Below are 64,821 nucleotides of genomic sequence, written 5' to 3'. Positions count from 1 at the left end.
GCGCAGACAGAACATCCCTGCCCCCTCTGTCAGCTACAGTAACCCCAAACACACCCGGCAAGAACCTCGGCCCTTCAGACACAATCGCCCAAAGAACACCAACTGCGGTTGTGATTTCTGCAATGAGGCTATGTTTTTATCCTGAGCGTTCATGGGAAACTAAGACTTCCTCTAGTAGAGTAACTTCGCTGTACATCCCATCTTGCTTTGAAATTGATCTTATGCTTTAGTACAGGACCTCGAAACTCAATCAGACTCCCTGCTGTGCTTCAAAAGGGGGGATTAGAGACAGCAGTGGCAGCGTAACCACTGTCTCCTCCCTCCATCTCGGGGTGCAGATAGGTCTGGGCACACCATCCTAGAACAAAATACGCTGCATCCTCTATGCGTTACTCCAAGCCCCAAACATAATCACTGCATCTCCCCTCGCTTTCCCATAAACCCACTTATGCAGGGCATGCTTGCTACAGAATAAAAATAATTTCATTAGACTGTGCCGTTTCTAGCTTCATCCTCATTCAAGACATCACAAACCGTTTTGCATCAATGGAAATAATGACAGCAACTAAGTTAGGGCTATTATCTGCTCACAAACAGCTTTACAAAATCCTGGTAGTCAAGTCGGATCTCTTAGGCTCTGACATACTTCAAACTGGAGCAGGAAATTCTAACTCAGCAAAGAGAATATATCCTCATTATTTCTGCACAGTTCTCAAATTGTAAAAAACAGCTAGCCATAATTAACAACAAAATAAAAAATTCTGAAGATATTTCCATGAACATGACACAGTAATAAAACACGGCGTAAGAAATGTTTGTCTGGATGAACTGTGCTTGCCTCTGAATAATTGCTTTATTTTGTAGAAAGATTAAGCTACATGTATTTTCAGTGAAAAGAAGGAACTGGAAAGCTACTTTGTCCTGTTCTAGTCTGGAGCAAGACATTACCACCACCACCACATTACTGCAACACATCGACAAAAAAACACCAAACCTTTTGCAGGCCTTTGTGGAGTCTTTCGGTATCAATCACAGCATCCACACTACATTTCCTCAACAAACACTATATCCAGAAAGCTTTTTAGGAATTTTTGAAACATTATTTTTATTTAAAACATTCTACAAGCTTGAATCAAAGCCTCCTGAAGTTATGCTGTATATGAATGATGGCAGACAAAAGGGTGTCATTATTGACAATGTGCTTGAAGCTTTAATAGGAATTTTGAAGGTCATAGTATCTTTGGAGAGGGATGAATACAAAGAATTCAGAAATATTTCAGCAGTAAGATTAGAGATTTGGTGTTTTGTGGAACCTGGCTTTGTTATCACGAAGTTTCAAAAGAGACCAAAAAAAGTCTAACTCCTCAAAGAGACTCCACAATGACAGCCAAAACCAGCACTAGTTATGTCTTGTCTTCACCTGTGTAATTCTGTTTTCTAAAATGAATGTGAACCTTTACAAAGAGTTCTTAGTTTTCCGATGCTCTATCAATCAAAACAAGATTTCTGTAATATAGATTTCAAACCCCAAACTGATTAGAAGTCTTGCATGGCAGATTAAAGTCATCTGTAATCTCTTTATTTGCAGCTTTTCACTATGTGCAGTCAGTGTGTGATTGTCAAATTACATACTTACACAAACAACAAAAGATGGACAAAGAAAACCTTTACAGAATTTTACAGTTGACAGGGAACCGAACGTTCTGCCTGGATTTTTACACGGAATAAGTAACGGTGATGGATTCGGTACGATTACAGATTTGCACGCAAAGCCTGAATCTCAAGCTTGCAGTGCTGAGCACAGGTGCCTAACCTTTCTGGCACCAGATTACTCATTTTATTTCATTCAAGATGGGGGCTGCCTGCCCCAGCTGCTCCTCCATCCAGGTTCTCTCCACAAGTGCATTTTTCACATGCACGGAACAGCAGCCCTACACAAGCTTCCCAAGCAAGTAGAGATATGGAATGTGGCATCCTTACCAAAAGATCCCTTGCTTCGTTTTCTTTTTAAAGGGCAAAGGAGCCTAGTTACAGGAGACAGGGAATTGCAAATGGAGGCTGATGTTCCTCTGACCTTTACAGCTAAGCATTTAATCACCAGCAAGGGGCATCCTGTCCTTGACCTTTCCTACAGCCACTTTCTTATCCCCAGACATGAGTCTCATTCTCTAGTGCCTAAATCTGCCCTGCCTGGAGTAGAAATATCCTGAACCCACTGCAGGGCTCAACGTCCCATTCTGGGGCAGGGCACCCAAACAGGCAGAGGGTAACACCGTGTCACTTAGTGGATCTAGCCCTCACATACATTTTCCAGCAATATCATTCTACTAAACTCAACTGACTGATGTCCGGCAGGCCATCATTGATTTTCCAATTAGCAAAACTATGAGCCACCTGTGCCTCAGGAAAGGAATTTGGGAGGGAGCTAAAAGATATGGAAGTGTTTGTGTAAGTAACGAACCGTGGAAAATTAATCTCTCTAACCATGAAGAATTTGCTATTATCTACATAAAGGCCATCACTGTCTCAAAGTTTTCTGGTTTAAACTTTGGAATATCACTAGAAGTGGTTGAAGCGTGCTTCAGATAGACAAAGTACCTTCTTTCCTCTTCATTTATCATGTATTTGTGTTCTGTTTCAGTTTGAGAAATACAGCATTTACCCACCTCAAAGAGTTAATGATTTCACTTTTTATTTCTGAACGAGTTTATTATCCTCGAACTCCTGAATCGTGATGTCCTTCTTGAGTCTAACTAGCCGGATAGAACACAGGTACTATTTCCTTTTCTGTTGAATTCACGCTCTGTATCCTTCCACTATTTCTGCATTATGTTGTGTGTAATAAAGGGTACGCTTTGTTGTAATAATAAGTAGGACTTGATCTGATTATAGGTTGTATGATGTTTCATTATCTTTGTCCTTTACCTTTCAGAGAGAACTTTTTCTTGTTTCTACACTAACGCTAAAATATTAATGCTTTTATACATTAACCTAGTAGCATAGCATCATAATACTATCAAGAGCATACATATTTAATATTGTGAAGATACTACAGCTCAAATGATTACTTTAGAACTGTTTTTACATAATGTTACATGAACTATTAGTTCAACACGTATGACTGTATGTACTGAAAAGCAGTGTTTGAAGCCCGTTAGGCCACGCGCATTCTGTATGCATGTTTCCTCTTCCAGTATCAGGATCTGGACAGAGAGGTCACGTCTCTCTTTTTGTTCATTGTTATTACTACATGAAACACTATCGTTCAGAGCAGTTAAAGTATCAGAAGTGGCATCAACTCACCTCTTCCGTCTCTTGTGCTGCCTCCATTAACGAAGTTCTATTATTGGGCATTAGAAAAATTGACAAGATCCATGTAAAGAAGTTAATCTGCTACCAGGCCCCTGAATGTCATTACAAAATTTAATGTGCATACTGAGGTGCCATAGGATAAGTACAGAGATACTCAGTTACTTGCAATGCATTGCACCATTCACAATATCTACAATTTTATGTACCAAATCGTAACATTAATTCCATCGGTCACTAGAGTTCCTCAGCAACTACATGTACTACTTGAAGCATCAGTCATGTAGTTTTTGAAAGTTATGATGGATATTCACAGTTTGGGTTTGGGATGCAATTATTTTAACGAGTCATTTTTTTTCCAAATAGATTTTAACATACCTTTTTGCATTGCCACTCCTCTAGAACATTGTTCTCTTACAGGAACTTTCTTCCACAGATTATTTTTAGGGCTGAAGCTTTTTTAACTGGGTCAGACCTAAGCATGTGGAAACCCATTTGCTCATTTCAGAAACAAAAGTTACAGGCTGTAGTGTTTTCTTTCTGGCCTAGTAAGCACGGCCTGACCTGGCATACTAGTGGTAGGACTGACAGGTAACACCAAGTTTGAGAAGCTGGGGTATCATTACTATGAACAAGAATTTACCTAAGCAAAAATTAGGGTTTTTTTAGTTAGTTTAAAAGGATAATTATGACAAACTGAACTGTAATTCATAATGAAAGGGCTGCCTATCTCTGGATGGATACGTAACACTGATTCAGTTCAGTACTACAGTCTCTATGTTGGAAGAACTGGTAGGAGTTTCCCATTATCCAGAGGGGGGTTCGTTAGTAATCACATACTGCAAATTTGCTCTCCCCTGCACTTTCCTGTTCCTGTCAGCAGTGATGGTTGCTAACACTTACAAGGCAGCAGCCTACAGCATACTAACTCCAGTGAACAAAGAAGAAGAGGGAAAAAAACCCTCATTGTTTTTATAGCTTCATGGTTTCTCTGTGCTCTTGGTATTTCTCTCAAAATTTAGCTACTGATGTAAGAAATGGGAGTCACTTATTTCACAACCTATAACTAGTCAGTGAAACTCCCTGTGATGGTAAGACAATGAGGCAAAAGTAGCACGTTCATGTAACGCTACTAGTTAGTTTCACCATAAAAGGCGTGCACCAAGTGCCAAGAAATGCGCTCCTGCTTTAGGACAGTGAGATCTACTGCTTAAAAAATGCAGAAAACCAGCATAAAATAAATGAAGTACTGCTGTATCTGATACAGCTAAAGCCTTTTTAGTTCCGAGCAGCCAGATTTCCAAAGGATTCAGTAAACGAGGCACAGCGTCTCCTTGTAGATTTAAAAACTCAACATACAACCTGTTCCACGTTTTTACCAGCTAAAGCCGCATCAGCGTACGCCACCGTATTTCCACACCACTCCTCGCTACCACCACGTCTTTCACACATCAGCCACGTACCTCTTACTCACGCAGGCGAGTGAAAGCCGGCAGAAATCCCCGTCTCCTGCGGCCGGGGGAGCCTCGCAGCCTCCCGGCGTGCGGCGGTCCCTGCCAACAGGCTGCAGAACTAGGCCGCGTCTCGGTTTCAAAGCACCTCGGCTGGAAAGCTAGATTTTAAGATACCATTTTAGTAATCGCAGCATAAATACCCGAACAGCTATATTAGATTGGGGGGGGGGGGGGGGGACGGGGGGGGGACGGGGGACGACAAACCGCCCCTGAAACAGTAATATACTAAAATTAGTAACCTGAACAAAGTTTTAAGACCACGTGCCTGAAAAACCTCCTATAATTCCCGACCCGCGGCCGGAGGGAGCCGGTACGGCGGCCGCGGCCCGGGGCAGCCCCGCAGCCATTTGGCACCTCTCCTACCCGCTCCGTACGCTCCCGGGGCCGGTGCCCGCCGCTCTACGGCAACAGGGCGGCGGCGGCGGCCGGGTACGCCGGGCTGCCGGCGGCGGACGCCTGCGGGGGGGCACAGCCCCGGCCCCGCGCCGCTCACCACGGCGGGTGCCCGCTGCTGGAAGGGGCGCCTCTCCACCCGCCGCCGCCCCGCAACCGCCATAACGGCCGCGCCGCCGCCTCCACAGCGCCCTCCCGCCCCGCGAGCGCCACGCTCTCGGCGGCGGCACCTCACGGGGGAACCCTCCCTGCCGGCAAGTGCGCTCCCAGCTCTGCCCGGCGCCGAGGGGGGGAACGGGGAAGAGGTAGGGCTTCCCCCGCCGCAGGAAAGCAAAGCCGCCGCCACGGTGGTGGGCAGCGCTGCCCCGCGAAGCGGCCCCTTTAAACCGCGCACGTGACGAGCCGGGCGCGCCAAGGCCCCCGCGCGGCCGCGGCGATCGGCCCCGGCAGCCCCCGCTCCCCCAGCGCCCGCCAAGCCTGCCCGGGCGCGCCGGCCCCGCCCCCCCGGCGCCGCTGGCCAATCGGCGTCGCCCTCGAGGCAGGGAGCGGCGGCGGGGCGGGGCGGCCCCGGCGGCCCGCGAGCCCACTCAGTTTCGAATTCCGCCGGTGCGCCGGGCGCCTGTCCAATAGGGCGGCGAAAGCGGAGCCGCGTCCCGCTCGGACCCCGCCCCCGTGGGCGGGGCCGATGACTTCCCCGCCGCGCGGTTGGTCGGCGGCAGCCGCTGCTCTGTGACGCTGGCGCCGCGTTGGGTGATTGGTTACGCCCAGGCGCGAAATGTAACGCGGGAAAATCTGGGGTTCGGCCTGGGCCGTGGGTGCGGAGGGGTCGCGGCAGCGGCGGCTCCTCCTCGGGCATCGCCGGGACCGGGGTTGCCAGCGGGGCCGGCGCCGCTTCGGAAAGGTGCGGGGAGGCTGCGGCTGCTTCACCCCGGCCGTTGCTATGGCCGGGGGCCGCCGCTGACTTTGCGGATCCGCTCGGGGGTGGCCGCGGAGGGAGGGGAGGCACCGAGACCCCGCCGGGAGCCGCCGTCCCCGGCGATGAGCGGCTGAGGCGGGCCCGGGCGGCGACAGGTGGCGGCGGCCGCGGGACCTCCGTGCCGCTCCACACCCCCCATCCGGGACGCGGGCTCGGACAGCGGGACCGAGCCGCCGCGGAGCGCCCCCGCTCACTCACCCCGCTTCCCGCTCCGGTTCCCGCCCGGGGTCGGCGATGGCGGAGCGGCTGCCGCCGGGCCCCCCGGTGATTTTTTGCCAGGACTCCCCGAAGCGCGTCCTGGTTTCCGTTATCAAAACCACCCCGATCAAGCCCTCCTCGCGGGGGGGCGGCGAGGAGCCGGCGCCCGCCCCGCCCGTCCCCACCAGCCCCGGCTTCAGCGACTTCATGGTCTACCCCTGGCGCTGGGGCGAGAACGCCCACAACGTAACCCTCAGCCCCGGCGGCACCGCCGCCCCCTCGGCCCTCCCGCCGCCCCGCGGGGGAGCGGGCAGAGCCCCCGCCGGAGACGAGGAGGAGGAGGCGGGGAGCCCGGGCAGCGGCGGCGGCGGCAGGCACCGGCACCTGAAGGTGAGTGCGGGGCCGGGGCGGGCGGCGTTGCGGCGGGGCAGGGCAGGGCAGGGCAGCAGGGCGGGCGGGCGGGCGGGCGGCGGAGTTAAAGGGTGACTCCGCGCCGCGCGCCCCTCCCCCGCCTCCGCCCGGAGATTTAAAGTGAAGTCACTTCCGGCAGCGGCGCGCGCGCTCTCTGGTGCCGTGCGGCGCAGGGGGGGGAAGGGGGAAAGGAAGGCGCGGCGGGAAGGAAAGGGGAGCGGCGGCCCGGGGGGGCTCTGCCCCTTCTCCCTGCGTTTAAAATCTAAAAAAAAAAAAAAAAAAAAAAAAAGCTGTCTCCTGTTCGTCAGTTCCTCCCCGTTTCGCTGAGCGCACGTCATAGCGCCGGTGGTGCCTGACGTTCCCCCACCTGCACCTTGTGGCCGTAGCTGGCTGTTGGGAGCGGGTGAGGTAAGGGCTTGGCACGCGCCGTCCCGGCTAACGGCTGAACCGCCAGCGCGGCCGCCGCGCCCCTCCTCGGTCGCGCCCGCGACTGAGACGTGACGTGACGTGAGGCAGAGCCGCGGGATTTGGCTAAACTGCAGGGGCGGGAAGGCGCGGGGTTTCAGGTGCGCGATTACTTCAATGCAGGATGGGATAAGGCGTGGCCGGCCGAGGGCAGACACCGTCCGTGACCTGATCAGTGAAGGCGAGCACTCTTCCAGCAGGATACGCTGCAATATCTGCAACAGGGTCTTTCCGCGGGAGAAATCCCTCCAGGCCCACAAACGGACTCACACCGGTGAGTGAAGGGACGGTGCGAGTAGCTGGCGTCAGCAGCTTGGGAAGCAGCAGGGAAGGAATTAAAAAAAAAAAAAAGCAACAACCAAAAAAAAAAAAAAACAACCAAAACCAACACAAAAACCCCCCAACAAACTTGACCTGCTAATATTTTATTGTAACTTAAATTAATCGTACTTTTCTTCCAATGCTCATTAGTGCAATCCAAGTCTTTGTAACGGTGTCTGTCGTGGGAAAGTGTGGCAGCAATTCGGGCTATAATAGTATAGGCAAATTGTGTAAATACTTCATCTGCTGCCGTCACAGGCTTGCTTTCTAAAAGGGAGAACTTTTCTTGAGCTTGGTGCTCTGTACATGGCAGCAATTTTTATTCTGACTGACTCTTCTCTGTGATTTCTTTCTTGATGGTGTGTTTTTCACAGAGCAATTGAAGTTTAGCTCTAAGAGGAGACAGTAACTTAAAAAGTAGCTGGTAACACCCTAGAAGTGTAGCTTAAATGTTGAGAAGAGAGTTCAAATACTTAAAATCACCATCGAGTTGTCTCTCCCGGCATCTAGAATTTATTTTCTGGGGTGGAGGTGGTAATGCTAATTTACTGAATTGTATGTAGAAGGCAACTCAGAGTTAAGTAAAAATGTGGGATCAACTCACTCAATACCCAGCTGAACTTGAAATGAACAGGAGATGCTGTTTTTCTAAACCAAGCAAGTTGTTTTTTTTTTTCTCATGTTGCAACAGGCCTCTGTATTTGCAATAAAGTGTGAACTAATGGAGCTCACAATATGGACACAACCACCAACACTCCCCCCAAATGCCCAAACCAAACAAACAAAACCCCAGAAAAACCTTGGCTCCCGCGATCTCTTTTTATGACTCAAGTCACTAAGGCTAATCTCAGTACTAAGATTAAACAGCAGCTTCCTCGTGCTCTTTGGTCAAAAGATGTTTTTATTTCAGTTGGTTGCAATAGGTGTTGAACTTGTATGAACTACTTAACTGAGCAGAGCTTACGCTGGTGTTAACTCCTCTGACTTACTAAGTCAGCATCACCCTCGTTTTGTCCTCCTGAGGAGCAGTGGCGTGGCGTGGCATGTCTTTGCATAGTTGCAGGCAGATCCTCCGATTCTCCTCCCTCAGATCCTTTTGAGGGAGGAGACACCTGCTATCTCTGTTCTTCCCGTTGCAGTTTGCATGGGGAAGTTGTCTTTGATGACTGGCCTAAGAAAACTTCTTCGGCTTAAGTCTGGAATAAGTTTCTCTTGCGATCTCCATTTATCCATTGCAACTCTTCTCAAGTAGTCTTCCCTAATGAGATATTTCTACAACTTCGTATGTTACTGTACCGTTGACCTCAGTTATTTTAGCCTAATTCACATTACGTTAAGGATAAAATTTATCCGGTTACAACTTGAATTACTTTACTTGTCCATTTACTCATTTCAATCCATATGCTTCTTGCTCTGTAGGTGCATAGTTGCATGGAACAAAGCTTATGTAGTGCTGTACAAGAGGCTTAAATCAGAAAATATGATAAGGAAAAACATAATTTTGGGGTGGTTCCCCCCCCCTTCCCCCCCAGAAATAATTGTATTGTCCTGTAGCACTGAGCATGTATTTCAGAGTAAAGGTCTGTTTGGGGTAAAAGTGGATCTCTGCTATTTGGTACACCAGGGCTTTTTAAGTAGGTGCAAGCGTCTGAGTGGGTAAAAGGAGAGCTTGTTTGTGTAAGTCTCAAACCAGGGACCACCACGGAATACTGTGACTCTTTTTTTATATTCGGCTTTCATAAATATGTTCTGTTCCTATTTTTAAGGTGAAAGGCCTTATTTGTGTGACTACCCAGATTGCGGGAAAGCCTTTGTTCAGAGTGGGCAGCTCAAAACTCACCAGCGCCTCCACACAGGGGAGAAACCTTTCGTCTGCTCAGAGAATGGTGAGAACAATTTGCAGCTTTCAGAACTAGGGTCAGTCTGGTACTGGAAATGTATGCACATTCACGTGGCAAAGATCCATAAAAGCTTTGGATTTTTGTTTTGAAGAGCTTCTAGGAGGGGAGGAGCCACGCAGAATCTGCATAATCATGCAAATATGTATCTAAGGATTGCATATGTTATTATTTAAGTAGGTTATCAGTAATTCTGTCAGTTGATACTAATGTATAAAACGATGGGGCACGTTATGAACCTTACAACTAGAACTTGCTGTTTTCAACCAAACCTAGGGTTCTGTGAGTGAGGAAGGTTGGATTCAGCAGCATCTTCATCCCACAGATGTTATGCTTACTTGTTGGTTGGCTGCTTTCCGTAACGTGTTCTTCATTGTCACTTCGTGTTTTTTAAGGCTGTTTAAGCAGATTCACGCATGCAAACCGTCACTGCCCCAAACATCCATATGCCCGACTGAAGAGAGAAGAACTCACAGACAGGCTGAGTAAGAAGCAGACGGCTGACAATAAAGCTGTGGCTGAGTGGCTAGCAAAGTAAGTTCCCTCATGGTGTGATCCTTCTCTAAATATTTATAAGGGTGGTCTGAGACAGCATTTTATTCTTAGGAGCAAAAAACCCCAACAAACCAAAACCAGCTGTTCCTCCAGTACAAATGAGCCCCGCCTTGCCTTTCCTTAAAAAACTGTGAACTCCTGGTCAAGACAGGAGACTTTCTTCTTTTTTTTTTTTTGTTTTTTTGTTTTTTTGTTTTTGTTTGTTCTCTGCTTAAATGCTTCTCTTTGCTTGATCAGCACCTGCTAATACCTTGTTAGTGCTCCAGTCTTGCTGAATTTGCATCTGTATGAGGGGCAACAATTGTGTATGCCCAGGGAGAAAAGCCTGCTAGGAACAGCATGTAGAACAGAAACCTGTCGCAGATGTTCACTTGGGCACTTTACACTTAAAATACTGAATAAAGGAGGTTTACGACAGCTTACATACTACCATAGAAGGGCTGAAAGATAAAGCCAAATGCAGTGCTTAGTCAGATGCAAGCTAGTACTTGGGAGGTTTTTGCCAGCTTTGAGTTGTTGATGTGCGAGTCAGTTGTATATATTTTAAAAGCATTCCCCGCATTTGATTCTGTAGATACTGGGAGACTAGAGAACAGCGTGCTCCTGCTTTGAAAACTAAAACAATCCAGAAAACGGATCAGGAACAGCAGGACCCAATGGAATATCTTCAGTCTGACGAAGAGGATGATGAAGAGAAAAACGGCGCTCATTCAGCTGCTCGCCACCGCCGCCTCCAGGAACAGCGTGAACGCATGCATGGTGCACTGGCTCTCATTGAGCTTGCAAACCTAGCTGTGGGACCGCTGCGACAGTAGATAGGAACAGAGTCCACCTATACAAAATGTACTTGCTGGTGGTACTTAACCAGTTAGATCCTGGGCATAAGCTAAGCACCTTATTTGCTTATCATAGGCTGCTATTCTGTAGAATTTATGAAGAATGTTGTTGCCCCGTAACGTGGGGTAAGAGAATTGCACTTTTTGTAAGGTAAAAGACAGATGTAAAGTTTCTAAGTATTTTGTAAATATGGGACTGCATAATGCAGGGTTGACAAATTAACATGTTGTGGGAAGCTAGATTTTGCAAGGTTAACTCATTTATTTGAAGCAGTTTTCACAGGAAGCACTTTCTGAACAAAGTGTTCGTGATTAGCAGAATGGTACACGTGGCCAAAGAAGGCTGACAAAAAGAGAAGTATTTATCTGACTATTTAAGCAAATTTGTATTAAGTGATAGCTCTGAAGATACTGTTAAGCAGCAATGAAACCGCGTTTTTCTAATGTCAGTACGTCTTTACCTAGTATCACTGAGGTGGCAGGCAAAGCTTAGTTATCTCAACTTGTAGAAGGGAAGAAACTGCTTCATGCAGGGAACTCTTAAGATCGTTCAGGATCTTCACTGTGACTGCTCAAGGTATGAGGCTTGACTTTGCTGTTTTACCTTTTCTGATTTGATTTCAGCAGAATCTCTTGGTAGCACTTGTTATTCCTAACGTGGTGTTAGGAACTTTTGCACATTGTTGGGTTTATGTGAAAATGATTAGTCTTGCAAAGTCTAGACAAAGGTAAACAATTGGTAATATTTTTTTTCCAGACGTTTTTGGACCCTGTAGTGATTTGGCACTTGATTTTGTTAATAAAAGGGAGTATTTACAGGGTGGTATGGACTTGTAGTAAACAATTCTAGATCTCCTATTAGCAAACACTAAGTTTTAAAGTATTGCTTTTATATGATTATTAGCAAATAGAAGCCTCCGTACTTTCTGTGCATAAAGCCACCTTATTGCTTTACTTCAGGATAACATGCCAATTTTGCGTTCACTAACTGTAGCACAGCTATCAATTAAACACTGCAGAAAAGTATTCACTATACAACTAGAAAATAGGCTTCCAAAGATAGTTACAGGTGTGTTAACAGTGTGATTTCATGTATGTCCCAAATAAATGGAGTTACAGAACGCTGCCTAGTACTCAGATGCTGATATAAAATGTTTAGCAGTATATCTTGTCACTTCGTGAATGTTCTGTACTTTGAAAGAGCATTGTCTCATGGTGATCTTCTTCCATGTTTTGCTTTGAAGGCAACCAGAGATTCCTAATATGGTAATGAGACTTTGTTTTCAGATTGGACTTTGTGTGGGGTTTGGTTTTTTTTTTTTGGTTAAGCTACTGCTTTAGGGGATATTAATAATTCATATTTACTGATCTGCTTGCTTTAACTCCTTCCTTTCATTGAAGGTCAGGAAATTCAGCTGAGAAGGGAAGCTGCTTTCCCTCTCACTTAAACAAGAGGAAGAAATCATTTTACCAGTTACCTAATGTAGGCTGACCAGATGCGTACAGCTGCTCCAGAAAAGTAGCATGATTTTACACCAGCAACTGCAACTGTTGGATTATGTTCTCTGATAATTGATAACCTGTTATGGTTGAAAATCTCATTAACCCAGTTTGTTTAAATCATATTGATGCACTTAACTAAAAAGTAATTGAATAATTAAAAAAAAATCACTTTAATTGAATGTAAATAATTTTGCACCAGTGATACGGTTTAACTTTTACTTTTAGCTCCTAAACTTTGCTAACATCAGGCTCATTTGTTTCTGTTTTAAGTCTTCTAGGCTTAAAAATGTGAAACGCTGTAGTTGTTCTAAGCTTCTTAGCCTATATAAAGCTGGTAATTTGCGCGTGTATGTTTGGAGTTTCTCAGATACATTACATGCTTTTGACTGTTCAGGTGGCTGCATGCAAATAGTCTGATCCCAAAATGAGCTCTGAGTGTAGATCTGTTGCAGTTCTGAGTCATAACTCAGAATTGCTCCTGAGTACTGTTTCACAGGGCACAAGACTGTGTCATTACCAGCCAGTTGCAGACTGGAGTCATAACTTACTTCATTAGGAATAATTTTTATTTTTTTTAATTTATTTTTCCCAGTCGGCTGTAATGCTTTGGGCAATTCGCAGAATATTTCAAGTATGACAAGTACACTGAATTGTACTTGGCTGTAGACAAAATTCAGACAGCTGAAGCAGTTTTGTGTCGTGACAAGTTTTGGGTAAAATACCAAGTAAAAAAAAAAAAAATTTAGATGTGGAAGACTGGTTTTTGTTTTATTAAGAAGTGATTGCATACAGGAAATCTTGAAGTGTTCAGTGCTTCGGAAGACTTAAGTTGTAGTTTGGCATGACTTAACAGCAGAAGAGTGGATGTGCTGTCATTTTAATAGATGCTTTGAATAAAAACTTGGTTTAATTTTCAAGTTTAGTGTGTGCTGTTTGGTAATTGTTAAATACTTGGACTCTTCCTTGTTTCTGTAGCCCTGCTGGCCTGACTTGCCGCAGAGCATGGAGGTGTTTATTTTCCCTGCCTGTCGAAATTTGACGCAAGTTAACCCCCCGAAGCGCAACGTTCAGAGGTTTTTTTACAGCGTGGCACACTTGTGAGAGCTCCTCGGGAGCCGAGCCCCGGCCCGGTGTGCGGCGGGGGCCGGGGAAGACACGCGGGGCTCGGGGGGCTGCAGCCGCCGGGCGGTTTGACCCGCTCCCCTCCCCGCGGGCGGGAGCCCAGCGGCGCGCAGCTCCTCTCCCAGGGGACGGGATTTACAACACAGCGAGCCGACGCCGGCGGAGGGCACCGGCGAGCCTCGGCAGCTGCCCTGCTGGCCTGGCCTCCCCCGTAGGCGGGAGCACGTCCCGCCCCGGGTACCTCTGCCGTTCGGCCGAGCCCGGAAGGCCGCGGCAGCGGTGGGCTGGCGCCGCCGGGGCCGGGCGGCAGCACCCCGCCGCCGGCCTCCGCCCCGCCCCGCCAGGGGGCGCCCTGCGGCCGCCGCCGCTCGGGGCCGGGCCGGGCCGGGCCGGGCGGAGGGTGGGCAGCCCGGCCGGCCGCGCGGGCGCAGCCCGGGGTGGCGCCCTGCCCGCCGCCGCCGCTCCTCGCCGCCATGAGCGCCGGGCAGGCCGCGGGGGAGGCGGCGGGCGCCGCCGCGCCCTCGACGCTGCCCAGGGTGCTCTCAGCGCTCTTCTACGGGACGTGCTCCTTCCTCACCGTGCTGGTCAACAAGGCCCTGCTCAGCGCCTACAGGTGAGGGCCGGCGGCGCGGGGCGGGCCGCAGGCCGCGGCCGCGGGGCGGCGGGGCCTGTCCCGCCCTGTCCCGGCCCGGCCCTGCCGCGGGCTGGCGGCGGTGCCGCTCCTCTCCCGGCGAGGGCGGGTTGTGCCTCGCTCCCGAAGCGGAGCCGAGCCGCACCGCCCGTCGGGGAAGCCTTTTCCTTGCCGTGAGCACGACGCAGGGGCGCCGGTGCGGCTGGGGTCCCGGGGCGGTCAGCCGGCGCGCCGGCCCAGGCCCGTGAAGACCGGAGCTGTCGGGGAGCGTGCTGAGGCTGGGGCCGGGTTCTCCACTTTCAGACCCGATTTATGCCCAGCCGGTACCGCTTCTGCAGCACCACCCCATGGCAGAGTCCTGTGCAGGCCTGCTTCTGAAACGCCCCAGTCGTTTCCTCGAAGGTCTTTCCTTGTTCCCGGCGTCGAGGCTGGTGTTGCACTGGTTGCGCCAGCTCGGACCCTTCAGGGAAACGGCGTTTCCCGTAACTCTTCCAGCCAAGCAGTCGCCTTACCTTCCTGCGAGCACCTTTCTTTTCTGAGGTAGCCAAAAACGGAACGTGAAGTTCAGAAAACTTCTTAATCACAAAAACACTGAAGAACTACATCTGTTGACTTGAGGGGGGGGGGGGGTCCCATATGGAGTCGTCGTCCTGTAGCTGTGATCTTCTCACTGTTAATATTCTTAAAAGGTTTGCTCTGGTTTTGCCATGTTTTAGGTCATTATGAACTAACAACAGAAAAGAAAAAAAAATAACAAAACGAAAGAAAAAAAAGTAAAAAAAAAAAGGCAAAACTTGCTGTTATTTTTTAATATTCAGTGCTGTTCGAACACGTAAGAGCTGTATATAACATCTCCCAGAAACGATACATGAGGCAAGTTGTCATTTTGTTCTATAGTGGTTTTTATCGTACAGTTTGCAGCTCCCTCTAAGTCACTGGCATATGTCTAGCACATCCATGAAAGACAATGAAGGACAGCATACCCATCAGTAAGACTAAATTTTGTATAAAAAGCCTGAAGCGTTGCTGGGAACGTTTAGGGCTCTGCAAATCAAAAAAGTCTGGAGGGATCTGCATAGTACAGATGAGTGAAGTCTGTGTATTTATATTGTGTCACTGTAAGTACAAGATGGTTTAGGTGTCACATGATTATAAATGGAAGTCCTGTTTCTTCTGCACTTTTTTTTTTCTTCTTTTTTTTCCTCTTAATACCTCTGTTTCCTGGAACCACTTTTGCTACTGGCCGCTTCTAACCCTTTATCTACGTTATGACTCCAGTGTCCAGCGGCCTTGTGCTGCAGTTCAGAGCGTTTCTTTCTTTTGCTAATTCTGTGTTCCCCTCTCAGTGGTGCTCATCCGAGATGTACATTTCTCAGCACACTGAGTAGTAGTGTAGCAGTTCTTGATGGCTTCTGTGATAAACAGCCACAACCTCAAGGAGCCCTGAAAATGGAACATTACAAAGCTTGTTGAGAACGTGGACCCTCCTTAGGCGTTTGTTAGTGCAGGCGTGCATAGAGAATGAAGTGGGTTTTATTTAGATTCCTTGGATGCAGGGTTGTGTGTGACCATCCGTGACAGTGCAGTCCAGCAAAATGCTGCGTGACTTGTGGGAGGCAGCAGGAGCTGCCATATTCAGGGGGCTCCTTGACACCTAAGGCTTTTGGTCAGAGAGGTTCCAGACACTGCTGGTGATGACATAAAGCAGCCATCCGTCGTAAATAACTTCTTTGCTTGTATTTCAGTATGCATAAAAAGAATTAGCAGTTACTGCCACACCTTTGTTGGTTTTAACTTGATGTAGATTTAGGGGAAAAAAAGGAAGGGGTCAGGCTCTTCAGGTGTCCTGCTAAAGTTTCTGCTTTCTTAACATTCAAGAATCCATGCTTTCAGCTGAAGCTAACTTAAGGGATATGGTAGGAATTTGGCCATTTTAGCAGACAATACGTGTTTCTACAACATTTACATAGGTACTTTCTTTTCACAAAAATATGTTGCTAGTGTGTTTCAGCGGTGGAGATAAGCTTCCAAGTTAGGGCAAGCGCAAGAGATTTAACTTACATGAGGCCGCTCAAAAGCTTGTGTGTTGTTAGAGTTCTCCAAGTGTGTTACCTTCACTTACAAATATTCCCAAAACAAATAGCTCTTTAGAATTGATAGGCTGTGCAGCTGATTTGGATGCACCTTATGTTTTGCTACAGAAATAAAATATTAGGACTCTAATAACTGTAGCAGTTCCTGAGCTCTTCTGAAAGACTGGCCAGTCATCCACAATCCACATGTCCAGTTGTTGACTTTGTTGCAAAATTTAGATTCTTCTTTTTTTGTTGTTTTGTTTTGCTTGCTTGTTTGGTTCTCTTCTTTTTCCCCTTTCCTCAGTATTAAATATCTGTTTATGCTTTTCAGCTTCCCATCACCAGTGTTTCTTGGAATTGGACAGGTATGTTCAGAAGTAAAGCACGCTAAATGTACTTATTATTTTGTAAGTTAAACTAATGTTAGCATAGAGATATATTTTAGGGTGGAAATCTCTGATACACTGCACTGCTCGTCTTCTGGATTAGATGCACCATAAGGAAGAGTGATTTGTTTTAGTGAGATAAAGGAAATTTCAGCTCAAGTCAAAACTATTGCCTACGAAGAGTCACATAAAGGACTGGAAATGCCATTTATTTCCCCTGGTAGAGTTGAGTAATTAAGAGATCTGGCCTTCAAAACTGCCAAGATTTGTTCTAACGAGTCCATAGATCTTCTTTGAGTCCTTGAGCATTTGTGAGCTATATGCAGAGACATTGCCTCTATTTGTAGACAAACCACGTATTTCCTTATGAATCTCTCCCCCCCTTTCCCACTAGTTTTCCAGTAGGACTGCCACACAGTTTTGGTTCTTTGTTGCCTTATTTGCACAAGGGCAATTTACAGTACTGCAGCGGAAGTATGTTTTTTGTTGGTTTTGTTGTTAGCAGGCATGGTAATAAAACCAAAGTTCAAATGTTTGTGTACATAGTCCATAAAGAACATGTGACTCTGCAGAGGTATGGCTGGGAAGGATGGAGCCTTGAAGCAAGTGTTGTTTAGGCAAATACATTTAAAACAGAGGATTTGGTTTCTGCCAAGGTTACAAGCTAAGCATTAGGGAGGAAGAAGTGAAAACAGGGTACTGCAGGTCTGATATCTCTGCTCTTTGGTGCTGAAGAGAGTAAAATGTCTTGTAAAGTCTTTGATGTATGAGAGGGGGAGAGAAGGGGAGTTTCACATGTCCAGACTGCTCCAGGAATCACACATCATGTTTCAGTGGAAGCCACAGACTAGAAAATGGCAATACTTCATGTTAAGGGCAATGATATGGCCTTGTTTCTTTGCAGAACCTAAGACTCAATGGCATTTCCATTTTTTGTTGACTGATCCTTCCAAGATTTCCCTGAATGGTTTGTAAAGTGCATATAGTATGGTATAATACTTTAGTCTATAGCATGTGACTCCAGCCCATTTTCTAGATAGACAATTCATGGATTTTTGTATAAGGAAAATTTAACATTTTTTTTTTCCTTCCTGGGGCCAGCATTAACTCTTATGATGTTTGATTGCTCAGATACTCTCCCTCACTCTGTCCGTATCTTTATTATTCATTCCTCCTGTTGTCAACAGCCTGATCAATGCACAACCCCCGCCTCACATTACCAAAAAAGCTGTAGGAGCTGTAGGAGTGATTCTGTAGACTAAACAACACTCTGAGTGAAAATAGCATGATTATTCAGGATCTCCTGTTTTATTTTCTCAGCTCCTTCTCAGCATGCATTGTTTCACAGAGTGCCACGAATTTTCTCAAGCCAGTAAAACATATGTCTATATTGTACTTTTAAATAAATAGCAGGCAAAATTAGTAAGAATAAAGTTATTCCTGTTTATTCATTGCATGCTGTGTTGTTGTTTGACAAAAATACCTAATACGTAGTATTTGTCAAATGCATATAAGGAGTTTGTCTTTGAAGCAGTTCTTTCATTCTTACGTTACAATTTTGCTCTTACATGACTTCTTGTTTTTTCTTTTTGTTTAGATGGCAGCCACTATACTTATTTTGTATGTGTCAAAATTAAATAAGATTGTTCACTTCCCTGATTTTGACAAAACTATACCTCTGAAGGTAAGGGTTGATATTAATAAGAAAATGTTACCTCTTACAATGGAATTCTTTCTTATGGAGACAAGATATAAAAGAAGAAGAGAAAACAATTTTGCATTTGTTTGTCAAATGTGTTTATTTGTATCTTTGTTTCATTTAGATTTGGGTTTGATCATTTTAATTTCACTGCAGTATTCTTGCCTTTTGTTTGCAGAGAAATCTGGTGCCATTTGGTTATGCAGTACATAGGAAAGTGTGCTGTGCCTTCATAGAGCTGGGTGAACTCTTTCAGATTCCTGAAGTATTTTTCTGGATGTATACAGCTCCCTGCGGGATCAATGGGAGATCTGTGTTTAAGAAAGAATTTTGATCACAGCATGAAAGGCTGTTTGGAAATTTGAATGGGACATGTGATGAAACAGTAGAAAAAGAATATGTGATAGACCAAAAACCCAAACAACCCACTGATTCCAAATGTAAGATTTATGCTCCGTAGGAGGGGCTAAAATAATACCCACCAAAGATACAGTAGGTAGGGCCTAGCTGCATCATGCAGACCTTAAGTATGCATGGTCTAAAGAGGCAGGATAGAGAGAATATGAGAGGGCCTTTTCTTGTCTCAGATTGGGAACTAGGATCTGAAATGACTGTAGCAACGATCCTTGTAGATTTTTGCATCCATGTGCAGTGTTGCTGGAGGTTTACTTTGGTGCATAACCCTGCACATTTATGTCTTGTTGCAAGGTGTTGGTCAGTGTTTGCTCAGAGGTACAGGGAGAGTTAGCTCCCAGCTCTGCCGTAGAGCTCAGATATCATAGTGTTTCAGGCCAGCATCTTCATTGCAGAATCTTGTCTTACTATCAGTATGAGGTTTACTATGAATGTCTCGCAGCCATTGGTGAATGCTGTATTTTCTTAATGCCTGCTGAAATCATTGGGATTTCTGCATGTAGAAATCTTGTAGGAATATCTGTAGCATCAATTATAAAATAGGCAATCCTTATCTTTTCCAGAAGATGAATGAAGAAGGTTTCCCAGTGGGTAGTTTTGAGTTCAGCATATAAACAACTTGTTGAGACCTCAAGAGGTTTCTTACCTCTGCACCCCTGCAGTCCCACTACTCTCCCTCCCTGCTGTGGTCTTCACTTTAAAATCAGTACAAGGGCATTACAAAATACAGTTTTCTGTCTCCTAATATCTGTCCTTTGGAAGACTTTTCTGGATATGCTGGGAGCAGTCAGTACTGCAGCATCCAGGACTTGCGTATTGCTGGTAGTGCTGAATTTGACTAGTCACAGTGAATCAGCTGGATTGCTCATTGTTGATTTCTTTACTTTTTAAAGCACCCTTTGACTGACTCTTTTGACAACTTGTGCTTTCATTGACACTGAGGTTATTGTTGCTTTTCACTCCCAGGCTGGTTTATGTCCTCAGTGCTTTCAGCTAGAGTTTTGAAGTAGCAAAGTGCTTATTTTAGTGAGGAAGCTTTGGAGTTCTTGACCCTTTTTAAGTAAATGTTTCATTGTTCTCTGATGTTGTGCTGGATGTTGTGATTTTGCCTTTACAATAGATGAAGTTCAGAGGAAAGAGAATGTAATGACAGCTCTGTGTTCACGCTATGAATGAAGATAGTTTTCTAAATAAAAATCTGTAGAAGTGCTTGAGTATTACAAAATTTTTGCAAACTTACGTTCACAGGCTGAATACTTACTGTTACTTACACTCCTCTTACTTTATACTCCAGTTTACTTTTACTGTTACATTCACTTCATAGTTAATGTTAGTTAACTTTAGTTAACTATAGTTAACTTTTACTGTACTTTCCTCCACTCTCATCTTTGCTGTAAAAGAAACGCGGAGTTTTTAACATTGATAAAATGCAGCCCATTCCTCTGTATGCTTTTCCAGCACACAGTGCTTTAAGAAGACATAGCCTCTAACAAACACAGCGTCTCCTGAAGCATGTGTAGGCCCAACAACAGCAGCTATTACATGTTAGAATAGAGGATCTGGTTTGTCTTTCTGCCGTTTCAGCTCTGCTTGACTGGTCATGAATAGGACTAGATGTACACACCACCTTTGTCCCCAGTGATTACTTTGGCTAGTTTTAATCTTCTGCAACTTTTCTGTAGTGGGAGAATAACAGCTTTGAACTGGAGCTGAATATTGTGTAGGGATCCCTGACTTCTGGTACATTTTCTTAAGACTCTGAAGTTCTGTTATTGCTTCTCTCATTGCGTTAGGGCCCATATGTTTCTGTGGGAGTCAGTCTCATTATGCTAGAAGCTGGAAATGGTAGAGTTTAATTTACCCCTAAATACTTATATTTCCTTTCTAGTGTCTCACATAGCATAATTTGTTAGGTAGATCTAAAATGGTGTATCTTCCAGGCATACTAATATATGTGGACTATGTAGAGAAGCATAGCACACTTACAGCTTATTCATTCTTTTATTCCACCTGTTTTCTTGCTTATTTAGTTCCTGTTATTAGTATTACTTTTATACCTAAAATTCAAATGTTAGAATGAGTATTAATTTGAGGATTATAGTAATTAAAATAAAATTTATTAACATTTACACTAAATGGACTCTTGAGTCTCATTAGAGGTAGATTGTGACTCTTCTAATGAAATCAGCAAAGCTGTGGTCATGAACGGTCACATGAATGAGAGCTGCAGATCAGTTTGCAGCATAGTTACATTTTTTTCCTTAAAAAACCCTCTTTCTCGCTAAAAGTACATCTGATATTAAAGTTATCAAATTCTATCAAAGTTTCTCAAAAGTACTTCAAAACATAATAATCTGAGTTGTGCTTTTAATTTTATCACAGTTGTTTCCTCTGCCTCTGATTTATGTTGGAAACCACATAAGTGGATTATCAAGTACCAGCAAACTCAGGTACAGTAAATGGAAGTTATAAGTAGACTGTCTGGATTTTACCCTTTTCTTTTGTGGGGGTAAAAAATAAACACTAAAAAAAAAAGACATTGTGTAGGGACTTAAATGCACGTGATGTCTGTCTGTGTAAACCCCTGATACTATTATGAAAGTCTTACCCAAACATTTGATCTGTTTACAAGTTGTCTGCTTCTTTTAAGGGGGGCTTAGCTAGGCCTGTACTGACAGAAAACCACAGTACTCCGTGTGACGATGAAAGTGTTTTCACTTTCTCCTCATATCCAAGCATCCAGCTTTTCCTGGGTGTCCTAACCAGAGAGTTTGAAAGCTGTAAGAAAGACATTTTTGAAGGAAGAAGAATATGGGAAGATTAGTACCATGATGTTGATGGAGGTTATTTAGGACACACGAAGAGATGGAAAAACTGCTGCGTATCGGGGGGGGGTGTGTGGGGGTGGCGGAATAGCCCTGCTGAGCCCTGAGAGCACGTTGTGGGGAGATTGCTAAAGGGCTCGCCGGCCTCCTGTATGCCTGTGAGCATAGATCATGCATGAGAGTTGCTTCCGTGCTGGTGCTAAAAAGGTGTAAGCTATGTAGAGAACCTGCTGTAACAGATTCAGTGACCAAGTTTTCTATGGAAGAGGAATGCAGAAGCATGATGGCTGCACCAGGATTGGAGGGTACAGCACTACCGTTGCGGTGATTTCTTGTATGTTATTACAGGCCCCTGAGGATTTGATAGTAAGCTAAACCAAAACACAGAATTTTGCAGGTTTTCAGCATTTTGTAACTTTGAAATGTTAAGTGCCTGATTCTGCAACACTTTGTGGTAGGCATTCAGAAGTTGTTCCACTGAAGTGACTGTTCAGGCAGACATAAAGACTTCGGCAGTACTGTCCCTAGCAGCACTTCAGCCAGTGTGCATATGGAAGTTGTTTCAGGCCTGTAAGAGTTTGATCCATGGGTTCTTCTTTCCCCTGTTTCCCTAACTGTAATTTTAAAATAAAAAGTTTATTAGGTTATTTTAAACATAAGTGCACCATCTCCTGGTCCTATGACTGACGTACTTATTTTAGATTTAGTATTCATAACTGATTTTTGTATCAGAAAAATAAAAATGGCTGCAGTGTTTCTACCATGAACATTTTGTTACCTTGCATTTTGTTACATTGTGTTGTATTTGTTTATATTGTGGGATTTTCCACCTTGTTTGGGTTGTCTGTAAGGCGCAGATGATCCTATGCATAACTTCAAAATGTCTGTTGTAAAGTGGTTAAACTCTGTGTTAGGATTTGTATCATTTATTAATGCAGTTGCTAATAGTTATCTTAAACAGAGGATTAATTGGTCCATATGGCCATGCTGTCAGATTTCCAAAGTGTCAGGTGCAAGTGTTTTCTCAAATTAATCAAAAACGTTTCCAACTGCATCACTTCGTGTAGACCAACAATATGGTGTTCAAAAGTAGCTGTTTGGTGGTTGCAGCTGGTCCCACCTTTGGTGTTTCTTCTGCTTTCTCTGTTGTTTTTTTTTCTTGTGAATTTATTTTACTTTTTTGAAAGTACAGCTTGTTTACTAAGCATGTTTGCTTTGTATTTTATTTCTGTTATGTGTTTTTAGAGACAGGTTTACTGTGTGTCTTTAAGTTTACAATAGAAATAATTTTTATTTATCCTGCCTGTGAATTCTACAGGAAGAATTATTTCATAGGGGCTATGCTAGGTGGAAAATAGCTTTTATATTTCATTTCACTGATGCAGAGCGGCCTTTTAGAAGATAAGCAGTTGCATTGTTTTACCAACTGGCAAATCTTGTTATTTTTCGAAGATTTGGTTATCTAATCTGCCTTTGGTGTCAGACTGACATTTTCTTTATGTATGCTAAGTGCCTGGGAATTTGTTTTGGTTGCTTATTGCTGGACTAATGGTTTCATCCTCTGCTTAGTAAAATTAGATAAGAATTAGAACATAAAAATGCTATTAATCTGATGCTGTGCTTGGATTTTTTTTTTGACAGTTTGCCGATGTTTACAGTGCTCAGGAAGTTTACCATTCCACTTACTTTACTGCTGGAAATCATCATACTTGGGTGATCCTTTTTTTTTTTTTTTTTCATTTAAGATACCTTTATTTTAGATCATATCAAATGGGTTACTTACGGCATCTCATCAGAATATCGAATGAGTGCTTTTTACTGAGAAATAGAGAAAACCAAAGAAAGTGGTTTTATGTATTTTTTTTGAAGGCATAGGTACATGCACTTTAGTGAATAGAGGAAAAAAAATCAGCTTGCCCTCATTTACACAGCTTATTCTCTTGACTGTTGCACAGGAATCAGGTAAGGAGAGCGTGACTCAGACACTTGTTTTAGCAGTTATGGTTTGTGTCTCGTCTTGGAGGCCCGTAAGTTGCAAACTGCTTCAAACAGACAGATCCTTATGTCTCAAAACAGTGATGATGGTATGGCAGTCTGCCTATGTAGAATAGCTTTCTGGGTCAAGTCTAAAAACATACCAGTTTAATGAAGCAAAATGGTATCTGGCAACGTGCTGTTAGATCAGGAAACTCCTTGATTATAGATACATTGGTTATTTTTAATGAGAAATTAAGAAGTGTATGCTATTGCAGCTTGGGATCGCTAGTTTCCGTTGTACCGATTTGGAAGAACAGCAATATAAATACATCATACTTTGTCACTGTCATAGTTCTATCCAGATGGCTTGTGCTTGGATAAGGCGAGGTCACAAGGGGAAAAGGAGCTTGCTGAAGCTGAACCCAGGCAAGATGAGAGTGATGGTCAGGGGAAAAGCTTCTCAAAAAGTCTCCAAGTAGATTAACATCTCCTTTTGGCTGAAGCAGCAGTTGATCAATGCGATTCATATTTGGGAATGCTCCAGGATTCGTTTCTAGTTGTAAGCTCTCACAGGGAAAGCAGAACTTGCTGTCTTCTCCTCTTGGCCTGAGGCCTCCCACAAGCGAGGAAAATGTGAGTCAGTGAGATTGTCATCAGTTCTCAGCTGGACTACAGCAATGTGGTATATGAGTGCAAGCAACATCCTAACCTAAGGGAAGCTTAAGAGCAGAACACTCTATTCGTACAGACTGCTGCAGTGTGTTTCCTCAGGGCTGAAAATGAAAGGACTCCAGAGAGCCTATGCTGGCTTGCCTCAGGATTTGAAAAGTAGTCAAGGTTTGGGTTGTTACTGTGGAGTTGCATTATGATCCAAGCCTAGTATATCAAGAGACTGCGTACAGCTTTGTTGTTGGGACAGCGGTCCACATCTGTGCTCCTTTGACACACAGGATTTTTCGGAGAGCATTGTACATTTTGTTTTGATGGGTCTTTTCTTGCAGGCCAGCTCAGAGCTGGGGGCTGGCCTGAGAGAATGACTTGAAGTGTCTGTAAGTCACATTGCAGTATGGTGCAAAAATACTTCAGACACTTCCAAGTAAAGTAATTCTAAATAAGAAGCAAGATAGTTTTACAGTATGCTTTTCCCCACTCTGTGGCAGTGCTGATATAGATGTACTGAAGAACATAAGTTTCTGTGCTTTCCCCTCCAAGTACAAGGTTTCAGTTTGACTTCAAAATAAGTATCTATTTGAAAAATAGCCCAGATAGTGTGCTGTACAGCATCTTCCCCAAGGAAGGCGAGATGAAAAACTACATGAGAGATGTGTAGTGATTTTCCTTTATTGGATTACTGGAAGACATTGAAATATGTCCATTGTGAGTACCAATACACAGTAGATTACAGTTTGTTCCAGCACTGTTGCTTTAAACCTTTAATCTTTACTCTTAAAATTATCTAGTAGCAGAATGCTCACAATGCTTTCTCAATCTGTGTTCTCAGGGCCAAAGTCTGACAGCGTGGCATGTAGTCAATCACATTGCTTCTGTAAGGTTATTGAGACTGTGTCCTCCTGTTAAATGTTCTGTGATTATTAATTGCTTTGAAACTTTTCAGGCAGAGAGCCATTTAATCTCCTCTTCAGATAATGAAAATGTGAACTGTCTAATTTTTGTCTACAGGAAACGATACCCACTGAGTATTATAGTCAGCGTATTTGCCATCATTCTTGGGGCTTTCATAGCAGCTGGGTAAGGTTTTCATTTGTTATACGAAGTCATATTATGAGAGGAGGGACAACAGGAGGATTTTCTTCCTTGTTAAGTGCCAAGTAAACCTAAGTTGAGATCAGTTACTCTGAATTAAATTGATTTGGAAAATCTCTCTGCTGATATCATTGGGAGGTGCAGGAATACAAAAGGAAAAATTTAACTCCAGCTGGAAGTGTTTGAGTGCTTCTTTTTTTCACCTGGGTTTTCCATGTTTGCAGGATCATAAATGAAGCAAGTTAAAACTGTGTGAGGAATGCTGCTTTTATTTCGTAGTATCAGTGTATTTTAATAAAGTTAGAAAAATATATTCTTGTTCTATTTAGAAAGACTGATCTTTTGGTTGTCAAATATTGTTTTGAGTTACGCAACATCTATTTTTTTAATCACTTTTAGCAAGTTCAAATGTGAGGTTAAGTTCACAAAGCACTTGTATGTTAGTCTCTTCTGTTTTTTTTCTGTTTGGATATTGCTTTACTTAACTGGAAATGTAACGTTATTTTTTGTTTCTTGGCTTTGCTATGTACAAAGGTAAATAATTTCTATGCGATGTGACTCGGATAGAGCCATGTCCTATTAAATTAATTACCCTATATCCATGAGGTAACTAGTCAAAACAGAAAGGATAACAATATGTCTGCTCTGACTATGAAAAACAAGTAGTCCTACTTTTTTCCCTAGCTACTTTTTGTGGTAAAAGAAATAGATAAGTGTACTCAGTAATAATTGAACAGGTTGTCAGGATTGAGACAGATGGAATTTTTCACAGAATGAAAACTGAACATTTCCTGCCACTTCCGCACTGAGTTGTGGGAACTCTCTGACTCATTCATGAGGGTCCTGTGACTAGGGAAACGTAAAGTACCTTGACTTACAAAGAAGGCTTAAAGCAAAACCTGTGACTTGCTGGAGTTCTCAGGATTTGCATTTCCATGTTTATGATACTGCTCTAGGTAAACAAGGTGGTGCAATGCATTGTATACTGTTTGCTTACTTACAATATAATATTTCTTTCCCAGGTCTGATCTGTCTTTTAATCTGGAGGGCTACACGTTTGTACTGCTAAATGATATCTTCACAGCAGCCAATGGAGTTTACACAAAGCAGAAAATCGATCCAAAGGTAACTGCAGGGTGATTAGGTTGAATTTAACATTGTGACAATATGGTAACAGTGGGTTACTTATTATATGACTTCATGAGCATACAGTTATGAACTAATAAATAGTTTCATTTGCTTTCATATTTCAGTTGCATCCTTAATACAGAACACCCTGGGAAAAACTTGTTATTCATATCTCAGGCCAGGCTTAGATAAACAGTGTATTTTATTTTTTCCCAAGTCTTTTAGGCAGAGTTTGTAGTGGCTTTAAAACATTGTTTTTGGCTAAAAAGTAAAATAAATCCAAACCAAAAGCAAATCGTTTACCTGTAAACTTGATATATATATCTAAGGAAGATGAATTTTTGACTAGAAACACACTTTAAGTGAAGTTTATGTAAAATAAACTTGTGAGTAGCAACAGAGACCTGACCAGTTTGAGTCAATAACGATAACAACTGGTATCTTTTTTGGTTATCTAAAAGCAGGTCTACACCAAACCCAGGTGTGCCAAAGAGTTAGGCCATACCTTGATATATTATACTTTGTGTAAACATTGAGCAGGCTGCTCTTCAAATACAGTGCCATGAAAACATACCAAGCGGTAGCGAAGAGCAGTCTTGGAGATGCCGGATAGAGGTTTTGTCACTGACTTTTGTGGGTCTGCCTATGCTGTGGAAATACATACATTTTAATAATCTCAGGAGTCGCATCGAATCCAGACTCTGTATTTTTCTTTATGAATAGCACTTAACGGCCTCTCAGGTTTCTGCAAAACACAGGGTTTCATTTTAAAGAAAGAGATAAGCAGGAGAGATTTGCTTCGTAGCGTGGCTGAATGTGGAGGAAGGGAAGGCTGCTTGTTCATTCCCCTAATCTTCTGCCTTTGTGTCAAGCAAGTTAACTAACACGATATATGGCATCCCTCAAGTTGCTTGAAGTTACATCAGTTACCAGTGATTACAGATGCTCCACCTATGCATCAGGCTTCATTAATTTTCCTGCCATGCTGGCCCCAGGGAGCCACCCTGCCCTATGCTTTTGTGGTTGATTTGGGGTAGATGGAATGGGTAATCCCATGGCCAGGCAGAGGCTTCGCTGCAGTCTAACACACAGCAGTTCTGGACCAGTGCCTTGGGAAGTTTCTGACTAGCTGGTGTTGTACAGAAACTTTTCAAGGTATAGCAGAGTAGCAGTATTCTCCTGAACATACAAAGTGACTGAAATGGAAACCCAGCTCAGTACTAAACGTTGAATCCAACAATCGCAAGCTTGTATTTTAAATTGAAGTGTATTATGTTTTGTCCACTCATTGACAATAATGTCAGAAGGATTGCCAGAGTAATATTTAGTATTTTGCTCCCAAATGGCTTGCAATGCCAAACACCATCTTTCATTTTTCACAGGAGTTGGGAAAATACGGTGTCCTTTTCTATAATGCTTGTTTCATGTTGGTTCCAACAGTTATTATTAGCTTTTCTACTGGAGACTTTCAGCAGGTAAGGAGCGATATTCCATATCTCAGACTGATAACAATATTTTGTTCATTTTTTTCAGTTGGAGGGGTGGGTGGGGTTTTTGTTTGTTTGTTTTTTAAGAGGTAATCCTACCTCCATATTAGTGGCTAGTATTTGAAATATGTGACTTGGACTTCCCTTCACAGGTAAGAACTTGTAATTATTCACTCTGAGGAGAAGCTGAAGCTGTGTGATAGCCCTTGTCTGAGTCTTTTTTTATAAACAAATGTATGACTGGGTACTCTGAGCTAGAGCAATTGATTGGGAATCCAGCTGCACTGTGTGATTGCCACATGCTCTAAAACAAGATTGCAAAAACTGAAACCAGACAATTTTCAGTCCTTCTCTCATTCTGATGCACAGAACAGATTCCTGTTTAGTCTCAGACTAGTTTAGTAACCTACATTTTACATTCTTAGGGAACGACAGCATGACTCTCCATAGCTAATCGTAATACAGTATAATACCATAGGTAGTATGTCCTGGCATGTGAAGTATCAGACCAGGAGGTTTGTGTTGTTTTTCTGACTCCCTCACGGACTTTGTGAGGTGCCTTTTTCTTAGCAGTAAAATGATTCTAGAGACTCATATTCCCTTTTGGAAATATTTGAGATTTGCCACTGAAAATTGTTACAGAGTTTGTGGGTGTCATAAACTATTCCAGTGTCCTTTGTTGTATGTTGTTGTGCCCTGGGCTCACATGATTTTGTCATTGTGTTCTTAGAAGTCTGCTTTAAGAGGAAAAATTGTCATTCCCTGAAAAATGATCGCTTTAGATCTGCTCTGAGTGTGAAATCTCTTCTTGTGACATCAGTCCAGCATGACCTTATGCCAGTTTAGGAAAATGCAGCTGATGCCCTTCTTGGCAGACTTAGTGGCGGCCAAGTTTGTATGACTGTAAGGTTTCAACTGCTTTTCCAGCAGTCATGGCTGGAGTCATTTTGGGAGAACTGGACAGGGAAATTTACCTTGTTGCTAGATTTAGTCCATGGGAAAAGTAAAGAGTACGTTGTGTGTGTGTATGTTGATTTGGCACAGCTTAATACTCAATTACCTAAAAAAAAAAAAAAAAAATCTGAGAAATGCTTACTGCCAGTTGTGCACATGCATTGGCTTGGTCACTTAATATTAAAAGTCCCATTAAATGATGTGAATTACTAGTGTCAACATGGTGCACAGAGATTAAATCACAGAAAAAGGGTAGAAAATGGAAAAATACTGATGAAAAGTCAACAAATCGGTGTAGATAAACTTGCATTTAGCAGATTCAGGCCGTAGGAGCTGGCTTGCTTTTACCCTAGCAGGGATTTTTGCCTTGATCCATGACAATGCACAGCATGTACCTTTTGCCAGTCAAAATATCAGTACCCGGTCTATGCGATAGGGAGATTGCTTCTGCTCCTCTAGTTCTTTCTGGAGCAGTAGCTACCACATCTTATAGAGACTGCAGTGTGCTAGCATCCCAGTTGCTCACTCCACCTTTACCAGCTGGCGGACTAGGAGGACAGGTAAGCATGATGCAATGGAAGAGAAATGAAGCGCCAGAATGTCTCTTTGCAATTTGTTGTTGCACACCAGCACAATTCTATCAGGGCAGAGCTGGCCGAGATCCCTCTAATCTATTACCTCAGGTGCTGGAGGCTCAGCTAGCCACAGATCAGCATGGATTAACAGCGTTTACCCTGTTTCTCAAGGATGTGTTCAGCCTTTTCTGAGTTTTGTGCTGATACAGGTGACTTTAACAAGATTAAAATGAGGTGTATCCTGGAGTTACTAGAGGTGGAAAAGAATCTGTCACATGTTTCTTAGTGACTGTTGTGTGGCACTCTGTGTTTGTTTGTTGCATGTCACTAAGGAGCAGACTTCAAAGTGATGATTTAGCCTTTTCCTTGACCTTCATTGATGAAAGACCTTAGAAAGGCTTATTTAATTTACTTTAGAGCTCAAAAATGCAGGCTTGGACCTTGAAAGCTGTTCATGGATGAATCTATGGTCCGAAATAGATTTCAAGGAGATTATTTATTTATTTGCTTTTCTCTCTGTCTGATAGCAACACTACTTATTACATAATATTAATCACAGCGTTGGTATCTGTATCAATAAATACAAAAATAGAGATTCCTTGTACTGGATTTGTATTCATTGCTTGCAGTGTGCAGTTTTATATCTGCACTGCTATGTATGTTACGAGAATGTGTCTCGGTATCATGGGTGCTGTCGTCCTGTTGTCTCTGAAGTTAAACGCATCAAACTGTTTCCAGTAGTAAAAATGCATCAAACCGTTTTAGTAGTAATATAAACATTTTGTAATTATAATGTGAATCAAATATATTTTGTGATTTTACACATTTTCATATTAACTGTATATTATATGTGTTTGCAGTTGATTACATAGCATGTAATTCTCATGCTCTCTCTTTTTTATTAATAGGCAACACATTTCCAGCACTGGACAAATTTTTTATTTGTCTTTCAATTTCTTCTTTCCTGCTTTTTGGGGTAAGGACATAGAGCAATCAAGTAAGACGCTTTAATAACAGTGCAAATAACAGTTTCAAATTGCAAATCTCAAATGTAAGACCTAATAAGTTATGTTAAAATTCAGAGAAAATATTTTCCCTCAGGCTTCTGTCTTGTCTTTTAACTATTTCTAATAGTGTAAATACCTGTTTCAGTACTATCTATGTTGTTGACTTCACAAGTACGGTGGTCAACAACATGACATTGGGCTTTTCACTTTCTGTACTCAGTATCTCTCTACTGGCCATCTCTTCTGATTATCTAACTGCTTCTTTACAGTTAATAGAACATAAGTTCTTTAGTATAGGAACTGTTTCAGTGTGTTTGTTCTTTAAAGTACCCAGAAAAGTATGGGAGACTCAATGAGACAATGCTTTGTTCCTGTTGGAACTGTGCAGTCAAAGCGAGAACAAAAAAGTGAGTTGGATCCTGTTCTGCTCTTTCACACGTCACCAACCAAGGCGTCAAACTAACTTCAAATACTGACATTTAAGAACCACAGAAAATAGGGGTGACTCTGCTAGAGCTCAAGCAGCGCATTTTAACGTGTATTTTGAGTACTCTGTGTATGCGCGTCATTGATTTAAAATACAGAACCACAGAATCTTTTTTTAGGGTTTGGAACAGGTAGGATTGAAGATCCCAGCAAAATACTGATCCACAAAATGTTGAATATTTCAAAGTGTTACTAAACCTCTGAGCTCCCTGGAAGGAATTTATAAAATTTTCTCCTTTGATTTATTCAGGTTTCTCTTGATGTATTCTACTGTCCTATGCAGTCATTACAATTCTGCGCTTACAACGACAGTAGTTGGTGCCATCAAGGTGAGTTATGGAGAAGAGAGAGATGAGAATGCTCAAATAGACAGGGAAGAGCATTGACTCAGCAGTGATCCTGATTATGCTTTGAGCTGGAAACTCAGAATGAGGGCTAATACTGAGACACTGCTTGTGCCATACATTTTGGAGATCCACACAACAAAGTGACCTTGTTTTCTTCCACTGAAGCTCAGGTATACTCTAGAAAGCAATGTGAGTATTGATTTCCCCGCCCCCCCCCCCATGAGAAACTCAAATCATGTTAATTAAAAGATGTACATTTAACCACATTTCATCAGGTACTGTCACCTCCTTCTGTTCCTTATCGAGTTATGTGAGTTAGTCAAGGTAGCCTTGTGCAGATGCATTGCAAACTGATACAGATTAACCCACTTTCACTTTGGGCTGAACTAGTTTCCGTTGCTGCTAAGAAATAGGGCATTCATACATACAGAATAATGGCTAAGCTGTAAGTAAGGAGTTCATTGCTTTATGGTTAACTGCTGTCTCTGTGCAACGACTTGTATTCGAGCTGAATGGACTATTTCATTTTGGTTCGTATAAATTCTGGTCAATTTGATGAACACCAAAACATGTCTGTCTTAAAAACTGAACTTGGTGCCCTTACAGTCTGTTTTCTCTAACTTTCTCTAACACCGTTTAATTTAAAACGAGTGCAGCTTCCTTTGTGTTGATAAGGCCAGCATGTCTGAGCTGGGAAGATCCCTGACTGCACAAGCACCTTTTTGTAGGCCAGTTTGGAGAGAAGCATGGAGCTGTAAGCTGGAAGAGTTTCAGCAAAAGATAAAACTTGTGCGGTTGTGGGCCAAACAACTATCAGAATCCAAACTAGCTTAGGCACAGGAATAACAGTCCTCAGGGTGCTCCATTTCATGGGTGACTAAGGAAAACAATATCTCCAGCATAGTCAACAAAAAAAAGATAGTACTTCTCTTTCTATGGTTGTTTTTTTTGAAAGCTGGCAAGATTAATCTACTAGTTTTCATTCTGTGGTCCTAAAAGCGTTCTTTTAAATTTTATATGTCTGCATTAAATGATTAAGATAGAGCAACACTATTTCTATTTTCTGAGTAATAATTAGTCGTTGAGACATTTTGAACAGCTTTAAAGTTGAGAAGCGCTTTACGATGCAGTAGTCCCCAATAGAAATTGGTAGAAATTATGTCATTGTCCAGGCTGACTGCTAGAACATTTGAAGCCAACAAAGTGTTGCTAAAACGATCACACAGTTCTACAGCTTTCCTTCCATCTATAGGGGACAATTTTCCCAAAACTTGATGGGGGTGGGGTGAGGGGTAGAATTTTTAAACTGTGCCTGCCTTGAACTTGAGCCAGGTGCTTTCCATGCACATTTACTTGGCAAAGTAAGGAGGTAACCCTTTTAAAGCAATAGTAAAGAGCTTTTATTGTAACTTTAAAGCATAATTTTTATGCTTGAGAACGCAAAACCTGCTTTTAAGAAATAGGATTTGAAAGGAGCCTTCCAAAGATTAAAAAGAGTGCATTTTCAGAAAGTGGCCATAGCTCCATTTTACCTAACATCAAATAGCTAAATTTCTTTTTTTTTCCTTTTTTTTTCCTTTTTTTTCTCCCCAGAAATTGAGTGCATTGCATGCATTTAGAAAACATACTGATTTTATTATTCTATTTCACTGTTACATTACCGATAACGCTGACATCCTGTGAAACTAATTTAAATACTGGTTTTAGAGTGCCCAGCAACAAAGTATAGCTATTTCCTTAGAAAGTAAATTAATTGATATAATTTATATTCTTGGAGATGAAAACTGACTTCAATAAATGCATGGCTTTTGTTTCCTTTCAGAATATATCCATTGCTTACATCGGAATGTTGATTGGTGGAGATTACATATTCTCTGTGTTAAACTTCATAGGGCTAAATATTTGGTGAGTGGAACTTCAATAGCTTTTCTTTGTTAAAGCTGAAGATTTCTCAGTGAGGAACAGTTTTATGTTTTGTTTGATTTGGCCCACTTGGGTGATGCATTTTTGAAACTACTGGCCTGAGAACGCACTGCCTGAAGTTCATTACAATTAGTTCTGTCTTTTCATGTCTGTTTTCAGATACTGCATCTTACTATAGTAAGATCCTAACTATGGAAACATGCCTGCAGTTTTACTATGAGGGGTTGAGTTCATTCTTTTTTTATGAGCAGCAGTTCCGAGCTGCGAGGCTTCCAAGTAAAAGCCAAGTGGTGGGAAGTGAGAACACTGACTGAATGAGTTGTGCCTGTTGAATATGAGTTATGACTTGTGAGTTGTTACTTTTTTTGTTTGGATGAACTGTTACATCTGTTTGTATGAATCTGTTGGAGCAACTGATAATTGATCTTTGCTCAGGGCTCATTTCTCAGATGGCTTACATAGCTCTGAGGCACTCCTAGTTTATGCTAGCTGGCATTCTATAATCATTTGGATGGAAAGGTACGTACCTATAAAATGGTATATACAACATGAAGTACCTCTGACACCTCTGTTCATTCTCTTTTCTTTAGTATGGCAGGAGGACTGAGATACTCGTTTTTAACCTTAAGAGGAAACAGCAAGCCTACGCAACCTGGGGATGAAGAGAACGCACTTCCTGAGTCAAAGAGTGAGCCAAAATGCCTGCCTTGAAAGAGACTGAAGATGAAAGTTAGTTTAGCATTGCTGAGAACGTGAATAAGTATATGCTGGAGCATATTTGGAACAAGAAAAAAAAATCTACCTCAATTGCCACAGATGTGCACACATCTCATTGATTCAGAAGTATTCTTGCACGACATGTTTTTTACATGTGGACAAGTTTAATTTTAGCTTTTTTTTTACACCACAAGCTAATTTATGGGAAGGAATGCCATCTCAAGTTGTGAATTTCTTCATTTACCTGCACTTTGGTGCTATTTGTTCTGTTTCAGTGTCTGCCAGTACAGTGAGGTAAAACTGCCCATAAAGATCGTGAGGCTTGATTCACCATTGCCTTATGCCATACAGAATCTTTGATATCAGTGAAGTAATGAAAGATGCTAGTGATTCAGAATGATCTCACGTACGCATTTGCTCTTCTGTAAGTGACTGTAGAACATATCGGCAAAGAGGAGATGTGGCCCCAGTTTGTTCCCTGTGTAACTGTTGACTGAAGAATTCAGGATATGGCCTAGTGTGTTTGATACACATTGTGTAGACATTCTCTCTCAGTCTCTTACTCGTTCTCAATAACATCATGGTGTTTTGCTGCAATTATCACTGTTGTCATAAGTGAACCCTCATTAACTTTGCTGCAGGATCAAGGAGAGAAGGAAATTGAGATATTTTTTATATTTAAAAAGATTTTTTTGTGTGTGAGCCAGTACTAAGCAGGTAATTAGGAGAGAAAACAAGGTAAATCTATTTTTGTTTAGGTACGTTTGTCTTTTTATATCACATTCTCCTCCTCTGATGTTTTGTCTATAATTACCTTATAATGCTGCAGAGAAGTGATACTACTATATACAAACTACAAGAGGGGAAACTGATTGCTATGTGGAAGACTAACTTGTGTTTAAATGAGGAGAAAGGATCAGTGTCGTCTTGTGTCTTATATATGCAGTGAAAGAGTGAAAGCTTATCTGGTACCAGTTTATGCTTACAATCAGAATAAGGAATCATAACAAGGCCAAGGGGTTGCCACAGCGGACAAGGCTGGTCCAGTGGTTAAAAAAAAAAAAGGTTTGGAATCTGATTGTTTGGGTTATCATCTGGGACAATAACGGCACCACTGTGTATCTTTATTTCCTTCTCTGAAAATACAGTTGATAATGCTTACCTGTGTCTCTGAGGATATAGCGTTAATCTTTGAAAACACCATAAAGCCTTGCAGCACTGGAGGACAGAAGAGTAATTAATCTTGTTGAAGTTTTCAACTCCCTGCAAGCATGAGCCAAGATTTTTTAAAATAATCAAATCAAAAGAAGATTTTGGAAGACCATGACATGGAACCAGGGTGATCTAATGACTTGTTTTATCCCCGCTTGAATTAAAATACAGCTAAATCTGTAAAGCATTACTTTGCGTGTAACACATGAATGACCAGACTGGATTAGATGTAAGAAACATGAGTAGCTCACAGCAGAAGCTTCAGGGAATGACTGGGCTGCCCACTGCCTGCGTGGATTTGAATGGCAAGAGGAGGAGTGACTGCAGATATTAGAAGCGGAATTTAAGGGCAGAGTCAAAGTGGAAACAGAAGTCTGGGCTATCCAGTTTCTCACAGCTGGCTAAGAGATGTGACTTTCATTTTCTCCCTATTGAAGAGCTGGGAAGGGAAGGAGTTGCTGCAAATATTTTAGAGAGCTCTTCTGTTTTTAAAGATTTCCTTTATCCTTAAAAAGCCTTTGATATTTTTGAGCATATTCTTTTATAGGACTCCTCTTTCTCCAGATCATCTCTACCTCCAGAATCCTAGTTATTGAACCTCATCTCTCTGCAGTGGGACAAGGCATTGGAAGGTTTTCATTAATTACAAAAAGTTTATGAGAGCCATTTGATTGCAATACGAATGGATACATAATGGCACCTGCTAAATAAGATGTAGTTCCCACAAAGGAACAGCTACTGTATGCATTTAATGCATTAATATTTTGCTGTACCTTTTATAAATAAAGAGATGCAGATTATAGTTTTTAACAAGTTTTTAGCTTTTTGTGTGGATGGACATGTAAAATGCTTTTAAGCACATATGGATAGCACAAATGTTTGCTTTCTATACAATGAACTTCTATACTGTACTTGAAGTAGTTTCATTAGTTCATTCTGTACTGTAGTGGAAGTGATTTTATTTAGTTCGTTGTTCATGTTATGTTTTTTGAAGACCTTCAGACTTAGACTTCTCACCTAAAATACAGTCCTGATTGCCAAAGTCTTTATGATAGTGTTACTCAGAAGCATTTAAAATATAAATTTAGGAATAACCAAAGTAGGTATTATCTAGAAGAACTTGCAAGTTCTTGCGTCATTTCACAAAGCAACTCAGCTTTAGTCACTTACTGTTTTCCTCTGTATCTGTGGAGGTAATATTGATTCTAGTAAATTTGCTGGTTGAAACTCTGGGAATATGGGCTCAACCAGGCACAACTGTCATGTTAGAATTTAGCCAATTATGGAGATGGCTGTTTCATTCAGAACCTCAGTAATTGTGTCTTTCAGTTAATAAAGTAGTAATTTAAAACTGATTTCTCTTAGGATACATCTGTAGATAGTCCTAACCTTACTTTTCTACAGATTTCATATTAGCTTAATGAAATATTAAAACAGTTGCAGAACTAGATGATTTATTTGCTGTGTGAAGCTTCATTTTCTTTCTTTTGGAAAAATGGTAAAAACTGTTAGAGAAAACATTAGTCTTCAGGATACAGATTTAAAAGAATTATTAAGTAGGCTAGTTTTAAGAAATACTGGGTTGACTTCTGGAAGTCACATTCCCTCACAGAAGTGTCTTGTGGTTACCTGCTGCTAGCTACAGAACTTGATCTTCAGAAGTCAGTCCAATATTTTTAAAACTTTTTAAGTTCTACAGGTGGCAAGGTGTATTTACAAGGGAACATACAAAGAACCTTAAAAATGGTAACTATTGGAAAGCAATATTGTACTGTACATTGACCTGTTCATACTCTTAATTTTATAGAGATTGCTTAGCAGCGAGCTAGCTATAATGGAATGAGATTAAGAGTGAAAAAGTACAGTGGTTACCCAAAGAAGCTTTCTACCCCTGCAATGTGTAAGGTTCTTGCAGTGATTCCTGTGAAAGTCAGAGAAGCAGTACCTCAGGAAAAAAAACTTAGACTGGGCTGGATGAACAATTCTTCACATTCATAAGAATTTGTTATTTTTCCTCTCAGTATCTCACCCTGATTTACAAATATTAGGCCCAGGAAGTACTGTGAGCGTATCTCAGACTCGTTTCCAGCCTCCAGAAAAGAATATGTCAAGGGAACATGGGCAGAACTGGAAGTGCAACAGAAAAGACTGGCAGCTGTGGAAGTTTGCATTTTGACTCACATCATCAAACAGAAGTAGTTTTGTTTCTTTTCATTTAAAGGAGGTATTCAGCGTCATTGTTGCATATGAAGAACAGTGCAACTTGTTCAGATGTAAAGTATTCCTTCAATAGTGAGTGATTCTTTGGGGAATTTGTGATTGATTGTAAATATTTTTTGAAATTTAATATTCAGATCTTTTTCAGTCTGGCTGGCCTTACTTATGGGGTAAAACGAGGTGTTACAGTATAGAAAACAGGAATTATACTGAAATTTTAGGGGAGTTTATGTGTGAGGAAACTGGGTTGTTGTTAAGCTGAGATCATAATGGTTTTCATATCTTCTTGTTACAGATACAGTTAGTGTTACATTCCTTGTGATTTGGACTTCATCTTTTCTCTGTAATACATCTGCGTATTGTGGTTTTCTGGCTGAAGGTGTCAGTAATGTGACACTTGACATATATTGCTGCTCTTCAGTTGGAGATTTCTAGGGGTCTGGTTTAGGTTAAATTTTAAAGATGATTCATGTTAAATGTGGAAGAATATCATTAAAATATATAGACAGATTTTCTTTTACTTTATGCTAAGTGCATGTGTAAGCATCAGTGTTCCTCTTCTGCAGTTTAAACTGATCTTTAAAAAATGGTTAATGTTTTAACTTGCCACTATGAAGAAGTGTGAAGGTTGTTTCTGTGCCTTCCCTGAGAAATTCCATATGTTAACTTTTTAAAATTTTTTTAATCCCTTGAAGTCTGAATTTCATTGATTTCATCTTTGTCTTGCAGTGAGGTACTGTTTTCATAAGCATTTTTCCCCTTAAGGTTTTGATACATGTCCTCAACTTTAATACTAGTTCAAACATAATTTGTTCAGAAAAGCTGAAAGTCCTGTTCTCTTGTTAATAGAGTACTGTACTTGTTCACGCAATAATCGCACCATTTGTAAAATAGGCGCAGTCTCACGATCACTAGCCGTTGTTCTCGTGGGAGACTTCAACTTAACCAGATAGCTGCTGGAAATACAACACATCAGAGAGAAAGCAGTCTCGGAGGTTCCTGGAGCGTGTGGAAGATAACCTCCTGACGCAGCTGGTAAGCGAGCCAGCCAGGGGAGGTGCCCCGCTGGACCTGCTGTTTACGAACAGAGAAGGCCTGGTGGGCGATGTGGTGGTTGGAGGCTGTCTTGGGCTCAGCGACCAGGAAATGATAGTTTTCAATTATTGCACAAGTAAGGAAGGGGGTCAGCAAAACCGCTACCCTGAACTTTAGAAGGGCAGACTTCGGATTGCTTAGCAGTCTGGTGAACAGAGTCCCTTGGGAGGCAGTCCTGAAGGGCAAAGGAGTCCAGGAAGGCTGGATGTTATTCAAGAAGGAAGTCTCAAAGGCGCCGGAGCAGGCTGTCCCCATGTGTCAAAATACGAGCCGGCGGGGGAGAAGACCGTCCTGGCTGAACAGAGAGCTTTGGCTGGAACTCAGGAAAAAAAAGGGAGCTTACCACCTTTGGAAGAAGGGGCAGGCAACTCAGGAAGACTACAAGGATATTGTTAGGCTATGCAGGGAGAAAATTAGAAGGGCAAAGGTCCGGCTAGAACTTAAACTGGCCACTGCAGTTAAGGATAACAAAAAATGTTCTTACAAATACATCAGCAACAAAAGGAGGGCCAAGGAGAATCTCCATCCTTTATTGGATGCGGAGGTAAACATCACCACAAAGGATGGGGAGAAGGCTGAGGTACTTAAAGTCTTCTTTGCCTCAGTCTTTAGTAATCAGATTAGTTATCCTGAGGGTATTCAGCCCCCTGAACTGGGAGACGGAGATGGGAAGCAGAATGAAGCCCCAGTTATCGAAGAGGTAACAGCAACCTGCTTGTCCACCTAGATGCCCACAAGTCTATGGGGCCAGATGGGGTCCACCCAAAGGTACTGAGGGAGCTGGCAGAGGAGCTCGCCAAGCCACTTTCCATCTACCAGCAGTCCTGCTTAACAGGGGAGGTCCCAGCTGACTGGAAGTTAGCAAATGTGACACCCATCTACAAGAAGGGTTGGAAGATCCTGGGAACTACAGGGCTGTCAGCCTGACCTTGGTGCCAGGGAATGTTATGGAGCAGATCATCTTGAGTGCCATTACGCACATGTGGGACAACCAGGGGATCAGGCCCAGCCAGCATGGGTTCATGAAAGGAAAATCCTGCTTGACCAAGTTGATCTCCTGTGACAAGGTGACCCACTTGGTGAATGAGGGGAAGGATGTGGATGTTGTCTGCCTGGACTTCAGTAAGGCCTTTGACACTGTCTCCCACAGCATTCTCCTGGGGAAGCTGGCTGCTCATGGCTTGGATAAGTGCACTCTGCGCTGGGTTGAAAACTGGGTGGACGGCCGAGCCCAGAGAGTGGTGGTGAATGGAGTCAAATCCAGTTGGTGGCCAGTCACGAGTGGTGTTCCCCAGGGCTCAGTGTTGGGGCAGGTCCTGTTCAACATCTTCGTTGATGATCTGGATGAGGGGACACCAAGTTGGGTGGAAGTGTTGATCTGCTGGAGGGTAGGAAGGCCCTACAGAGGGACCTGGACAGGCTGGATCGATGGGCTGGGGCCAACTGTATGAGATTCAACAAGGCTCAGTGCCAGGTCCTGCACCTGGGTCACAACAACCCCATGCAACGCTACAGGCTTGGGGAGGAGTGGCTGGAGAGCTGTCTGGCAGAAAAGGACCTGGGGGTGTTGGTTGACAGCCGCCTGAACATGAGCCAGCAGTGTGCTCAGGTGGCCAAGAGGGCCAATGGCATCCTGGCCTGTATCAGGAATAGCGTGGCCAGCAGGACCAGGGAGGTGATAGTGCCCCTGTACTCGGCACTGGTGAGGCCTCACCTCAAATACTGTGTTCAGTTTTGGGCCCCTTACTACACGAAAGACATCGATGTACTGGAGCATGTCCAAAGAAGGGCAATGAAGCTAGAGGGTCTAGAGCAGAAATCTTATGAGGAGCAGCTGAGGGAGCTGGGGTTGTTTAGTCTGGAGAAGAGGAGGCTGAGGGGAGACCTTATTGCTCTCTACAACTCCCTGAAAGGAGGCTGTAGTGAGGTGGGGGTCGGTGTCTTCTACCAAGTAACAAGTGATAAGACAAGAGGAAATGCCCCAGGTTGTGCCAGGGGAGATTTAGGTTAGCTATTAGGAAAAATTTCTTCACGGAGAGAGTGGTTAGGCATTGGAACAGGCTGCCCAGGGAAGTGGTGCAATCGCAGTCCCTGGAAGTGTTCAAAAAGCATGTGGATGTAGTGCTTAGGGACATGGTTTAGAGGTGGACCAGGCAGTTAGGTTAACAGGTTGGGCTCGATGATCTCAGAGGTCCTTTCCAACCTTAACGATTCTACGATTCTGTAGTAACCTCCTTTCAGAAAGCTCTTTGAAAAGTTATGTAATATTGCTTTCTCTGTATAGAAATAATTAGGTGACTTCAGTAACCTTTCAGTATTTTGTCTTTGAATTTGTAGATTAATCTCTTTTTTCTGGCCTCCGCACAAGTTTGGTGTGAACTTGCCCTGGAAGTGTCTGGGCTAGGGTTTAACTCTTCAGCACTGTAAGAAGTAGTGCTGATGTGTGTTATCCCCAAGGTTTGGAGTATTCTTATCCAGGGTTTTTTTTTAGACTCATCTTTAGTTTCTATGAATCCTAAACAATGACAATGAAAATATTTTTTTTTCTTTTTGTTCTTGGGTAGTTTCCAGAGAAGGAGTGAAACCTCTTCTCTAAAGCAGGCACCAGAAATCATTGTTTAGTTTGGATTTTTTCAGTAGTTTACAAATCTGGGTGTAATGTAGAGATGTTACTCTAATCTAAACCCTGGACATTCCTTGGAAAAAGAAAATCACGTGATTTGATTAGACTTCCCTGCCAGTGCTCAGAGAACAGCAGCGTGTTGGAAAGAGGCATTTCCCGGGGAGAGAGTGACTGATTCATACTCAGTGTCTTCGCTCGCCATGGAAGCGTTCCAGCATCAGCTACTCACTCTTATTGGGGGTCTGATCTGTTTCTATACTCTGGTAAAATGCATCAGGTTTATGAAATATATTTTCCCACATATCTGGAGTGCTTTGCCTCAGACTTTCTTTCGATCGCTGGGAGACTGGGCAGGTAAAGGAAACTTCCTCACCTTCTTCTTTTTGTAACTGAGTGATGGATTGTTACATTACTAATCGGGAGAGGTTTTCCTTGCATTTCCTTACCCTGTCCCTTCAGAACAAAACACAGTTTCCACTAGGTGTGGTTTGCTTAATTTCTTTTTGTTTTCTCCTAGTAACTTTGGTTTTATGAGCCTGAAGGTTTTGCGTACTTGGGGAGAATAGAAACATAGTCAAGCTGGTAACAGCTCGTGCACCTGGTGTATAGATGTGAATTCTCTCCCCGTTCCTACTTCTGATGTTTTCTCTACTGCAAATGCTTTAGTTTTAATAGCATTGCCTATATCCTCAGTTTCCTGGTACGTGAAGCAACTAGTTTATGTCTAGCATATGGTCTCCACTCTTCAAAGCAACTTTTCTTTGTTCCTGGTGACTTTGCTCCAGTCTGTTTTTCTGAATTGGTGACCTATCCTTAATGGTATCATTAACGAGCCAAATCTACTCTGTCCTAAAAACTTCAAAGGCTGCAACTTGGCAGTACTTTTTAAAAGATATTATGCATTCTCATAAAATAACAGAAATGTTTAATAAACACCTTCTTCTTCCTACTGATAATTGATGTTTTTCTTAAGCTCATTAGATTATCAGTATTAAGCAAGAATGAACAAGTACTACAATATCTGAGTTCCTGGGCTACAGATGTCACTGGTGGTGGCATCTTGTTAAGAAGTGACCCAAACGGTACTGTTTTGCTTCATTCCTTTCCCCTGCATTAGAAACTTGACGTGTCTGGTTTGAGTACTTAATAAGCACATCTCACTGTGGGTTAGTAAGAAATGAAATCCACTCCTTTGCAGAAGACCTGCCTGAATACCAGCTGCTTCTGAAGCAATACATAGGTCTCATTTTGATTTAAGTGAGGCAAGGACTTCGGTTTTGTGCATGAGGTGAGGAGCAGTGCATGGAACTTTCCGTGTAAAATCCTTGTTACCACTGAAGGCTGAGACTTTTTTCCAGCAGTGGACCTTTTATCCTCTGTCCTTTTATAAACATAAAGTCTTCTGGGCCCAGTAAAATTCATAAGGCTTTGATGATTTGTGGTATCACATGGCACATGAGATCCTGAGAATCATAAAAATTAAAGTTCGGAGGTGGAAGCTTGTTTTCCAACAGACTTGCTTTTCATCTGCAGGTCTGCTAGAGAGCTAAAGATCCACTGCTGCTTCACTGAGGGGCCTCTTTTCTCTGTGAAATGAGAGAGTAATTGCTGTTCTATTGGCAACGAACCTCACCATTCAAAGATCACCTTGCTTCCTCAGTGTCTCTTGCAATTTAGAAGTCACATTTTTAAGATACTGACTCATTTTCAATTTTGCTCTGAAAAATTACCAGGTTTACCTTGGAATTGCTTTAGTGTTTTCCTACTTTGTTTATTTATTCTTTATTTGTAAGGTAATAAGGATTTTCTTCCTATAGTTCCTCCTCAGTATTTGTTTGCATAACATTTATAAGTTCGGGGGGCTTTACAAATGCTGAAGCTTGTTTACTTTCCCAGTAACACTAAATCTAAAGGTAAAATGAATAGGACAGCTCTGAAGGAAGAACGTTTTATAGATGGTGGTAAGTGTGCTGTGATGTTTCCTTACATACAGATTTCTTGTGTGAGAAAGTGTTATATCAGCTTTGGCCACCAGTTAGTCCTTATCGCCTACCATTCTGCCACCAACATATAAGTGAGAGACTTGCAAAGCAGAACTTGTAAAACTGTGTATATGGAAGAAAATTCTACCAGCCGTTAGGCAATTGACTTGTTGCTAAGCATCTTCTCATTGAAAATGAGAATAATAACTACCTACTGCATCAGATAGGTTACTTTAGGGAGGGATTTGCTTTGAAGACAAAATGTACTGAATGAAGTAACAAACAGATGAAAAAGTCACAAGGAAATAAATTTTTTAAAAGATCAATTCTGTGCTTTAGTAGAAGCACTTGGGCTGCAATGTTCAGGAAACACAGATGATGAAGATTAAAGAATTCAAGAAAGAACAAGCTAAAGCAGAGCTATGAATGTAATCCTGATTCTTCTTTTTACTTTCTCCAGTGGTCACAGGAGCAGGAGATGGGCTTGGAAAAGCATATTCCTTTGAGGTAAGAAAGATTACCTACCCTTAAGTTTATTTTAACAAAGCAGCAATTGCTACCCCTCCATCAGTCTCTGCAAGTTAGCAAAATTATTCTAGAATTCAAAGCCACTGTGACAAACATGGTACTAATCCTTCTCCTCTTTGTGCGCAGAAGAACATTAATCAAGTTCTGAAGGAAAACTGGTACTGCATTTCAGAGGAAAGTCATTCATGCCTCAGTGGTCTCGTCAGACCAAGGAAATAAATTGGAAACACTGAGTAGTCCAAAAGATTTCATATTGTCTGTCCAGGGTAGGAAGTCACCTGCGTTGTCCATTTTTACCCCGTTTCAGAGCTAATCTGCTTTTTGACTTTCAGTGGGGTGGTCCAGCATTAACACACAAAAGGTAATTTTCCAGCCTTTACACTTGCAAACACATTTTAAAAGATATATCTCAAACAACAAATAAAGGAGAAATCTGTGTAAATTAATATAAACTGCAAGTTATGGAAATTATAAGGAAACCTAATGGTTTAATTAAGAATTGGTAGCTGTAGGAGCCTGCAGGAAGAGAGAGGAGCTCAGTGCTGACCTTGTAGCTGCTGCTGTGCAGTCACTACAGCAGTCCTTCTCTATTCACCCATGCTAATCAACACTGAAGGCAAGGTGGCCTTGTACTGTCTTGTACCAGCCTTGCTATTAGTGATAGAGACTGAACGGTAGATTTTCTCTTTGCTGTCTTAGTTTAAAACTGGCTCTCTTTCTAGAAGCTAAACTGCGATGAAATGAATTGTTGTCTTCAGAGCTGAGGTGACCAGGTGAAAATTAGCAGCCTGTAATATGCAAGAGTTTAGATGTGATGCCTTCTGCTCATAAATTATAAAATATATCTCACAGGAAAGGAAAATGAGTTTGCTTTTGAATTAATTTACAGGATTTTTAAGCCAGTCTTTTTAAGTGTATGCATTGTTTAAGCACCTACCTCATGATTTTCATTACTGGGAATGGCAATAGAATAACTACTTTTGAAAGTGCTTCAAATGTAGGAAGCACAAAGACAAATACCAGATATTATAGTTTAGCATTTGGCATACTTGTGATAAAGATCACAAGGTCTCCTGTGGGAAAGAAGGGAAAATGTTGTCTTCTGTCTACTCACTGAGTTGCTGTAGTGATGAGCAAATGGGAAGGGTCTGATGAATACTTAGGTCAGGGGGGAATGGGATGGGATCAAGACAGGGAGAGGAAACATCAGAAATGCTTAAACATTTATTTAACACCACGCCTCTGGGTGTAGTCATGTGCACATGCAGTTTGCTGAACTAACTGTGTGTGAGCACCTGGTGATATTTTATCCATGCGAACGCTGCAGGCACCTGTGAATGTCTAGATCAGACCATCTGTCATTGTTCTGCTTCCTTTGTCCTATATGGGTTATGCAAGAGTAAATCCCATTTAAAAGGCCAGTTATAGCATGCGAATGGCTGCTTTACACCATGAGAAAAAAATAAAACAACGACCGTGTTGGGTTTTTTTTAAACTTGGCTGGAATGGGCTAGATTTTGTGGAACATCTGTTCATTATTTTTGGCTTTTGTGGGATGACTGAGAGCCATCTTTATCCATGCTGAGACATACTTTCCTCCCCAGGTGGTGCCTTTGATTGAAGCTGTGCTCAGCTACTGCTCTGTGGGGCAGATCCCAAGCCCACACCACATGAGCTCATAGCTTGGCATGTTATCTTGCTGGCTGAGGTCGAAGAACACACTTGTGTGTGGCTTATGGATAAATAAATCTGACCCTGCTGTTTTAATGTCTGTGTACCTTTGGAGTTTCTGGCTCAGCACTACTGTCTTGCTGGTCTGATGTCAGGGTACAAAATTCTCTGATGTTCTTCTGGCATAGGTCCCTCTGGTGTTATGGGCTGATGTGAAGGCAAGCCTTGTTTGATGACCGCAGTGTCTGTTCTTCTAGAGTTTGAGTTCTGACACCAGGTGATGAATCTCTTTCTGACGTCTTGAGCTCAGGCGTGGGCTGATAATGAATCACAAATTAATGTAAGTGCTCCACACTTGTTGGTAGTATATGGTATAGGAGACTAAGGAGAGCAGTTCTTGCGTTTTGGAAGGCTAGTATGATGTGGCTTTCTTTGTTTAGTGTTTTATGTGGAAATCCCAGTAGGTGGTTCTTTGGGTAAAACCCAGCAGACTGAGGTCCAGGGAAAGATTACAATATTTGCTGGTTCAGTACCCCTGTTTCCAAGGTTTATGGGTAAATACAGGTCTCTGCAAAGTCTGTTAAGCTCAAGAGCTGACTGGGGCTGTGTGAAGTGTCCGGCAGCTGTGAGGTCTCAGAATACTCCTTTGTTGATGCCAGGACATAGATTTGTCAGAGAAAATTATCGTCCCTTTCATTTTCTGAGCTTGTGTTGAGAGGCAAGCGTGCACACAACTTGAGCTTATCCTCTTCTGCATGAAAGTCCAGGCTTCCGTGAAGTCTCTGTCTGTATTTCTAGCACATTAGGGTGATTTTGAACGACTGGCCTTCTTGAGCATAAAGACCCCGGCCTTTTAACTGACTGCTGTGATGTCAGAGTACTGGGATTTTGGATCTAGTTTGCTGTATATATTTCAAAAGCCAGGTTTCTGTTAGATTTGGTCCATTAGTTCTTGGGCTAATGGGGTTTAGACTCACTAGATTTGTAACAAGGAACAAAAATAAGTCCACTGTGAGTGTGCTGCTAGGCTGCCGCATCTCTACTCATCCGTTAGCATTTCAGGTGCTGGTGCAGTCTTGTTTGTTTTGGTTTTCTTATGTAATAACTACAGATGTGCTTTAGCATCTGTTACTGGCTTGGCACCTCAAACATACTGGGTTTATGGATGAGGCCATGCCATACTCTGAGACTTACAGTTTAGCCTCTGCCTACTTCTCATCTGATATCAGGGCACAAGCAGGATGTTGGTGGCTCACATGGTCACCATTTTTGTTATTGTTAATAGTTCATAACTCTCTTATAATTCAGGCCAGTGCTTGTGTCTAAATCAATATTTTATCAGACCATTTTGAGACAGGCAGTGCATTCATTTATTAATGTAACAGTTTCTCAAATCTTAAACTTTTGTTTCATTTCCTGAAATTGTATGTAGTATTACGAGCAATATAATAGAAGCTAAATATGATCTGAGTTTTCCTGCTCCAGTTGCATATGTACTCTAATTTCTCCACTTGGTCCTGGATTTATTCCTGGAAATACTGCTATTCTACTTGTGTTGCACAGGTGCAGAGCTAGCAGAAACCTTGCAGAATCCTTCTGCCCTGTTGTCCCAGTCCTGGCCTGCTGGACCAAAAAGGGTTGAAAGATTTGTATCATAGAGACCTTACAGGTCTGAACCCCAGGCAAGGAAAGAAAAGGGGTGAAGCACTGAGGCCATGTCAGCACAATCCTAGAGAAGAGAGAATAATCTCTTTGTAATAGGTAGAAATTTATGGTAGGCAGATACAGGTTGCATGAAGCATTATTAGGGACTTTAAATTATTATATCTAATGATCTGTGTAGAGTATAACCAACTTGTCAATGTAACTGTAGTAGTTACATGAATGGTTTGAATCCAACACCTGTGTCTTGCCTTTCGTGAAGCTTTATTGTTTAAAAATTCACCTCAGACTGAGCTGCAAAAATGTGCTAGAAAATGCAGAGTGACTTTATACTAATTTAATGTTGTTTTAAACTTTTTAACAGCGAATTTGTGACATTCCAGAGTGCAGATTCTGCTTGGTCTTTCTTCATTATTAGCCCTATTTCTAAATGCTAAATTGTCATAATTCCTTATGTCTGGAGTCGGTAATAATGATCTTACATTTTAGCAGTCTGAGGGGTCCAGGAGCATTTTAGTCCATTGCCACTGGGAGTCAGGATTTCCTAACACAAACAGCTTCACATTACACTGCTGGGAGCCAGTGATTATTTTTAACTGTGAGGGGAAATACCGTCCTCTAACGTCAAAGCCTTTTTATTTCAGGAAAATGCTTTGTGCTAAAGACATCTACACTAAAAGTTACCTTTATTTGAAATGCAGTAGTGTTAAAACTGATTTAACCTTTGCTGTGGATGGCCAGGAAATTATTTTCTAAGCACAGTCTTTTTGTTTGCTTGAGTGTCCTACAAAATCTGTTTCTGAAAAGGATGCATGTTTTCGTGTGGGTGAGGAAGCAAAAAAGAGTAGTCAGGTGCGTAGACCTACACTTCTGGTCAGTCTGGTATACAGCAGCAAGGGAGAGTCCTCTCACCCAATGGTTAACAATTTTATAAGATTGCCACAAACATGTGCTTTTAGCTGAAATACAATGCAGTCTTAGCAATAGGAATAATTTTTTCCTTAGGTTTTAGGAGACATAGCTGAGATGATATTGAGAAGCTCAATGAAGCAGAACTTTGTTTTTATTCTGTACATGACATGGCTGATAATTGGGTTTGGGTCTGAAGGCACAAAAATTAAAATAATCCCCATCTGAACACTCCCAAATGGCAGAAATGAGCAAGTGACCATGGAAAAAGAGACCATTATTGTAAGAGTCCAAGATTATACAGTGAAGGAGACGTTTTGGAAGACTGTTAGAAGCCTGAGTATTGTTTGGCCTGGTTTTAATATCTGTTGTTTTCCCATTAGGTAGGTGGCAGGTGAATGAAAGCAATTAAAAAAAATCCATAATTGTTTTTATTGCAAAACTGGAAAAATTGTAAAGATTCTTGCCACCTTACTGTTTTCTAATAACATTTATATTCCTCTCTTGTAGCTGGCAAAACGTGGATTAAATATAGTTATGATAAGCAGAACTCTTGAAAAACTGCAGAAAGTAGCTTCTGAAGTTGGTAAGTGTTTGTCTCAAACTTATCTTCCCATTTAGCAGGCTGGCTTTACAGGCATCTGGAGGTCTATTTCCTCCATACAGTATCTCGTACAGTAGGGCCCCAGATATTGCTCCAATACTACAAATAATTTCTGGTATTACTGTGTTGCTTGAACCCTTCTGGTCATGGATCGCTTTAAAAATGCATGCTATAATTCAAACAGTGCAATAGGTTGGATAAAAAAGTGAATGTGAGTTCTTTACTGGCTTCAGCTGCCCTTAAAATCTGTAAATACAGGCAAAGGAGATATAATACTAGAGTTATTGGAGGAATCTATGAAACAGTTTATGCTTGGGATAGAAAGGTTACCTTTAGGCTAGTTCTTAGAACATAGCAGAGGAGTAAAAATGAAATCAATGTGCCTTTTTTTAAGGTTTTCAAGTTATATTTGGCTTTTGATGAAACAGTTAAATAGTGTGTCTTTAGAATTAATTAATTCTTTTCTTCAAAGGAAATTAGCCATTTACTGTGGGGAATGGCTTGTTTAAATATGTTAAGCTTAACAGTTAGAATTTCTTTAGGAGTCAAATGAGCTTCTATCCTCCATTAACTTTAGAGATTGCTGTAATCAAGGTTATTCTTCCCACTGCCTCTTTTTCTATTCATGGCTTCTGTCCACCAGATTCCTTGACTCAGATGTTCCTGTGTTAAGCATGTGTCCCTCCAAGACTACACCTCTGTCAGAAAGACTTGCCTTTAAGCAGGCTTGGCAGCTGGGTCCAACAGAGTATCAGGTCCAGGATCCTTATTTGCAGAGAGAGCAGTGCATCTCTCAGGGATGTGACAGACTTGAAGTGGGTGAAAAAGCCTGTAACTTCAACGTGCAGCTACCAAAATCAAGGCTTGGACTCTGAAATTTTCTGTCCAATTTCCCTCCCTTTTTTTTCCCAGGGTAGACTTGTTTTCCCTTGGGAAGCAAGGGGTATCAGAGAAGGAAAGCATCAACTCCCTGAATAGTCTCTATAAGCAGCCATATCTGTGAGACCAATGTGACTATGGCCTACACTTTGTCCCTCTTAAGTAAACAGCCATAAAATTAACTTCTGTGGGAATTAGGCCAGCTCTGATGTCACTGTTGCATTTCTTTGCAGCTAAATGTTAAAGAATTAAAATAATAGAAACCTGGGGGTGGGGGGGGGAAATAAAGCTAAGGAGTTTTTATAGTTTCTTTGCATTGTAAATTATAATTGAAGGAAAGAATGAAAACAATAAGATTCCTGAGACTAACATAGCTAAGTAAAGAAAAAAAGTGATGGAGCCCAGAAAGATAACATACTATAAACTCATTTGCACTGTGATTTATTATAAGGCCATCCATGGGCCCCCTTCCTAATTGAGGCTGTACTGTCCTGAGTTGTGTAGCAACACATAAAGAAGGACTTGCCCTATCTGAAAGGTAGCTGCTGAGATAGCCTACAAACACTCCTATGCCTTGTGCAAAAGTGACTCATGACTTTTCACATGTAAGGAAGCTTCCCTGACTGCAGCAGCACTATCGTATAACCCAAGGTGTGGGGAGGTGGATGGTGTGAGCCCAGGAGCTCAGGCTACACCGGTCAAGTTTCCGTGCCGTGTTTAGCTGGGTTGTGGGCACAAAGGGGTTTCCCAAAGCTTGCTGAAATTGGTGGCAAATCCCAGCGAGATCTTTCCATTGTTTTCAGTGGGTTTTGGCTGAAGCCCAGAGTGACTCATGTGTTACTTATTGTGTCAGGTTGGAAATGAGTATATAACAAGTAGATGACACAAAAGGAAGGAGAGGAAGATATAGCAATGAAAAGCACAGAGTATCTGATCTGGAGGCCACTAAAATCAGCAGGGAGCTCTGGATGTGGGCTTATGTTAAAGCTTTGGAAATGTTCCACTGATTCCAATTTGCAGACTCAGGCTTTACTTGTAATTAAGCTATGCAGTCATTGGGAAGGAAGAAAAGTTAAACTTACTGTGATTTTATGTGAGTAATTAAACAACAGAAATTAAAGAAGAAGCAGAAACTTAACCAGAGTGGCTTTACTCTTTTCTAGATTTTCTAATTCTCACTGACTTTTCTTTCTAAACTGCTTAAACAAGCAGTGTCTCCCTCCAAGTGGTTGTCATTACCCTGAACTAACATGCAAGGAGATTAAGGCACAGAGAGATAAAGACAATGAGTTTGTTCTAGGCTGTGTAAATTTGTTGTAGGACTGGACACATTACTTGTATTTCCTTTTTCTTAACAGCTACGCCATGTATCTTCTTCCAATCAGCTGGACACCATAATTAAAAGACTTGCCTCTCTTTTCAACCTGACAATATTATTTGCCTAATCATACAAAACATTCAGGTTGGATACTGAATAATGTAAATGAAAGGAGTCTAAAGTGTGGATAATTCCACAGACCTCAGTGTTTGACTTTCGAACAGTCCTGTGGGCCACAGGTGTGCCTGGGAACAGCTCTCAGAGCTGTAGCAGGCAGAAATCCACCATAAGAAAAACATTTCTCTAAAGAAGCACTGGAATTGAAAGCCAGATTTCCATCCACTTGGACAGGAAAGCTCTTTTAGAATGAGATAAAAGATATCAAAGTAAGTCTTGTGGAGGGCACACAGAGAGGACCATTATACCGGGTATACTGCTTATTTAACACATTTAATGTTGTGGTTGTGAAACATTGATTGAACCATAAACCCAAGAGATTTGAAATGATGGAATGCTACTAACTGCAGTCCTTTTTTATTTCTTCTACCTACACTTCCTAAGCAAGCTGTACAGACGGACCTAGGTCCTGATTGAAAAGTTATACTTGAGGATCTGTTTATATGACCAGGGTCTGTACTGTTTAGTTGTTAATGCCAAACAAACAAAAGCCACTTCTGTAAGACATACAAATTTTTCACTTGGGTTTTAGTTGTTTTGGTTTTGGGGTTTTTTTTTGAGAAGAAACAAGCCTGTATTTAAGGAAAGATAAGGTGTGTGATCATCCCAAAGCAGTAGAAAATACAGCTACACCAGTTTAGACTAGCTGAGCATGCAGTTCGTGAATTCGAGTGGTGAAATCATGCCTCCTCGTATAGAATAAAGCAGTGAACATAAAAATGACCCCACAGAATTGTCAAGAACCAAATGTGTCTTGCTCCCACTAAGACTTGTGAAGGTGCTAATTCATTTAGCTGTCCCCCCTGCTGCACGTTCAGTTTCCAGTCTGGTCTACTGTGTCCTCCGCCCCTTCTCCTTCCAGAGCTAGCTGCGAGACCTAAGCAGGTAACAAAATGAGATCACTGACTAGCATAAAACAACTCACTTGGCACACCCTTCCTTCATCCTCAAAGGCTATTAAACATGCCTGTTGTGTCTCGCTGATCACCTGAGGTAAAGCATTATTGCTCAGGGCTGGTTTCCCAATATGAGCTACTGCGTAACAGAGCACTTCAGGGCCTTGACCAATGTTCTGAGTGCTCTGGTAACTAGTAGCAATTTCCATGGGTTTTTTTGTTCACTGAGTTTGTGTTCTCTAGTATCTTCTACCATCTTTTGCAGTTCTGCTTTTACACTGATTCTTTTTGCTTCTTCTCTGTTTTCCTGTTATTTCTGAAACTGAGTTCTCTTGTATTTCTGACGAGACACATTTCTCCAAAAGACTTCTGAAATGTAGCCAGAACTTGTGCTTTATTATCTAACAGAAATTTTTGTATTTCTCCCCAGTCTTAAATATTTATTAAACCTCTTTCTGTTGTTAAAATAAATTCTCATTTTGCTCTCCTCTCTGCAAATTTCCACTGAATAGGAATGCCATCTTAGCCTGAGTTCTTCTCTCTTGGTATTCAGATTTTGCTATAGTGCTTCAAAAGGGTCTCCTCTTTCTACAAAGATCAGTTCTTGTGTTGCTCACACATTCGTTTTGCTACCTCAGGTGTTCAGAAGATCTTCATAACTTTCTAAACAGAAAAGGAGAGTTTCTGGCAGGCTGCATGTCCTAACCAACTTCATGCTTCGTCCTGATTTATTCTCCTCCTGGTAAATTTCAAAAGGCAGCACATTACCCTATCTGACAAGTGGGATTCCCAGGTGATCTGCGGTCAGAAGGAGTTAGATGTATCCTTCTTAATGATACATTTTATAGCACACCAGATGAAACAACTCAGTTCAAGTTTTTAATTTTCCTTAAATTAGTTTTCTCATTTTTAAAAAAGACAGTAACCTGTCCTGATGTTTGAAAACCTAGGCTTTTTGCTTCTGGCATACTTAGGACCTTTAAAAAGAGTTGGAATGTCTTGTGTCTTCAAAGACTGTCATAAATCTTTGTCACAGAGAGGGAGAGACATAAGAAACATTGGAAATTATTTTTTGGCTCTCTCCTTTGCAAAATTGTTATCATTTTCTGAAGAGCAATCCCTCGATAATTCATTTTTCAGCATGATAGTTTTATTGTTTTTTAATATATTGTTTTATTCTTAAATGAGACAGAGGAAAGCCATCTGGAGTACTTGTTTGTTGGCTGACAGCGCTGGTTGCAGCAGTACAGTTCTGTACAGACAAGGGGATGCAGAGAAAGTCCACATGGTTTGTTTGATCCTCATTTTTATGTTGCTCCAGTTTTGGCTGCCCTTCTCATTGCCCGCAAGAAAGATGGCCACAACATCACTACACTTTTTAAGACCATCACATTTTGTTTATAGAGCTCTTCAATCAGAAGGTCACTGTAGGTGTCTGCTCCAGCTGTTGCTCTGTTCTTTCCCTTTGCTGCATTTACACTCACAATGTCCTTTTCTTTATAGCTGTACCATTCCCCCAGCCGGGGACCACTAGGGGGTCATTTGCCACTAGAGTTGCTTTTATAGGTTGAAGGTTCAAAGGATGTTTCGTCCCTTTCATACACACAACTGCCGCTTGGAAAGAGGGCAAGAAAAAGGGCACTCCTTCCTCCTTTCTTCTGTCATGGAGACAGATGTCCTCTAAAATTGCACACAAGACACAGCCCACATTTCAGATCTGGAGTCAGAGCGTCTGCTGTTTCCTCAGACCACTTGTGTTACTTGCGTAGCATAAAGCAGTCGAGACTTGCAGTGTAGCGAGGGGCAAGGAGGGAACAACCAGGGAACAACACCTTCTCACCCTCCAATGCAGGCCCTGCTTTGTTGCAAACTGGACTGCTGGACCCAAAGCCAGCTTTCTGACAGTCTTGCTCTCCTGTGGGAGCTGGTGCAAGGCCATTTCCTAAATTCTGAATGTACACAAGGGATGAGGCGAGATTTCTGGGTAGAAATTAGTGAGCCTAATTCCTATTAAAGGCAATGGTCCCTGTTGCCTGTATGATAAAATCGGGCTCCAAACAAGCAGAGTCAGTTTCCCAAACAGGACCGAAAGCAGACTTTCTGCCATCCACGTGCACCTGAATTCCTGCCACTTGCAGTGAGTCTGCAATCCAGTCGTCTACTGACATTTCCATGCTTCACTTGTCACTTTTTCAGCAAACTTCATCTGGATTTCAGGTTGCCCATAAAACTTGAAAGCAGGTTTAGTAGCAAGAATTTACAATGTGAACATCTAGTTAGAAAAGACCTTACTGGGCCCCTTTAAAGGAGAACCTTGCCTTTAAAATGAGTAAATAAGAGCCTCTACCTCTTTTCCTCATGAAACTTCATTGAAAATATGAACAGCAATAAATCAACTGCTGAGAAAAAGGGTAGTGTACAGCTGGGCTCCACTCCTGCATAGTAATGACACTGGAAAAATCATACACATTTCCCTTTCCCTTCTGTGTAAATTGACCTTGTAAAATTTAAGTTATACCCTCCCTTAAATGCTCTTTAGTCCTGCAAAATCCTGGGGAAAGTTCAGTCTACCGGAGTGCAAATATCAAAATAGGAGAGGAAAATAATGCAGAAAATACTGCATCACATCCAGCCCTGTTTTTCCCTCTAAATCTAAAGATAAGCTCTGCTTGTTAAAATGTTCATCTTATACACGAAAAGACTTTAAAACAATTCTGCATAACTGTGCTTATGTAGAGGATCTGGCACCAACATTCCCTTGTCTATCGTATGTTGACAGTGTTCATTTATAAATATTATGATAACCAGGGGAAGAAGTCCTGTGTTGTTTATTTCTGGGGTATTTTTCTTACTGAAGGACCAAATGGTGTTTAGATTTTGTGAAGGAACTTCCATTGATTTCAGGGCATAAATTCATCCTAAATTTGCCAGGACGTTTCCTTGAAAACAACTGGGTACAGTGAGAGTGTTTTGCTTGTGTTTTGACCTTTCTTAAAGCAAGAAAGTTGAAACAATTGCTTACTGTACAGCAGACATTACTAAACGAGACATCTGATTGTTTCTCTCATTACTTAATTACAGCTCTCCCTCCCTCTGGGTAGATGCAAAGGGGTTTTCTATTTTTTTTTTTTTTTCTTAATTGCAGAGCAGGCCACAGGTCAAAAGGTGAAGGTTATACAAGCTGATTTCACCAACAATTCAGTATACGAGAACATTGAAAAAAGTCTGCAAGGTTTGGACATTGGTGTTCTGGGTGAGTCACTAAGGTCTGTTAATTGAAGTGTATTTTATGGCTGCAGTGTATTAAACCGAGAATTGTATAAGTGATGTGTCATAACAACTTGTTAGGCAACACTTAAAACCAAGCATACAGCTGCCTAATGCATTTGAGCATTAGTTATCATGAAGAAGTTTTAAAAGTGAATTAAGATTCTCAAAAGGCTTCCTGTTTCGCTGTACAGTGGCCTCTTTACTGTGAAACCTCTTCTGCCGCTTTATAAACAGCATCCAGCTTGTGGGGTGACTTCTTCCCTGTTTGGCCTCAAGGAATTAATTTTCACTAACGGTTCTTTTAGAGCTGTGTGCAATTCTTATATTCAATCTGAAATGAGCCTGTGGCTAACACTGTTCGGTGCGATCCACACAGCAACAATGAAAACGTGTTTTTTGGGGAAGTTTTGGGGTTTTCTTTTTTGTAAAGAAAATAATCCTTTTAATAGTGAAACAAATGAAACAACAACAACAAAACACAAACAAACAAACAAAACCCCAAACTGTAGCAACAGACTGTTTTTCTGTTCCCTAAAGTCAGTACTGATCAGTATCGATGACTTCAGTGAGAACAAGACTCGATGCTAAACAGCGTTTCTCTTCACATGGAGCTCAAAAGCTTCTGAGTCCCAAGGAGAAGCCATTGGTTTAACTAGCTGAACTATGCACTTTGTCTAGATTTGGTTCTTATCATTGTGTTTCCTTTGATTAGTTAACAATGTTGGAATGCTTCATAATCCTCTTCCGTGCCGTTTCCTTAATGGACCAGACATAGATGAGGTAGGATTACTCTGTGGGTTTCTACTTCCAATATAACAATGAGGAACTGTAATTCCACTTAACAAGGGACAGATTCTGCCCCTGCTACATTCAGCACATATTTAACTGTTCAGCTAGGTGGGAAAAGAACTGGGCATGAAGGAGCATATTTTGATTTGTTTTTAATGCTCAGAAGATCTTGCAAGAGAAAAAGAATGGTAGATTTCAGCTAAATTGCAGCAAGCACTCAGCAATAGAGGGGAGAGCGCAGCTGGCCTGGTTGTAGCATGGATCAGCAGCCCTTCTGGCTCACTGCTTACGTGTAATGTAATGGGGTCCAGCCTGGTCACAGCCGCAGCTGAAGTGTTGGGTTCTTTTTAGTATTGTTAAAAATTACTTTCTTCAGAACATCAACACTTAAGTATGCAAAAAAATGAAAAAATAAACCTCATTTAAACACGATATACTTTGGGGGGGAATGAATTTATGCTTGTAGAATAGTTTGACAGGATTAAGGATGTGATCAAGTTTTTCATTGCCTTATTGTTATTTACGTCTATAGTATTAGCCATGGAAAAAAGGAGTTCCTAAACATATTTCTTGCTAGCACCTGTCTCAGGATCCGTACAGTCTGTATATCATTGTCTGCTCCAAATCAGAGATCCCCAAGCAGGCTGCTTCCCTCCAAGCTGCAGACATATGATGGCACCTCTGCTGCTGCTACGACTTGTGTTTGCATGCTGGTCTTGGGAGGATCTCTCTACATGTCAGTGCTTTTGCTGCGCAGACAGTCTACCTCTGTCAGTCAGAGCCACCCGGTCTCTGTAAACCTCTGTAATTTGTTGTCTGTTTGCATCCAGCTTGGTTTGCTGGTGCCATCACTGCCTGGACACCAGCCTTCCGGGTTTCACCACGTGAAAAGATGTGGCTGGTAAAAACGGAAGGCTCAGAGCCAAAGGGGTGCAAAGCAGATTTGAACGCCATGTTTAAAATAGAATGAATGAGGGCTCACCTCGCTCTGAGTATCCCACATCATAGGCACAGTCAGTGACAATCGGAGGCAAGCAAAGCAGCAACAAAAGCAGCTGCCTTACTAGAAAACTTTTCAGCTGGAATTCTAGCTTTGTTACCTAGATAAGCTACAAACTCTCTGAAGTTAACTATGAACTTACTGTTTTCTTGCTTCCTGCAGAACCTCATCAACTGCAACGTTATTTCTGTTACAAAGGTATGTGACACGCTCACATCTATGTTACATCTGTAATTATCTTATTGGAAGAAAATTAGTTCCACGCAAGAGTGACCAACTAGCTTTTCTGTGTATTTTCATTTAATTTATCTACAGATAGTAATTTTCAGCAGGAATGTCAGCATTATTTCGAGGACCACATCTATTTCTACTGCCTATGAAATATTTTGATCAGAGCTGACTGGAAATGCTTTCACACAGTTGCTTGGTTGAGACACATCCTTACACTGCAGCTGAAACATTTTGCAAAAACATGTTGATTTTGGTAAACAGGGAGATTTGTTTCAGAATCAAAATCTTCAGGACAGGAAGACCTGCAGTTTGACTTTTTGCACTGTATATGCATTTTTGACACAATTCTGTTCTGTAAAAATATTTTTGTATCAGTGCAGGACAGAAACTTAAGGAGTTGACTCCCAGTTCCGTATTGTTACCTCTTGGTGTTAATTTTGGTTGGCTACTTCCCTTACAAGAACAGTTAGTATTTCATGCTTTCCACCTCTGATTAAGATTTGTGTTGCTCTGCTGTTTGCAAGCAGAATGTTAACATGAACAAGAGCAGAACAAGAGCTTTGTAGTTCATCTCAACCTTGGCTAATGTCTTTCTAAACATGACATAAAAATTATCAACAGATGTTCACCTTTCTTTGGCTACCAAAATTTACATCCCAAATTTGTACTGCTGCTTAATGACTTCAAATAATAAATCATGTAATATCAGTCAATTGAAACAAATTCTTCCATGAAGTTGTTTGGTGAACTTTCTGCTCCTAGGTTTTACTCTATTTATACGTCAAAAGAAGAGAAATATCTGCAATATAGGTGCCCCACAGAAAAAACAGGCAAACATTTTGCACCCTCTCAGTCTGGATACAAAAGGGTTCTCCCTTTATCATTTCTCACCTTACACATACCTCAGAATCAACCTCTTCTGCTTCTACCAGGGCCTGGGGATTCCTTTCTCCCACTGCTGCAACCACATTCTTTTCAGTCTTTCATGAACATTCACCTTCCTCCAAAACACAAAGAAGAAATCACACTCCTAACCAGCATTCCTCATGGTTAGGTCCAAATCATCTTTAAATCTATTTGAGCTTTTTTCCCCCCATCCCTGCCTTGATTCCTGCTAGGATCCTGCTCACCACTTCTTGCAGTGGGATGCCTGAGCTCCAGGTATTCCTGGCTCCCACGGATGCCAGTGGGATTTTCAGCACTGCAAAAGCAGGACCGTTTCCCGTGTTTCACCCGAGCTGATGTGACCCACCTGCATTGTCATCCTTTCTGAAAACAAAGCTTGTGAACCCCACTCTGCTCCTACTATCCTGTTGTGCACAATGACACTACTGAAAAAATAGGGAATTAACAAGGACTGAATTAAGCTGCATCATTCTTTTGCACTACTTTTCATTACTGCCCTTTACAAGTTAAGTCACACTCTTATCCTAAGAAGATTCATACACTATGTGTGTTTTTATAGAGTCAGTAGTATGAGTATGAAATCCCTAGGGACTAAGGCTTACTATCAATAATACTCTTCAAATACAACAAACAGAAGCAGATTTCTTACCTAAAAATGGATTTAATAGCACTTTAAAAATCACAAGCATGATTAAGTCTATTGTTAAAATGAATGATTAAATAATTAGCATAAAAAATTATCCTAAAGCTCTCTTCGGCAGCAGAAAAAAGTTTTCTTTTCTTGATTTTCTGCTATTTCTGATCCAGGTAGAGCCAGAAGTGAAAATGCAAAAACGCTATGAAGTTGACTTTCTTACAGTTATGATTCAGTATTGAACAATGATGAAATGCAGATACTGTTGGAAAGCTTTGGATAAGCATAAGACTTTCACTACTTAGAAGACTAACCTTTGGAATTTTTTGACAATTCAGATGATTTGCAGACCATTAGCATTTCTAAAATGTTTTCCAAAACTTTGAATGTGCCACGTGTTAGCTCTTTGAACTGTATACATATGGCTGGGGCTTGAGCAAGTGGAAATCTCATGAATAAAACAAGATCAGTTGAAAAATGCAATCAGAAAGAGGGAGAATAGATATAATTTTTAACGTATTTGTCTTACAGATGACAAAAATAATTTTGAAACAAATGGAGCCAAGGTAAAAATAAGTTTTTCTAAAACTTTCAATAGGTTTTAGCTGCTCCTTCCACTTTATTCAGTGGTAGCTATGCTTTTTCATGATTAACTTCTGTACTTTACAGTATGTCAATCAGTAAGATTTTCTTCTGTTGCTGCTAGTGCTGTGTGAATGAATGATAAGAACTGCCAGAAATTGTCAGTCAACTGTAGAATAAGACAGAAAATACAAAATATAGGTCTGTGTCCAGTAAAAAAATGCAGGTGTGTTGCAGAAATAAAATGGCATGTGATGGTTCTAATTAGGCAAGAAATGTCATTTGGCTATATTGTCATATTCTTATGAGAGTGGTAGCTGTACTTGGAATAATAGTTTTCCAGCTCTGGAAATACCTGTACTACATCAGAGAGATTAATTCAGCTATGCAATTAAGGATCCCTTTTCTCCTTTTAATACAATGTGTATTTTAGACATGGGGGTCCTTAAACCAGAACTTAAGGTCTTCAGATAGAGTTTCTGGAAAACACTGTTTACTGCATTTTAGAGGACAGTGCATGCTTTTTGCTTTGGCAACAAAATAAGCTCTTACTGTTTAATTGTCTTGGTTTGTTTTTTTCCTGGTTGTTGCTGAATGAATTGTTTTTAGTGATTTGTACAGGAAGTTGTGAATAGGGAAGCTAAAACAACAGATGCATGGAGCAGGAAAAAGAATGTGCTGGCTAATGAGCAAAGGGGACCTACCAATTACTTAGGAGCATAAAATCTTTCCTCTGATGGCAGTTTTTGCTCTGTTAGATGTATAATAGCATGTACAATGTTCCCATGGTTCTGATTGCACTAGGCATTTAAATTTCACTTATGACTTATTATTCACTTATTCCTAGCTGGTTTAGACTTAATTGCACCTAACTAAACCATAAAAATTGGGCCTTTTGAAAGTGTAGTCTACAGTATAATAGGAGAGCTATGCCTTCTGGGGGAAAAAAGTTGTTTTCAACTTGTACAGGCTTTTACTATAATGCTGTCAAATGTAAACTGAATGTAACTGTTTAAATTAAATTTCAGACAAAAAGGTCTTATTCTGAATCTGTCCTCTGGTCTGGGTACTTTCCCTTGTCCATTATACACAATGTACTCGGCTTCTAAGGTAAGTCATTCACACTGCTTTATAAAGAAACCCCCATCAAGTGTTTACCAAAGCATTTGTATCAGCAATATAGGGCCAGGTTTTCAGGACATCAATCAGTGTTGCTCCACTGAAATAATGAAGCGATGTAAATGAACACTAGCTGAGAACCAAGAATCAGTAAAGCTATGTAAATGAAATCAACTGAAAGTATATCTGATCATCGGAACATTTTTGCCTTTGATTAAATAGTGTTATACCAGTGCTCGCAATCTCTCCTTGTTCCGGGAAGTGGTTATTTTTACCAGACTGGCTTAGCTAGTTTACTCAAAACTGTAGATGCGTAAAAGTGTTAGATTTTTCTTATGGAACCAAGAATAAAATTCCGGTTAGGTGGGTGGTAAGTTGCCTGACTTCATAGATTTCACTTTGAAATTTTGCTCTGAATTAAAACCCCAGAGCTCATAAAAATGACGAGTGAATTATTTTTATTGAAACTCCAAAAGCAACTTGCTTAGCTCAGGTTTGCTCCAGATTAAAAATTCTAACAATATTTGCTCAAACATAGCTAAAGTTCAGCTTGGTAAGAAAAAGCTAGTTATTCTTGGTAAGAAATTCTAGTTTTTAATTTCCTTTTTCTCTTTTTAACATAAGTTCCTCATTACTCAAAACTTGAGCTACATTCAAACCAGACAATTTCAGTTCCTTAAAAAAGTTTAGTTAACATTTTTTCAAAGTTATATGGTACATTGGTTGTATTATTTTGACTTTTTTTGTTCTTGGGTATCTTTTACCTTTGTTTCTTTTTAAATGGGCTTGTTTTGCAATGCCTTGAAAGGAAAATTTTACTTGTCAGCATATTGATGTTCCATGCAGTATCACAACACTTCTGGTGTTTACATTGTAAGAACTCTCAAATGATGGCTTTGAAATACTGTCATTTTTTCTCCTTAGTAGGACTTTTATATTTCTAATTACAGAGGAGTGATCCAATGTTGTCAAGTTTCTGAATATTTCTCAAAGATCTAACAACTCCTAAAATCAGTCTTAAAAGAAACTCAACTTTTACACAAAGAAGTTAGTATATGTATACTCTTCATGGTGTGCACAAAAACTTAGAAAGATAAACCCTAAAGGTTGAAGCTACAAAACCCCCAAATTCCCAAATACGTGACTTTGAAAATCATATTTGTAGGCTATGCTGATAGGTATACACCGAAGGCATGAGTTGTATTTCATTCCCCTTCTTATTGCAAGAGAAAAAATATTTTAAGCCTTGAACTGGGAGGGTAGGTGTCAGCCAGAGATGAGATCCGCATGAAACAATAGCTAGAATAAGTGGGACTCAGGCATTTATATATTTGCATTTTCATAAATGTGACAAAGCTTTCAGTCCACTCCGCAGTAGTATTTGTTTCATGTCTGGCTTGAGCCAATACCAGGCTCAGTCTTTTCTGGTGCAGATAAACAGCCAATCTTGCCATTGCTCATGTGCACCAGCAGAAAATGTGTCTTGAAAAGTTCATTTCTATGTTTTTCACCACTGCACTGTGCCTTAGGTTGTATGATGCTTGGCCATTTTTGTTAAGGACCTGTTTGCACATATTTGTGAGCATATGTGAAAGTACTTAGTTACCTATTCTAATGTTATTTTATTTTATTTTATTCTAGGCTTTTATAAGCACTTTCTCCAAAGCACTACAAGCAGAGTATAAGGCAAAGGGAATTATCATACAGGTGATGCTATGTCTTGCCATATTTCCCTTCATTTTACCAAATTCTTCAAGAATATCTGAGATGCCTAAATCTGTATAGTGTAGCCGTCCTTGGTGAAGTGCTGGGTGACCCTGCCAAAGCTTTCACTCCTCCCTGTATGCAGCTATGGGCTTTTTTCCTTATTCCACTATAGTACCATTACTTATTCCAAATAGTGCTTTAATCCACTGCAAATATCTGTTATAATTTGTCAGATGCTGTAGGATTCTGCAGAGTAAATGGCCTTATCTAAATGTTAGATGACATTATACTGTTATTATGATTTCTTATTTTAGGTAGTGGCTCCTTACAGTGTTTCTACTCCAATGACAATGTACCAAAAACCTGGTCTTATTACAAAGACGGCAGAAGAGTTTGTTAGTGAATCACTGGATTATGTCACCTTTGGAGATGAGATTTTTGGATGTTTAGCCCATGAAATGCTGGTAATTGAATTTGATAGTGTATAAGTGGGTCCCAAAGACTGAACCAAGGCTCTCTGGGCTCAGCAGGCTCTTTTGACTGATTTCAGAAACCTTAAGGTTGGACATCAACTGAGAAACAGTGAACAAGTTATTAAGGCTAATACGGCACCAGTAAACTATGAAGGGAAGAATACACAAGTAAAGCACAGTGGTATCAGCACAGTGTGGCTTTCTCCACTTTTATGTCTTGAGCTGAGCTCAGTTTGATACCTGGTTAGTCTTTATCCTTTCTCCAGCCGCCTGTTTTCATGACCCTATTAGGAATATTTCTGAGACCACTACTCCTTTACAGAAATTGGCCAGCAGATTGAAAAGTTATTAGTGGGGAAGGGAAAGGACATAAAGTCAGACTGTGCTATCACATAAACGTAATTTCCTTAGGACACCAAGCTAACAAAATAGAATAAATATTTAGACATGGCAGCTGTTAAAGATGAGCATTTAATGAAAGTACAGGGACGAGAACAGATTTGCTGAAAACTGAGAAGAATGAACATTTCCCTCTAAGAGAAACATACGTACTGAAAGTATAAAGTAAAAGCTTTTGCATTTACTGTTTTCTACAACCTTTCTGAACACTCAGTTAATTTCTTTCAAGAGGTTCCTATAACTCTATGCCTTTGTATTGTTTTTGCTTGATTATTCTGAAGGCATGTGTCCTGCAGTTCATCCCTTTATGGGTATTCCACAGCGACAGACTTCAAGAAGCAGTCCTGCATGCATTTACCAGTTATCTGAAGAAGAGGTGGAGGAACCCCTAACAGAGTCCTTTTTTTCCGAAGATGTACAATGGGAAGCCTCAGCAGGATGAATTTTACTCTGTGTGTGTGTGAATGTGAAAGGAATCAAATCAGTTTGAGCCATAGCCCCATCCAAATCTCCTATCAAGTGATAAGTGTTTTGATCCAATGAGTCTATTAAGGAAATTCATTCCTGTCCCTTTCCAAAGACCATAAAATTTGCCAGAGCTGTTCCAGTGACTTCTGTGGGCCTTAGATAGGTTCTAAGACATTTATGTTACTATTTTAACATAAGCTTGGAGGCCACAAATATTTACACTTATTTGATGTTCATGAATAAAACAGTAATTTGCTTTAGTTCCAAACTTGTTCACAGTCTATTTTGATGCTTTCAGTGAGTATTTTGTGTCTTTTGTTTCTTCTGAAAAGTCAAGGCAATTTGCAAGAAGAAAAAAAGAAAGCTTTCAGGATGCAAAGTACACACTGGACCTTTGGAAGTCTGCAACCGTAAAAAATGTATTTCTGTCCAGAGCCTGTGAATGACTTCATCCTCTGCAATATCTGATACAGGCTGGAGGAAGGAGGAGCCTGGGCAAAAGATAAGCAGTAATTCTGAATTCCTGGATTAATCCAGAAGGCAAACCTTTTGACCGTAGATACCTGTGAAGATCTTACTAGGTGCTATTGAAAGGCATTTCAAGGACAATGCAATCATCAGGCACAGTCAACATAGGTTCATAAAGAGAAGGTCCTGTTTAACTAATCTGATACCTGTCTACGATAAGGTGACCCACCTAGTCGATGAAGGGAAAGCGGTGGATGTAGTTTTCCTGTATTTTAGTAAGGCTTTTCACAGTGGCCCTCACAGCCTCCTTCTGGACAAGTTGTCCAACTGTGAGATGAGCAGGTACATGGTGCGCTGGGTGAAGAACTGGCTGAACAGCAGGGCTCCAGGGGTTGTAGTGAATGGGGCTACAGCTGGTGACGAGCCACTAGTCGTTTTCCTCAGAGCTTAATTCTCGGGCCAGTTCTGTTCAACATGTTTATGAATGATCTCGATGCAGGAGTTGAATGCACCATTAGCAAGTTTGTTGACAACACCGAACTGGGAGGTGCAGGTGCTGTTAACTCTCTTGAGGGACAAGAGGCCTTGCAGAGGGATCTAGATTGGAGCACTGGGCAATCATCAATGGCATGAAATTTAACAAGAACAAATGCCAGATTCTGCACCTGGGATGGAGTAATGCTGGGCACAAGTATAAATTGGGAGAGGAGTTGCTGGAGAGCAGCCCTGCAGAAAGGGATCTGGGGGTGCTGGTTGACAGCAGGCTCAACAAGAGTCAGCAGTGTGCCCTGGTAGCCTGCAAACCACGTTCCGGGGTGCATTAAATACAGTATAACTAGCCGGTTGAAAGTGGTGATTATCCCTCTGTATTTGATTGGTGTGGCCTCACCTGGAGTACTGTGTGCAGTTCTGGGCCCCACAATTTAAGAAGAATGTGAAGGTCCTTGAACGCATCCAGAGGGGGGCAACAAAGCTGGTGACAGGGCTGGAAGGCATGTCCTGTGAGGGGCGGCTGAGGGCTCTGGGCTTGTCTAGTTTGGAGAGAAGGAGGCTGAGGGGCGACCTCATTGCTCTCCACAGAGAGAGAGGAGGGGACGTGGAGAGGG

General features: G+C 41.6%; 3 protein-coding genes across 4 annotated transcripts; all 3 read left to right on the top strand.

The window, feature by feature from the left end:
• Positions 1 to 6,426: 6,426 nt before the first annotated feature.
• Positions 6,427 to 11,550, top strand: ZNF367 (zinc finger protein 367; the record flags this gene model as incomplete). Its single annotated transcript, XM_082336001.1, has 5 exons — positions 6,427 to 6,780; positions 7,390 to 7,540; positions 9,354 to 9,473; positions 9,881 to 10,019; positions 10,615 to 11,550. The coding sequence occupies 5 exons, from the start codon at positions 6,427 to 6,429 to the stop codon at positions 10,853 to 10,855; spliced, it is 1,005 nt and encodes a 334-aa protein (XP_082192127.1). The 3' UTR covers positions 10,856 to 11,550.
• A 2,405-nt stretch (positions 11,551 to 13,955) lies between these two features.
• Positions 13,956 to 37,813, top strand: SLC35D2 (solute carrier family 35 member D2). 2 transcript variants are annotated; one of them, XM_082337214.1, is made up of 13 exons: positions 13,956 to 14,114; positions 16,539 to 16,572; positions 18,191 to 18,277; positions 21,089 to 21,156; positions 23,173 to 23,244; positions 25,189 to 25,257; positions 26,295 to 26,397; positions 27,783 to 27,875; positions 30,325 to 30,392; positions 31,160 to 31,238; positions 33,079 to 33,161; positions 33,770 to 33,867; positions 35,045 to 37,813. In XM_082337214.1, the coding sequence occupies exons 1-13, from the start codon at positions 13,975 to 13,977 to the stop codon at positions 35,068 to 35,070; spliced, it is 1,020 nt and encodes a 339-aa protein (XP_082193340.1). In that variant the 5' UTR covers positions 13,956 to 13,974; the 3' UTR covers positions 35,071 to 37,813. The 2 variants fall into 2 exon arrangements, 1 of the variants encoding a protein (XP_082193340.1); XR_014230758.1 differs by lacking the exons at positions 33,770 to 33,867; positions 35,045 to 37,813 and having other exon boundaries at positions 31,160 to 31,426.
• A 3,430-nt stretch (positions 37,814 to 41,243) lies between these two features.
• HSD17B3 (hydroxysteroid 17-beta dehydrogenase 3) lies at positions 41,244 to 63,383 on the top strand (the record flags this gene model as incomplete). The annotated part of the gene is made up of 11 exons (XM_082337215.1): positions 41,244 to 41,397; positions 43,486 to 43,532; positions 48,306 to 48,381; positions 54,815 to 54,922; positions 55,652 to 55,719; positions 56,891 to 56,926; positions 59,031 to 59,065; positions 60,110 to 60,191; positions 61,842 to 61,907; positions 62,222 to 62,371; positions 63,061 to 63,383. 11 exons carry the CDS (start codon positions 41,244 to 41,246, stop codon positions 63,169 to 63,171), a joined length of 933 nt encoding a protein of 310 aa, XP_082193341.1. The 3' UTR covers positions 63,172 to 63,383.
• Between the last annotated feature and the right edge of the window lie 1,438 nt (positions 63,384 to 64,821).

This window comes from Platalea leucorodia, assembly GCF_965183815.1.
Source record: "Platalea leucorodia genome assembly, chromosome: Z".
NCBI lineage: Eukaryota > Metazoa > Chordata > Aves > Pelecaniformes > Threskiornithidae > Platalea > Platalea leucorodia.
Note: the sequence above shows the minus strand (reverse complement) of the source record. Positions and strands in the feature narration are given on the sequence as shown.

Bases quoted from the DNA above. Each gene is read 5' to 3' on its own strand.
- SLC35D2 (XM_082337214.1), top strand. From the start codon at position 13,975: ATGAGCGCCGGGCAGGCCGCGGGGGAGGCGGCGGGCGCCGCCGCGCCC. The intron at 30,393-31,159 runs GTAAGGACATAG...TGATTTATTCAG, and splicing joins CTTCTTTCCTGCTTTTTGGG to GTTTCTCTTGATGTATTCTA. The intron at 33,162-33,769 runs GTGAGTGGAACT...TCTTTTCTTTAG, and splicing joins TTCATAGGGCTAAATATTTG to TATGGCAGGAGGACTGAGAT.